This window comes from Chlorocebus sabaeus, chromosome 1 (genome assembly GCF_047675955.1).
Source record: "Chlorocebus sabaeus isolate Y175 chromosome 1, mChlSab1.0.hap1, whole genome shotgun sequence".
NCBI classification, from domain to species: domain Eukaryota; kingdom Metazoa; phylum Chordata; class Mammalia; order Primates; family Cercopithecidae; genus Chlorocebus; species Chlorocebus sabaeus.
Genome location: NC_132904.1, coordinates 5,761,793 through 5,833,250, shown reverse-complemented (window position 1 = coordinate 5,833,250; position 71,458 = coordinate 5,761,793). Strand labels below are relative to the sequence as shown.

At 46.0% G+C, this 71,458-nt stretch overlaps 2 protein-coding genes across 2 annotated transcripts in view; one reads left to right on the top strand and one right to left on the bottom strand.

Annotated features, from left to right (window-relative positions):
• The window catches only part of GAL (galanin and GMAP prepropeptide), a 7,112-nt gene extending 769 nt beyond the window's left edge, over positions 1 to 6,343 (top strand). Inside the window, exons 2-5 of the mRNA XM_037998904.2 lie at positions 36 to 90; positions 2,510 to 2,596; positions 3,645 to 3,722; positions 6,079 to 6,343. Of these exons, the coding sequence (XP_037854832.2) occupies positions 36 to 90; positions 2,510 to 2,596; positions 3,645 to 3,722; positions 6,079 to 6,149 (291 nt within the window). The 3' untranslated portion in view covers positions 6,150 to 6,343. The remainder of the gene's footprint in view (positions 1 to 35; positions 91 to 2,509; positions 2,597 to 3,644; positions 3,723 to 6,078) is intronic.
• A 14,962-nt stretch (positions 6,344 to 21,305) lies between these two features.
• TESMIN (testis expressed metallothionein like protein) lies at positions 21,306 to 69,780 on the bottom strand. Its single transcript, XM_008021186.3, has 10 exons — positions 69,677 to 69,780; positions 68,463 to 68,971; positions 64,968 to 65,126; positions 62,735 to 62,855; positions 57,256 to 57,332; positions 53,672 to 53,760; positions 29,901 to 30,003; positions 27,329 to 27,466; positions 24,958 to 25,133; positions 21,306 to 22,500 (listed from the first exon to the last, which is right to left on the bottom strand). The coding sequence occupies exons 2-10, from the start codon at positions 68,931 to 68,933 to the stop codon at positions 22,308 to 22,310; spliced, it is 1,527 nt and encodes a 508-aa protein (XP_008019377.1). The 5' UTR covers positions 68,934 to 68,971; positions 69,677 to 69,780; the 3' UTR covers positions 21,306 to 22,307.
• Between the last annotated feature and the right edge of the window lie 1,678 nt (positions 69,781 to 71,458).

The window sequence follows — 71,458 nt, the reverse complement described above, 5'->3', positions numbered from 1 at the left end:
AGCCCTGGCTTCTGACCCCCTTTTCTCCCCTCAAGGCCAAGGAAAAACGAGGCTGGACCCTGAACAGCGCGGGCTACCTGCTGGGCCCACGTAAGTGACTAACAGCATGGCCTCCCCACTCCTGACCCCACCTGCCCCCTCGCTTTGAACCCTGGCTCCTGCCCCTCCGCCTGCGGCTGGGCAGACCTTCCGGCCTCCCTCTTGACCTCATTGCCCGTCTCCATTGGTCTGCACACTTGATCTGTGCACGGTTCTTTCCAGAAGCTTCTCCTACCCCCGCTCTGCCGCCCTGTCCCGGTGTGAGATTCCTACCCTGGGCTTTGCTCAAGCTCTCTCCTCGGTTTTCCCGCGTTGCAGTCCTTAGAGGCCCTGTTCCGGGCCTCTCCCCGGGCCCCCGGTCTCCCCAAACACTCAACTCGGCTTGCAGAGCACCCTAGGTCAGCGGACCCCAAGTCTTGCCTTCCTCTTCCCTTTCTCCAAGCTCCACACGGGAATTGCCAGATCGCCTGAAGGCAGCTCAGACAGGCTGTCCTCAAAACGAGGTTCAGGTGACCCTGACTGCCCAAGCCTGTGTCCCCTCCCTCTCCCTCTTCCTGTCCTGTTGTTATCATCCGTGTCAGTGTCAGCGGTGTCCCGTGCTGCCTGAGGTGAGCCCTAGCCCTAGATAGGACTCTGCAGGCTGACACCTCCCCCTGTCCGCCCCCGCCTGTGCCCCAGGCCTCTACCTTCTCCACATCCTTGGTCTGCGCAGCAATGCCTTCAGACTTTCCTCCAAAGGAGGGGACAAGAGGAGGCCTTGGCTCCCTTCTGTAACTCACCTTCCCCTCCACCTCTCCCATCCACCTTAAAAGCCTCCCTGTATTGTCTTCTGCCAGAGGAAGGATGCAAACAGCCTGCAGGGCCTATCTGAGCCCCGCCAGAGCAGCAAATGAGGAGGCCCTTTCCGAGGGCCTTGGAAAGCACAGCGGGGCCTCAGGCTCTTCTCCCCATGCCAAGGAAAGCTGCCTTAGTTCTCAGTCCCAGAGTCGAATACAGCTTCCTCTTCCCGCAGACACTTGTTCATCAGGGTCACTCGGAGGACCCCCAGAGTCAGGTTTTAAGAAACAGACACAGGGATGAGAGAGCTGCCTGCGGCCGCGTGCAGGGTGGACCAGGCTGTTCACCGCAGGGCCTCCTGGTCTCTCTGCACAGCCCTCTCCTCCTCTCCCTGCCGGTGGAGCGGCCTGACCTGCCTGAGGCTGATCTCCTCAACCCTTTGCAACCCTGAGCTCTGCCTCTCAGAGGGCACCTCAACTTTGTGTGCTATGGGCCCAAAGAAAGGAGGAACTGGTCAACAAGAACATTTATCTGTGTTGCTTTGGAATATTGAAAATCTATGTATCAAGAAGAGTTTGAACCCTAATTAGAAAACAAACTCGTTTTCGCCATCAATTTTATGGCCCGGTTCAGCTGTAGCTAGACCCGTTGTTTGTCAAAATACTTAACAGTGTGCCTCTGATTTCTAGGGTCAGCTAGAAAATGCAGCAAAATCAATGTTTTTTCACCAGCTGCTGCTGAACGCAGTGTGGCCGTGGCTGAAGGTTCATCAGTGAGATGGGGCAACCTATGGTTCCTCTATAAATTTAACACCAAGAACAGCATCTCTGGAAATAGGAGTTAATTTTCCTTTGTCTGGCCTTGTAGATGGCACGGTCCACCCAGGCCAACCAGCCAGAAACGCGGAGGCGTCCTCACCCTCCTCCCCATCTCTCATTTCCATTTCCTTTCCTGCACAGCCCCAAATGCAGCCCTTCTCACCCCACGCCCCTTGGTTTACAGCTGTCATCGTTTCTTCCCTGGACTTCTGGGATCTCTTTGCTTACAATCACAGTTCCCCCATTTTCGCACCACAAAACACACACACACACACACACACACGAACGCACACACGCCCCCGCACCTCCTTTTCTTCCCCCTCATCCTCTCTCTCTCCCTCTGTGACTGTCTCGCTCCCTCTGTCTCTCTCCTTCTGTCTCCCTGGCTCCAGTCCATCTTGCACGCAGCTGCCAGAGTGAACATAAACATCGGATTCAGTCACAACTTAAACTCTTCAGTGGCCCCCATGCTTTCAGGGACATGAGGATCCAGCCCCTGTTGTCTGCCGGGGAGGCACCCAGCTTGATGCCAGCTCAGTGCCAGCTCAGATGTCAGCTCCTCTGGCCCCGGGCACAACCCCTGCAACAGGGCAGATTCCCGGCCTCTCCCGCCCTTCAGGAGACACACCTCCCTTTCTCCCACCCCTCCTGTGCAAACCCTCACGTTCCCTTTGGCCTTGGCGCAAGCGGCCAAGCTCTTACCTCAGCTTGGTGGAGAATCGCCCCCTCTTCTCTGGGGTCTGTCCCTGGGCTCTATTTCACAGTCAAGCTGTGTGTGTGTGTTGGCTACAGACAGCCCTGTGTCCTTCTTTGGGTGTGGGGAGGGGGTGCATGACAGTCACACCCAGAGGCTTTCCTCTCTGATCTGCAAACAGATGCCGTTGGCAACCACAGGTCATTCAGCGACAAGAATGGCCTCACCAGCAAGCGGGAGCTGCAGCCCCAAGAAGACGTGAAACCAGGTGAGAGGATTCCAATCCCGGGCTCCCGGGCGCCTCACTTCCAGCAGCTCCCAGGTGCATGCAGTGGACAGCTGTGGGTGTCAGGGCACTTGCCACCCATCTGTCCACAGCTGCAGCCCAAGCCTGGCCGTGACTTAAGAGGATGTGGCCTTGCCACACCTGTCAGCAGCTGCAAACACAATCTGCAAACCTGAGACAGCAAGGAGTCCTTCTAGACTGGGAGGCTGCCTGAGCACCAGGGCCTCCAGAAGAGTGGGGCCGGGCGCGGTGGCTCACACTCGTAATCCCAGCACTTTGGGAGGCCGAGTCGGGTGATCACCTGAGGTCGGGAGTTCAAGATCGGCCTAGCCAACATGGCAAAACCCTGTCTCTACTAAAAATATAAAAATTAGCTGGGTGTGGTGGTGGGTGCCTGTAGTCCCAGCTACTTGGGAGGCTGAGGCATGAGAATCACTTGAACATGGGAGGCGGAGGTTGCCATGAGCTGAGATCCCAATACTGCATTCCAGCCTAGGCAACAGAGTAAGACTCCATCTCAATTAAAAAAAAAAGAAGGCTGGGTGCGGTGGCTCACGCTTGTAATCCCAGCACTTTGGGAGGCCGAGACGGGTGGATCATGAGGTCAGGAGATCAAGACTATCCTGGCTAACACGGTGAAACCCCATCTCTACTAAAACTACAAAAAATTAGCCGGGCGTGGTGGCAGGCGCCTGTAGGCCCAGCTACTTGGGAGGCTGAGGCAGGAGAATGGCATGAACCCGGGAGGCGGAGCTTGCAGTGAGCCGAGATCGCGCCACTGTACTCCAGTCTGGGCAATAGAGCGAGACTCCATCTCAAAAAAAAAAAAAAAGAAGAGCGAGGCCTTGAACTGAATCTCTCCCCTCTCCCTCACATTGAACAAGGGCCTTGGAAAGCACAGCCGGGCCTCAGGCTGCTAGGATCAGATCATTGACCTTGCAGCGCCCAGCTCCTCTTGGAGGGGGGATGACCGGAGACAGAGAAGCACCCTCTGCACAAGTCATGAATGTTGATCTTTTCTCTTTTCTAGGAAGCTTTGACAGGTCCATGTCTGAGAACAATATCATGCGCACAATCATTGAGTTTCTGTCTTTCTTGCATCTCAAAGGTATGTGAAATATCACCAACTTAACATTCATCTCTTAGCACCCTGGAAACATAAAAGGCCCATCAAGAAGAGAACCCATAGACTCCCCCTGGGAAGTAGCCGATTATTTATCTAAATACAAAGTCCTGTTTGGCTGTGCATCAGGATGACAGAGCACGTGACACTAGAGCTAGCTCCAGAGGGCTGGGATTGTGGCAGGGGCATCCACCGTCTGTGGACGGCCATCGGGCCAGCGCTGCTCCCAGGAAGAGGGTGGGCCTTAGGGTGCAGCTCACTCTACTGGAACCACATCTATTCACACGGTGACAACTGCTGGACCTTTTAGGGCACAGGTATACTGTAGGCCAGGTTCTTTGTGAGCCGCCCTAAACCTTCTTTTCTCTTTTCTTTTTTCTTTCTTTCTCTGTCTTTTCTCTTTTCTTTCTTTCTTCTTTATTTCTTTTCCTTTTCCCCTTCCTTCCATCCTTCCCTCTTTCTCTTTCTTTCTCTTTCTTTCTCTCTCTCTTTCTCCCTCCTTCCCTCCCTCCCCCCTCCCTCCCTCCCTCCCTCCCTCCCTCCCTCCCTCCCTTCCTTCCTTCCTTCCTTCCTTCCTTCCTTCCTTCCTTCCTTCCTTCCCCCGCTCCCTCCTTCCTTCCTTTTTCGTCTCACTCTGTCGCCCAGGCTCGAGTGCAGTGGTGCCATCTCAGCTCACTGCAGCCTCTGCCTCCTGGGCTCAAGTGATTCTCGTGCCTCAGCCTCCCACATAGCTGGGACAACAGGTGCACACCATTATGCCTAATTTTTTAATTTTTAGTAGAGGTGGAGGTTCATCATGTTGGCCAGGCTGGTCTTGAACTCCTGGCCTCAAGTGATCTGTCTACCTCAGTCTCCCAAAGTGCTGGGATTACAGGCATGAGCCACTGCGCCGGCCCTAAACCATATTTTCTAAGCAGGGAAATTAATAGGAGCCTATATCTTAGATTGCAGTGTTTTCCTATGCAGCCCTCCTGCCAGGCAGGCTGCCTTGAAATCTAACTGGAAAGGTTCTGATCCTGGCTTCCAGTGTCTTCTGCAAACACTGGGGATGAGGAGACCTCCCACACACTATGCTTGGCATTCATTCCACGATGGGCATCTGGCCTTGATCAGATAACCACACAGGTCCTACTGCAGCAGTGGAGGGAGCCGGAAAGTGGCCCCGGTGCTCTGAGGGTTAACAGGGAGGATGTGGTGGGGAGGAGGGATGGACCGCTTAGCCTGTCCAGTGGAGACCTTTACCCGGTGCTCTGAGGGTTAACAGGGAGGCAGAGGTGGGGAGGAGGGATGGACCGCTTAGCCCCTATAGTGGAGAACTTTACCCGGTGCTCTGAGGGTTAACAGGGAGGCAGAGGTGGGGAGGAGGGATGGACCGCTTAGCCTGTCCAGTGGAGACCTTCACCCGGTGCTCTGAGGGTTAACAGGGAGGCAGAGGTGGGGAGGAGGGATGGACCGCTTAGCCCCTACAGTGGAGACCTTTACCCGGTGCTCTGAGGGTTAACAGGGAGGCGGAGGTGGGGAGGAGGGATGGACCGCTTAGCCTGTCCAGTGGAGACCTTCACCCGGTGCTCTGAGGGTTAACTGGGAGGTGGAGGTGGGGAGGAGGGATGGACCGCTTAGCCTGTCCAGTGGAGACCTTCACCCGGTGCTCTGAGGGTTAACAGGGAGGAGGAGGTGGGGAGGAGGGATGGACCGCTTAGCCTGTCCAGTGGAGACCTTCAGTTGCACATCACAGTTTTGTCCAGTTTGGAAAATCAAGGCTGGTCCTTGGGTTCATTTGGGATCAGGATGGTTTTCATTTGCAGTATTATGGGGGCTCCTCTTTAGGTGGCAACGGGGAGAGGGAAGAGGAGTGAGGGGAGGGGAGCGGGGGAGGGAGACTGCCGGAGAAGGTCTCGGAAAAGACGGGGTTCATTAGAAATCTCAGAACCAAGTCACCAAGTTCCCGCTGTTGGAGCCCAGTGGAGCCTCTGGGAGAAAAACTGGGGTGACTTTTCCTACAAGGGGCAGATGGACTCTGCCAGATTTTTTTCTCATTTGTTTTTAATTTTGTAACATGGAAACTCTTTCCTTAGGAGATACCAACTCTCATTACTGAGATAGGAATTATGCCTCTTTAAAGCCTAAATTTAAAAGTCTGACAGTTTTAAATGCTTACTAACTGTGGGAGTTAAATCATTACAAAGTGAGAAATACAGTGTTGTCCCTAATTCTGGGTTTAATCCGGTAGGACTCTTTACAGAGGACGACCACACACCGCTTCGTGTAGTGTGTCGTGGTCGTAATTCTCTTGTGTGCGTATTAAGAAGTTGCTGCTCAAATGTGGCTCTTCCCTTTGCAGAGGCTGGGGCCTTCGACAGCCTCCCGGATCTCCCCGCCGCAGCCTCCTCAGAAGACATCGAGCGGTCCTGAGAGCCTCCTGGGCGTCTTTGTCTGTGTGTTGCAATCTAAAGTCAAACCTTAAAATGATGGATAATCTTAGGCCAATTTACACAGAGTCGGCTCTTCCTGTTCTCTTTGCCTTGATGTTGTGTTGTCACAATTTAAGAATTTTTTTTTTTTGGTAATTATTTTATTTTGAGTGACAAAATAAAGAATAGCAATTACTTGCAATTGTCTTTTTCTTCCACACCTCTGTCTCATCACCAGTGCCACCCATGGGTTCTAAAAGATAAAGCTTGATCATAATCGTGGATTAGACCTGAATTTTTAAACCCACATTCTACTATCAAGAGCATCTGAGACACCATCTCTTATTGCATGTCCAGGGGACATAAAGTTATCTCGATATTAAGCTGAGTCAAATGTAATTATGAAGGTAAGTCTGTTTCTGAGATGAACAAAAACACAAAACAGACAAAACCCCTGCCCTCGTGGAGCTGATATTTTAGGGAGATGGGAATAAAAAAGACTATGACAACCTTAAACAGATGGGTGAGGTGCGTGGTGCTCGTGGAGGTGGTCAGGGCTGAGAAGAGAGGTTGGCTGGGTGGGAGGGCCAGGAGTGAGGGCCAGGAGCCAGGTAGGAGAGGAGAGATGGGCGGGCAGGTAGGAAGGCAAGGGCAGGAGGTGTGTGCTGAGATAGTGCTGTGTGAAGGAAGGCGTGTGGGAATGCCTCCTAACATGACAGAGACTGAGTCTTTTGAGCAGAGATAAAAAGATCATCCAGAAGTTTCAAAAAGAAGGCAGGCAGCTGGGCGCGGTGGCTCATGCCTGTAATCCCAGCACTTTGGGAGGCCGAGGTGGGCAGATCACGTGAGGTCAGGAGTTTGTGACCAGCTTGGCCAACATGGTGAAACCCCATCTCTACTAAAAATACAAAAATCAGCCAGGCATGGTGTGCATGCTTGTAATCCCAGCTACTCGGGAGGCGGAGGTTGGAGAATCTTTTTCTCCTGGGAGGCGGAGGTTGCAGTGAGCCGAGATCACGCTCCAGCCTGGGCGACAGAGGGAGACTCCACAGTGTGGGAGGCGGGACACAGGCCTTTCTGGATTCACCGGAGCCGGCTGTGCATTGGGAGTGGGAGGTGGTTTCCCAGTTTCCCCCCATTGGCAGTTTGCTGCCTAATACCTGTTTCAAGGGGCACAGAGCCCCAGCATCCCTCTCCCTGTTTGGTGACCCCCCTACCCAGTCAGCTGTGCCCCGGCTCAGCTCCCTGGCTCAGCTTCCCAGCTCAGGCCCCCAGCTCCACCCTGGCTCCCTCCTGCTCCTGCAGGCTCAACGCTGACACTCGGTGGCCTTGGGTCTTCAGACCACTCCCAGCCCGGAGGTAGTGATGCCACACACCTGGTGGGCTAAACAACTGGGCCCACCCTTCACTCCCTGTTCACCATCTGCATTTATCCTCTTCCACATTTTTTAAAATCTCTTTAGTTCTCCAACTTGGGCAGGCATCAGAACTCCTCCAGGCCCTGTCATAAGGCAGTGGCCAGGTCCGTCCCCAGGGTGTTGGAGCCAGGAGGGCTGGGTGGGCTGGAGCTGGGCCCCCGGCAAGCTTCCTGCCGCTGCTGCTGCTCACTAGAGGCCTGTGCCCACGTCCTTCCAAGAACTAGGGAGCTCCTGGCATGGAGGAGGCGGATGAACGGATGTATCTGGGGACCACACCTCAGCCACTGGGCTCCAGCCCACAGTGTGCAGCCTGTCCTGTCTGGTCTTCCTGTAGCCTTTGTCCCTAAATGCAGTGGCCATGGACACCATCTCTGCCTCAGCCGGTCCCCCAGCCTCCTGCACTCAGTGCTGCAGACCCCACAACTGCGGCCTGGCCTTGCTCACCTAAGGCCTTTGCACACATCCCTACCAAGGCTTGGGGAACTCCTAAGCATCCCATGGGATTCCACTCCAGGGTTACCTTGTCCAGAGTGCCCTTCCCGCTCCTCTGCCCCCAGCATGTGCGGTGCCACCCTAATCAGCATGCCCGTCACTCTGTTTGCAGATGTGTCTCTCCTCACTACACCGTGAGAAAGAAGTGCCTGAAGGAATTGAGATTAATGATGCTGGGCTCTCCACACTGCATGCGGCTCACAGGAGCCTCCTGAGCAGTGTTCACGAAGGGCCAAGGAGCCCAGCCTCCGTGCAGGTGTGCAGCCTCCATGCAGGGATGCAGGCCCCAGGGTCAGCAGCACAAAGCTCTCGGACTCTCCCCCTGCGGCATCATCTACCTCCTTCTCTAAACCTTGCCTTCCTTTTAGGTATAAACGGAGCAGGGCAGGTGGCAGCCGGAAGGTGAGGGAAAGGAGGTGAGGGGCCAGGAGTGGCTGTAGTGCCATTTGCTGTGATGGACAAGGCTACAAAGGTAACGTCTTTACTTCCCAGAGAGAACGTGGTTGGAGCTGGCTGCAGCCATCCTGGATCAATCTGTTGCTAACAACAGCAGTCTTTTCAAGGGAAGGTGTTCTCCAGGCACCTTGGGAAGTAAAGAATTTATGGGCAGGCCTGAGAAACACCAAGATGCCTAATGGAGAGGTGGAGAGTGTTGAGGTTGTGCACCTTGGAGGAGGTGGCTGTCTCCATCATAAAAGCTGATCAACATGAAAGCCCGTCCACCTTCCACTTGCTCTATCTAACCAGGAGCAGAGCAGATGCCAGGGTGATGCTGCCTGAGGGCGCCTGGCGTGGTGGAGGCAAGTGAGTGGTGGGCCAGTGTGAGGAAGAGGCCTGCATTCAGGAGGTCCCTGGAGGAAGGAGGAAAACGCTGTTTAACGGAGGAAAGAGGGGCGGGGCACGGTGGCTCATGCCTGTAATCCCAGCACTTTGGGAGACTAGCCTGGGCAACATGGTGAGACCCTGTCTGTATAAAAAGAAGTAATTAAAAAAATTTTAATTATTAAAAAACAGGAGGGAAGAGAGAGTCTTACGGGGATAAGGAAATCCTAACGCCAAAGAATTTACAGCTGATTATTTTCTAACATATGGCCCAGGAAACTTTTATTTCAATGCAGAAAAAGGGATTCTTGTACAGTTTGGAGTCAGGATTGTAAACCTACAGTAAAATTCTAAGCTCCCTAACCGACTGAATGGATCCCTCTCTTGGCCAAGGGGACCCCAAAGAAGCCTAAAAAAATTAGGTCATGACGGGAAGGGAGGGGCCAGACATGCTCAATATGCCTCTTCCCCATGGAGTTTAGACACAGCTGACCAGGGACCAGCATTCACATTACAACAGAGATCTTGAGACTGACAAATCAGCCTCTTTTCAGCAATAAGATACCAAATTCCAGCCTGACTCTGGTATAGCATCACATGACAGATAACAAGCCCTGAAGGAAATGAAAGTAATTCAGCCCCACATATATTTCTTTGACATATTCCGAAATGGCCCGCAAAGCTGACTCTTGTGGGGGAAATTTGCATTCTGTAGAGAATCTCCTTCCTAGTCTGACACCTTTCTAAGGTCTGGTAAGAGACATTCACCTGAATGTCTATTCTCTCTGAAGTCTGCTACCTGGAGGTTTCATCTACATAATAAGAACCTTGCCTTCCACAACCACCCGCTCCCACCTCCATCTACCTTCCCTTAATTCAAGTTGACTTCAACTCTTCAGAAGGGCTTAACTCTTTCAACCAATTGCCAATTACGAAACATTTGAATCCACCTACGACCTACAAGCTCCCCACCCTACCCCACTCATTGAGATGCTCCACCTTTCTGGGTCAAACCAATGTATACCTTATATGTATTGATTTATATCTTTGCCTGTAACTTCTGTCTCCATGGAACGTATAAAACCAAGCTGTAACTCAGCCACCTTGGGCATATATTCTTAGGACCTCCTGAGGCTGTGTCACGAGCCATGGTCCTTAACTTGGCAAAATAAACCTCTAACTTGATTGAGCTCTGTCCTGATACTTTTTGGTTTATAGGATTTTATCCTGTGTTATCGTGATAAAAACTAAGATGGCTCTAGAAACCAGAAAGCTTAACAGTCTCTGATATGACTTTAAAAAAAATGATCAGTGATGTCTGCTTCCAGGAGATGGAGTAGAAGTAGAATTTTCCTTTGTCCTTTTGCTAAGTACAATAAAAAACCCTGAACATCATATATAAAGCAAACATAAGAAGACTCTGAAAGCCCAAGCAAGAGGCAGACCAGCTAGGAACTTCAGCCAGTGGTGAGTTCCTTGGGTTTTCTTTTTGCCTCACATATCCTAGACTAGGGCTGAAGGAGCCAGCAACTTAGAAATGCCAACGGGCACAGACCACAAAAGCCCCAACAAAAGCTGCCCTCTCTAGATAAAGGACCAGGAAAGGGAAGCCTGGTAAGACAGAGAATTGTAGATAACGACCACTCTACTCCAGACAAACACCCCAGCAAACACTGTGGCTTCATCAGGCCAGCCACGGTTGGGTGCGGAGCCTGGACTTCCTCTTAAGGCTGTGACAAGGTGGCCCAAACTCCAACCAGGGGAAAGTTGTAGGGTGCCAAGTAAAGAACCAGGACTTCCTCCCCCTCAACCACCCCATCCCTGGCAGTAACAAGACCCCCCACTACAGTGTCAGCAGAGACCACCTGGGAGCCTGGATTCCGTGCCCCTCCTCCCCCACAGTAACAGGCATTCTTCTCTCTGTGCATTGGGGTGGTGTCAGAGGAAGGCTAGTGGAGAATCAGCACTTTTGCCACCTCCCAGTGTGACAAGGCCACCCCCTTTTCCTGTGGTGTCAGCAGAGACCATGTGGAGGGGTGCAGTAAGAAGGCGCTCCTACCCCTCCTAGCAAGGGAAGTATTAGTGGGGAGCTGGAACTCCCACTCCTGCCCAGCAATAATGAGGAGCAGTCCACCCACGCCCAGGTGTCAATGGAGACTGAGTGGGAAGCCTGGACTTCTGTCCCCACCGGGCAGGAATGAGGTGGCACCCCCAGCCTTTCCCCCGCCAGGGCGATATCAGAACAAGCCAGTGAAAAGAGAAGGTTCAAATAAGATCCGGAGTTTCATACCATAGCACCCAAAAAGTCCAGGTTTCAATCAAAGATCACTTATCATACCAAGAATCCAGAAGATCTCAAACTGACTGATAAAAGACCATCAATAGATGTCAATAGTGACATAGTGAGTATTAGAGTTATCTGACAAAGATTTCAAAGCAGCCATCATAAAAAACAAATGCTTCAACGAACTATTTCAAACATCCTTTAAACAAATAAAAATACAAAGTTTCAGCAAAGAAACAAAAACCGTAAAGAAGAACCAAATGGAACTTTTAGAACTAAAAAATACAGTAACCAAAATAGAAATTCCAGTGTACAGACTAAATAGTAGAATGTAGGGGGCAGAGGAAAGAACCTGTGAACTTGGTTTTGTTTGTTTGTTTGTTTTTTGTTTTGAGACAGAGTCTCACTCTGCTGCCTAGGCTGGAGTGCAGCAGCACGATCTTGTCTCACTGCAACCTTCACCACCTGGGTTCAAGTGATTCTCCTGCCTCAGCCTACTAAGTAGCTGGGATTACAGATCGCACCATTGTACTCCAGCCTGGGCGACAGAGCAACACTGTCTCAAAAAAAAAAACAAAAAACAAAAAACTTATGTGTAAATATGTAAATATAATAAAACATGTTATTGTATATTAAAAACTATACAACACTGATGAAAGAAACCAAAGGAGTTTTAAATAAATGTAGAGATATACCATGTTCATGTTCATGGATTGACTCAACACAGTAAAGATGTCAGTTTTCTCCAAGTTCACATACAGATTCAACACAACTCCTACCAAATCCCAGCAAGATTTTTTGAAGAAATAGGTAAGCTTATTCTAAAATTTATATGGAGAGGCAAAGAAACTAGAACAGCTAAAGCAACCTTATGAAAAAGAAAAATAAAGTAAGAAGAGTCTACTTGAGTTAAAAGCTATAGTAATCAAGACTGTGTGGGCCGGGCGCAGTGGCTCATGCCTGTAATCCCAGCACTTTGGGAGGCCGAGGCGGGTGGATCATGAGGTCAGGAGATCCAGATCATCCTGGCTAACACGGTGAAACCCCATCTCTACTAAAAACACAAAAAATTAGCCAGGCGTGGCGGCGGGTGCCTGTAGTCCCAGCTACTCGGGAGGCTGAGGCAGGAGAATGGCGTGAACCTGGGAGGCAGAGCTTGCAGTGAGCTGAGATTGCGCCACTGCACTCCAGCCTGGGCAACAGAGCGAGACTCCATCTCAAAAAAAAAAAAAAAAAGACAAGACTATGTGTATAGATACATAGATCAACAGAGCTGAACACAGAATCCAGAAATAAACCCACCCAAATCCATTTATCGGTTTTTGACAACGGCACAAGAGAAATCGATGATGAAAGGAGAGCCTTTTCAACAAACGGTGCTGAAGCAATTGAGTATCCATAGACACAAAATAAAATCAAAGTTGAAGAAGAATTGTGACCTAAACCTCATGCATTTTTTTTTAATTTTAGAGATGGGATCTCACTATGTTGCCCAGGCTGGACTCAAACTCCTAGGCTCAAGGAATCCTTCTGCCTCAGCCTCCTGAGTAGCTGGAACTAATAGTCATGCAACACTGCACCTGGCTTCACACCTTATTCTTAAAATTAACTCAAAATGAATGATAGATTTAAATGCAAAATGTAAAACTATACACTTTTAGAAAATCCTTGGATCTATGGCAAGTAAAGAGTTCTCAGACTTGACACCAAAAGCATGATCCATAAAAGTTATATATAAAGATATATTAGACTTCTCCATTAAAAACACAAAAATTAGCCAGGTGTGGTGTTGGGCACCTGTAATTCCAGCTACTCGAGAGGCTGAGACAGGAGAATCGCTTGAACCCGGCAGGTGGAGGTTGCAGTGAGCCGAGATCGCATCGCATCACTGCACTCCAGCCTGGGTGACAGAGTGAGACTCTGTCTCAAAAAAAAAACTCTGAAAACTCGACTGTAAAGAAAAAAAAAAAAGAAAAGAAAAAAGTCAAATTAAAAATGGGCAAATGCATAAACAGATATTTCACCGAAGAGGAGATATACATGGAAAATAAGCACATGAAATTATGTTAACATCATTGGTCATCAGGGAAATGCACATTAAATCCACATTGAGGTGTTGCTAACCACTTACAGGAATGACTAAAAGAAAAAACAGTGACAGCATTAAATGCCAGCAAAAATGCAGAGAAAATGTGCTGCTCATGTGTTGTTTGTGGAAAAGGAAAATGGTACAGTACGTTTGGAAAACATTTTGTCAGTTTCTTTAAAAACTAAATATGCAACTTGGTTAATGCGTACCAAAACTAGAAAGAATGAATAAGACCTACTATTTGATAGCACAATAAGGTGACTATAGATGATAATAACCTAATTGTACATTTAAAAATGACTTAACAAGTGGTATTGGATTGTTCGTAACTCAAAGAATGTTTGCGGGATGGATACCCCATTCCCCAGGATGTGCTGATTTCACACGTCATGCCTGTATCCAAACATCTCATGGACCCCACAAATACATATACCCACTATGTGCCCACACAAATTTCAAGACAATTGCATTTTAAACATAAAAATAAATATGCAACTACCATACCACCCACCAGTTGCACTCCTGGGTATTTATTACAGAAAATGAAGACTTAGCTTTATACATAAGCCTGTACACAAATGTTCATAGTAACTTTATTCGTAAGAGGCTCAAACTGGAAACCACTCATATGTCCTTCAATGGGTAAATGGTTAAACTGTGGTACATCTACACCGTGGACTACTACTCTGCAATAAAAAAAGAATAAATGGTGCGGCTTTTTGTGTTGTTGTTGTTGTTGTTGATTTTTTAGAGACAGGGTCTTACTCTGTTGCCAGGCTCCTGACTTGGCCCCTGGAAGCCCTGGGATTACAGGCGTGAGTGGTCACACCCAGCCAGAAATGAGTTGTTGATACACATAGCAACTTGGATGAGTCTCCAGAGAATTATGCTGAATGGAAAAAAGGGAAAAGAAAAAAAAAAACAAAAAACAGGTTGGGAGTGGTGGTTCATGCCTGTAATCGCAGCACTTTGAGAAGCTGAGGTGGGAGGATTTCTGGAGTTTAGGAGTTCAAGACCAGCCTGGGCAACATAGCAAGACTTTGTCTCTACAAAAAATAAAACATAAAAATAATTAGCCAGGCATGATGGTGCACGCCTGTAGTCTTAGCTACTTGGGAGGCTAAGGCGGGGGAGGATCCCTTCAGCCCAGGAGTTCAAGGTTACAGTGAGCTATGATCACACAACTGTACTTCAGCCTGGGCGAGAGGGCAAGACCCTGTCTTTAAAAAAAAAGTTCCCAGAAGTTACATACCATATAATTCCATGTATCCAACATCCTTGAAATGACAATATTATAGAAATGGAGAACAGATTTGGTTACCAGGGGGTAGGGAGTGGGTGGGGATGGTGGGAAAATGTGTGTGGGCAATTTGAACTTGAGAAACCCTTGAGGTGACAGAAATGTTCTGTCTCTTGACAGTATCAATGTCGCTATCTTGGTTGTCATATTGTCCTACAGATTTGGAAGATGTTATCATCATTAGGAAAACTGGATAAAGGGTACATTGCATTTCTCTGTATTATTTCTTAAAACTGCATGTGAATCTGTAGTTATTGCAAAATGAAAACTTTAATTTTTTTTTTTTTTGAGACGGAGTCTTGCTCTGTCGCCCAGGCTGGAACGCAGTGGCCGGATCTCAGCTCACTGCAAGCTCTGCCTCCTGGGTTTATGCCATTCTCCTGCCTCAGCCTCCTGAGTAGCTGGGACTACAGGCACCCGCCACCTCGCCCAGTTAATTTTTTTTTTTTTTTTGTATTTTTTAGTAGAGATGGGGTTTCACCATGTTAGCCAGGATGGTCTCGATCTCTTGACCTCGTAATCCACCCGTCTCGGCCTCCCAAAGTGCTGGGATTACAGGCTTGAGCCACCGCGCCCGGCCGAAAACTTTAATTTTCAAAGAAGCAAGTTAAAATATTTTTGGAAGCCCTGATGGGTTCACTGTTGAATTCTAGCAAACATTTAGGAAAGAAATTATTTTAAATTCTCTATAATCTCTTCCAGAAGATAGAACCGGAGGGAATGTTTCCTAACTCATTCTATGAGGCCAGCATAACTCTAAAACCCAAACCAGACAAAGACATTAAAAGAAAACTATAGACCAACATCTCTCAAGAACATACAAGCAAAAATCCTCAACAAAACATTAGCAAATTAAATCCAACAATGTGTAGATAAAATTATATGCCATGACTAAGTGGAATTTATCACAGGTATGCAAAGCTGGTATAACATTCAAAAATCAATTGATGTAATTCATCAAATCAACAGGCTAAAGAAGAGAGATCCCATAATTATATCAATGCACGCAGAAAAAGCATTTTACAAAATCTAACACCCATTCCTAATAAGAACTGGAAATAGAGGCGAACTTTGTCAACATGGTAAAGAACACCTACTAAAAACCTACAGCTAATATCATAATTAATAGTGAGAAAAAGAAGCCAAAGAGGTCCTATCTCATCACTCTTTTAAACATTGTACTGGAATGCCTCGTTAATGCAATAAGATAAGAAAAGGATATACAAAGTTTACGGATTGGGAAGGAATAAATAAAACTTTGTTTGCAGACATCATGATCATCTATGCAGAACTTCTAAAAGTATCATCAACAACAACAAACCTCCTGGAATTAATAAGCAATTATAGCAAAGTTGCAGGATACAAGGTTAATAAACAAGTCAATAGCTTTCCTATATACCAGCAATGAACAAGTAAAATTTGAAATTAAAAATGCAATACCGTTTACGTTAGCACTCCCCAAAAATGTAATACTTAGGTATGCATTTACCAAAACCTATATGAGGAAAACTATGTAACTCTGATGAAAGAAATAAATACAGAGCTAAATAAATGGAGAAATATTCCATGCTTGCGGATAAGAAGACTCAATATTGTCAAACATTAGGTATTCCCAATTTGAGGTATAAATTCAACACAATTCCAATAACAATTGTGGCAAGTTATTTTGTGGATAGCAAAAAACTGATTCCTGGGCCAGGCATAGTGGCTCATGCCTATAATCCCAGCACTTTGTGAGGTCAAGGAAGGAGGATCGCTTGAGCCCAGGAGTTTGAGACCAACCTGGACGACATAGTGAGACCTCGTCTCTACAAATAATAAAAAAAAAAAATTAGCCAGGCATGATGATGTACACCTGCAATACCAGCTGCTCAGGAGGCTGACAAGAGGATCACTTGAGCCTGGGAGGTCAATGCTGCAGTGAGTCATGATCACACACCACTGCACTCCAGCCTGGGCAACATACTGAGATCTTGTCTTAAAAACAAACAAACAAACAAAAGAAAAAAAAAAAAAAAAAAAACAACCCCTGATTCTAAAGTTTATGTGGAGAGGCAAAAGACCCAGAATAGCCAAAAAAATATTGAAAGAAAAGAACAAAGTTGGAAAGCTACTATAAAGCTACAGTAATCAAGATGGTGTGGTATTAGTAAAAGAATAGAAAAAAAGATCAGTGGAACAGAACAGAGGACCCAGACTCATACAGACAGAGCCAACTGATCTCTGACAAAGGAACAGAAGCAATACCATGGAGAAAAGACAGCCTTTTTGACAGATGGTGCACTCTGGACACTCACACGCAAACAAATGACTCTAGATAAAGCCTCTTATCCCTTTCACCAAAATTAACTCAAAATAGATCATAGACCTAAATGTAAACTGTAAACTATAAAATTCCTGAAAGATTGGCCAGGTGCAGTGACTCACACGTGTAAACCTAGCACATTGCGAGGCCAAGGTGGGAGGATTGCTTGAGGTCATGAGTTCGAGACCAGCCTGGCCAACATGGTGAAACCCCATCTCTACTAAAAACACAAAACTTAGTGGTAGCAAAAACTGCGTGGTAGCAGGCGCCTGTACTTCCAGCCACTCAGGAGGCTGAGGTAGGAGGGTCACTTGAACCCGGGAGGTGGAGGTTGCAGTGAGCCGAGATTGCCCCACTGCACTCTATCCTGGGGGACAGAGAGAGACTCTATCTCAAAAATAAAATAAAATAAAATAAAATAAAATAAAATAAAATAAAATCCCTAGATGATAACATAGGAGAAAATATGGATGGTCTGCATATGGCAATGATTTTTTTAGACACTATGCCAAAGGCATGATCCATGAAAAAAAAATTGATGAGCTGGACTTTATTAAAAACTTCCGCTCTGCAAAATACACTGTCAGGAAAGTGAGACATGCCACAGACTGGGAGAAAATATTTGCAAAGGACGTATCTAATAAAGGACTGTTATCCAAAATACACAAAGAATTTGTAAAACCCAACAATAAGAAAGGAAACAATTCAATTAAACAATGAGCAGAAGACCTCAACTGACAACTCACCAAAGAAGATGTGCAGATGCAAAGTAGGTATATGGAGATATGCTCAACGTCATATGTCATTGCGGAACTGCAAATTAAAATAGCAGTGAGATACCAGTACACACCTATTAGAACGGCTAAAATCCCAAACACTGACAACGCTAAGTGCTGGTGAGGAGATAGAGCCACAGGAACTCTCGTTCACTGATGGTAGAAATACTCAATGATATGGCTACTTTGGAAGACAGCTTGGTGGTTTCATGCAAAACTAAATACATCCTTACTACATGATCCAGAAGTCGTGCGCATTGACGTTGACTCAAAGGGATTAAAAACTTGTGTCCGCACAGAAACCTGCACGCAGATATTTACGGCAGCTTTATTCCGAGTTGCCCAGACTTGGAAGCAACTCAGCTGTTCTTCAGGAGGTGAAGGGATGAACAGTGGTACATCCAGGCAACGGAATATTATTCAGGGCTAAGCTTGATGAGCTATAAAGCCATGAAAAGATACAGAGGACATAAATGCATACTCCCAAGTGCAAGAAGCCAGTCGGAAGAGGCTACCTACTGTATGATCCCACCTAAGTGACATTCTGGGAAAGGTAAAACTGTGGAGAGAGTAAAAATATCAGTGACCGCCAGGAGTTGTGGGGAGGGAAGGATGAACAGGCCGAGCACAGGGGTGGCTTAGGGCAGTGAGACTGTTCTGTGGGCTGTAACCCTGGATATGTGCCATTGTTCATTTGTCAGAGCCCATAGCATGTGGAACACCAGGCGGGAATCCTAACCTCAGCGTGGGCTTTGGGTGTATGGTGTATCACTGTGGGTTCATCAGTTGTAACAAAGGGACGGCTCTGGTGAGGAATGTTGGTAGTGGGGAGGCTGCCGTTTGGGGGGGCATGGATTATATGGGAAATCTCTGCACTTTCTGCTCAGTTTTGCTGTGAACCCAAAACTACTCTAAAAAAATACTCTAGAAAAAAAATAGAGACCCAGCGTGGTGGCTCACACCTGTAATCTCAGTGCTTCAGGAGGCCAGGGAGGGAAGATCATTTGAGGTTAGGAGTTTAAGGCCTGGGCAATATAGCAAGACCCTGTCTCTACAAAAAATAAAAATACAAAAACTTAGCTGAGTATGGTGGTGTGAGCCTGTAGTTCCAGCTGCCTGGGAGGATTGCTTGAGGCCAGGAGTTTGAGGCTGCAGTGAGCTATGATCGCACCACAGCATTTTTAATCATTTTTAAATATATGAAGAGAACATCCATGCAATCACAGTCTTCAATTCTAGTTTCATCAGTGGCTGGGGCCGGGCAGTGCTCCCTGCTGCTCTGCAGCCTCTGCTGGGGGCCGGGGTCGGTCGCAGGATGGAGGCAGGGCTGGGGGAAGATGCCGCTCGGTGCTTCCTCCCTCCTCTGAGGCTATCAAAGGACTCCTGGAGAGAGAGCGTAGCAGGGAGACCGCAGAGCCGGCCCCATGCACAAAGCTCCGCACGGCTTCACGGGGCCCCAGCTGTGCCCAGGTGCCTTCCTAAAGAGCGCGCCGCCTGCAGAACGGGAGGCCTCCTCCCTGCTTGTCTTCTGCCCCCTCCTGCTCTCTGGATCCTCTGGCTGCTCTCATCGTCTTATCCCGGATGAGGGTTCAACCTTTGAAGTCCCTAAGACAGTGTATTAATTGACTCCATACGATAACTTCTTATGGTTTTAAGCCGCGCCCCCGCTGAAAAGGGAACCGTGCTGGCAGAACTTCAGGTCCTGGTGAGAGGTTTGTAAGGGGATAAAAGCATCCAAGCCGGATGGAAAATACACCAAGCCTTCTGCGGACCTTCCGCCGCCAACAGCACCTTCTCTCCTAAGGATGCTCCCGGGCTGCCAGACTTTCTGTGCAATGCGCAGCCTGTGTTCACTGAGAGGAAAGAGCGATTTCAGTGCGTGTCATTCCAAACAACGATTGCTTCTCCGTGTCTATGAAAAAACAAGTTTTTTTTTTTTTTTCTTTCGGATAAACAAAACAAAAAACCAAAACCAATAGATAATTTAACCTTAATCACAAAGGTGGTCCCAGTTATTTAATAGGTATGGAGTAGAAAGATACGATTAAGGCTGGGTACGGTGGCTCACGCCTGTAATCCCCGCACTTTGGGAGGCCGAGGGGGGCGGATCACCTGAGGTCAGGAGATCCAGACCGGCCTGACCAACATGGTGAAACCTCATCTCTACTAAAAATACAAAATTAGCTGGGCGTGGTGGTGCATGCCTGTAATCCCAGCTACTCAGGAGGCTGAGGCAGGAGAATCACTTGAACCCAGGAGGCGGAGGTTGCAGTGAGCTGAGATTATGCCATCACACTTCAGCCTGGGCAACAGAGTGAGACTCCATCTTAAAAAAAAAAAAAAAGATATGGTTAAATTTGCACAGCTACACTCTCAAATAAGAACATGATACGTTAATTTGTATATTGCTTTAAAATAGCACTGGCTCTCCACCAGACACACAAAAGATGTGATTTTCCAGCTTTACAGTCATTTTCTGTACAGTCTCTGGTCAGCATAGTGGCTTTATTCACGTCTGTATCTCGGCTTTCACTTCTCAGACGGGATCCTCTGCAAGTGGCACCTACTCAGCAAGTTCTTCTCTGCTGGAAGATCCTGCAGGGCTCATGCCTGCTCAGGTTGGCTCTTCCCTCACCTCCAGGCGTTAGCTCAAGTGCACCTGGCCACAGTCAGTGCATCCTTGGCCAGCGCAGGCTCCTTCTCCATAGGAGCCCGGGATTCAGGGTGAGCTCCCGTGTAATGTGGGGGGCCTGTATCCCCAGCCCCCCACTGAGTTCCCTGCTCACACTTCCTACAGGCTCTGCGGGTGGGCCATACCTGGTTCAGGATCTCCCTAGGCAGCCCTCTGCCTCAGGAGAATGCTGGAGGACACTGTTCCCTTTTCCTCCCTCCACTCGGTGCCTCAGGGCTGTGCTGAGGTGCCTGAACCCTTAAGGTGTGGCTGGTGCCAACTGAGACCTGCTGTGAATACAAGACACCCTGCATTTCAAATATGGGGTACACACAAAGGAATGTGAAATCTCAATCATTTTCATTATGATTACACATTGAAACGATGGGATAAATAAAAGATTATTAAAACGAATTTTATCTGTTCCTTTTCAAATTTTAACATGTAGCTACTGGAAACTTTAACATTACTCATGTGGCTGGCAGATCTTGCTGCTGGCTGTGCTGCCGAGAGGGACAGCAGGATGGAGGCAGCCCCCACAGAGGCAGCTCCCAAAGTCCCCATTTCCAGGTCACCTTCCAGCTCCCAGGGGTGAAGGGGGCCAGGTGGCTTCTCCAGCAGGGCGCCTCCCTGTTCGCCACGATGCTGACGGGACCGAAAGCACACACGGCAAGTGGGGAGTATGGCTGGCTGAGGGTTCCCCGTGTCACAATGCATGTCTTTACCTCTGGTTTTCTGCCACAGACTCTGGATCCCAAGGGTCCAAAGGGAATTGCAAAGGGGAAGAATTCAGTCTTCCTTTTCTCCTCTGTGGCTTCCGGTGGCTGTGTTTGCAACTAGACTGTTCCAGACACAGCTCCACAAAAGACTGCTTCCTCCCTGGTTGCTTGCTCACTTATGTGCCCAGTGCCTGGGCCCGGCAGCCACACTTCTGTCTCCGCTGCATTTGTACTTGAGTTTCCTAAACACCCTCTAAGTGGCCAACACTATTAATGAATGCAGAAACATGAAAGAATATTCTCTCAATACATTTCAGGGTGGGTACTCATCAGATGAACACATTTTCAGTTACTAAGTTAATGACAACAATTGAAGACATTGGAAATTTTTATTCATCTTTGCTTTACAACAGAACCGAAAGCGTCAACTTAATTCATTTTACCTGCTGGTTTCTGCAAGCTAGTTATGTGAACCATATTTTACAAATAATAATAATATTACAACAATAATTATGGAGAAGTTAATTGGATAATAGAGCTTTTCCACAATTCAAGTAGAAACACCGAAGAAACTAGATAATTTTAAGTCCGCTAACTCAAGACATGCTGGTGCAAGCCTGGCCTGTGAGGCCCCATTGCTTGCGTCTCTTGGGGGCCTTAGGAAAGACTGACAGTTTGCGTGCCTCTGGGGAAATGTCTACACTACAGAAAATCTTTGGGTGTTCAGTAGTTCTCCAGAGATTTTAAGTGGTATCATAACAGCCTATCTGGAGAACTTATTTCTAAATAATTTGAAAAACAAACAAGAAACCATTAGGGTTTTTATGCAGAGCAGCCTCCAGAGCAACATTCTCCAAGAGGAAGAATCGACCGGAGTGAGCTCTCCTCAGGGCCTGCTCTGCCCTCCCCTGCCCTGCTCTGCTCTCTGCAGGGCCTACTCTGCCCTCCCTTGCCCTGCTCTGTTCACAGGGCCTGCTCTTCCCTCCCCTGCCCTGCTCTGCCCGCCACTGCCCTGCAGACACTCTCCCAGGACTATGGGAACCCAAGCTCTCTCCTCTGGGCCAGACAAACGGTGCTCAGGCCACGCACCTCCTCAGAAAAGGGGGCACGGGTTGGCATGTCTTCAGAGAGCTCTGAGTAAACTCCCCGGGCCCAGGGATGCAGGGGAGTCTGGTGGTTGCTGCAGAGCCGACTTCACGTTCCCCTAAACAACCTTTCTAAACTAGAGATTTCTAGACTAAGACAAAATCAACACGCATTCACACTTTATACTCTACTGTACTCTACTCCATTTTCAACCCCTTGGATTTAAACTCAGTGTGGAGAATCTGTGACAAGCACCTTCCAAATTCCTCCAGGATCATCTGCTCTGCCAGGCACTTGGAGCAGTGTTCTTTCTCGGCCTCTTCTCCCTGAGCCAGCAGGCAGGCGCACGTGGCCTCCACCACCTCCCAGGAGATGCATGAGGAAGGCCGCCTGTCAGAAACAGAGCAGTTAAAGGCCGCTCAACAGCGCATGGTTTCTACCTATAGTACTATTTATATTCAACAGAACATTGCTTGTCCACACTATTTTAAAGAACATCGTCCACTAAAACCTAATGTTGTCTTCCTCATACTGGAAACTATTAGGCCAGGTACAATGGCCTGTAATCCCAGCACCTTGGGAGGCCAAGGCAGGAGGATGGTCTGAAGCCAGGAGTTTGAAACCAGCCTGGGCAACAAAGTGAGACACTGTCTCTTTTTTTTTTCTTGTTTTCTTTTTCTTTTCTTTTTTTTTTTTTTTGATACTGAGTCTTGTTCTGTCACCAGGCTAGAGTGCAATGGCACGATCTCAGCTCACTGCAACCTCCGACTCCCTGGTTCAAGTGATTCTCCTGCCTCAATCTCCCAAGTAGCTGGGATTATAGGCATGTGCCATGATGCCTGGCTAATTTTTGTATTTTTAGTAGAGATGGGGTTTTGCCATGTTGGCCAGGATGGTCTCAATCTCCTGACCTCATGATCTGCCCTCCTCAGCCTCCCAAAGTGCTGGGATTATAGGCATGAGCCACCATGCTCGGCCGACATCCTGTCTCTTAAAAAAAAAAAAAAAAAAAAGAAAGAAAAGAAAGAAAGGATTAACTGCTTTTAGAATAACAACACAGAGGACAAGTAAATCTGTCAGTTTTTGACATCCCTCTCATGGCAGGTTTGAAATTTCCTCAAAATTAGATCCACTGACAAACCCAGAGGATCCCGGGCTGCAGAGTCAAGTACGTGGACCAGGTGGGAAATTGCGGAAGCAGGACTCTCAGCTGAGGCAGGGCATGGGGACAAGCCAGGCAGCTTTGCTCTGAGTCCTGTCCATGCTGGGTGTCCGCCTTTCCCCCCCACAGGACCATGTGCAGCCAGAGAAGGCCAAGTGTTCTGAGGACTCGTCCGTCAAGCCTTGGGGTCCTGCTGTCAGGATGGCCTTCCCCCTCAATGCCGCTTGGAGCTGTGAAAGAGGTTCTGAAGGACAAGTTGCACCGTATCACACAGGACCAGCTATTCTCGTGGCTGAGCTCAGCGGGCAACTGTGGCTCAGTTAGACAGCGACCCAGGTGGTGCTAAGTTGACAAATTTTCAGGAAAACTTTATAAAAGATTAAAAAGTTTGGATTATAAAAATAGAGCAAAATGTTGGATTAAAGTCTGTCTATAAAGACAATACACAATGACTTTGGTTGAAGAAGAAGACAGGGTTGCCCTTGGGAAAAGAAGGGCCGTTAACACTGCAAGACCAGGCTCTAGTGCACAGGCCCCTGCCGGACTCCAGGGAACACACATCCTGCTACAGGCGATGACATTTGCACACATCACTTCAGACAATGCAGCCAACTTTTGGTCAATTTTTACTGAGAAAGACCTCTGCAGGTCGGCTGGGTGCGGTGGCTTACGCCTGTAATCTCAGCACTTTGGGAGGCAGAGGTGGGTGAATCACCGTTCAGGAGTTCGAGACCAATATGGTGAGCTCCCATCTCTACAAAAAATAGAAAAATCAGCCAGATGTGGTGGCATGTGCCTGTAGTCCCAGCTACTCAGGAGGCTGAGATGGGAGGATCACTTGAACCTGGGGAGGCTGAGGCTGTATGAGCTGTGATCGCACCACTGCACTCCAGCCTGGCCACTGAGTGAAAACGCTGGTCTCAAAAAAAAAACACAAAAAGCAAACAAACAAACAAAAAACACACCCCTGCAGGTCACAGTCATGAGTATTTCTGATACCCTCTAACCAAATAAGCATGAATTTGGCTTTGCAAAATATTAATTAATGACATCTGGTACTTTATCTTGATTGACCATTACACTGAACTCAAAGAAGTTTTTTTTAAACAAATGAATGGAATCTAAGAGATAGTAAAATTATGACTCAACCTTTGAGAACTACTAGGATTACAATGTGGCTTTAAAACTGATAAATGCAAAATTATCCAACTAATCCAGATCCACAGTCGCTTAGTAAGGAAAACAACTTGGACCAAGCACAGCTCTTTGCTGCCACTTCCCACAATAAAGGACAGGGAGGTACGCGCTGTCTTTGCTGCCCCGGGTCGGTGTGGCTCTGTATTAACGCAAAGGCAGTGTCAGAACTCTGCTGGCCCTGCTGGTGATCCTGGCAGCAGGGCTCTTTCATCCGGTACAAAACAGGAGTAACTCACAGAGTGAGGATGAAAAGGCCGAGCCGAGAAGACAAAGAGGACAAAACAGGTTTCCGCAGCAGGGCCTCTAAGGAAACACAGTCGCCACCCAGGATTAGCCCATGGAAGGAGGAACGGCTTCCCTCTGCCCCCTGAACACACGCCCGCCCCTGCAGGCTCACACATTCTTTCCAGTGTATAAATTGTCCTTAATTCTCCTCTCAAATTAACCTCTGTTCCCTCTATTAGCAGAGGTTAGTTCAAAGTACCTACCTATCCTGACTGAATTTTGGAAGTCCTGAAAATTTCGCTGGTGGCAGATGGCGACTGCCTTCCAAACCTCCAGGCTGCACGTAGTTTGGCGTGCTCATTAGTGTCTTTCGTTCTGGGCTTTCTTCATAATTTTTGCAACCAATGCATTTGCAAATAGAAGAACACATAATTTTGGCCTGGTAATACAAAATGCTTCAATAAAATTAGGTTGTCCTACAAGTCATCAAAAACTGACAAATTCTATTTGGACCTTAAATAATTCTTTGCGTATATTTGCCCACGAGAGAGAGAGAGAGAGAGAGAGAGAGTGAATGTGTGGGTGAGAGCGTGTTGAACGTGTATGAGTGTGTGGAGTGTGTGTATGTTGACTGTGAATGTGTGAGTGTCTGTGTTGAGTGTGAATGTGTGGGTGAGAGTGTGTGTTGAGTGTGTGTATGAGTGTGTGAGGTGTGTGTCGAGTATGCGTGTGTGTGCATATGAGTGTATGTGGGGTTTGGGTATGTATGTGTATATGTGTGAGTGAATATGAATGTGTGTGACTGAGTGTGTGCGTTTGAGAATGTGTGTGTGTGATCTGCAGTTTTCATCACACGCTGCTGTTGAATGAGATGCAGTAGTCTTGCTGCTGACAGAGCAGAGGCCGAGTGTGTGGGTTTGAGTCCCAAGCACAGAGAGGGCCTTGCTCTCCCTTCTCCAGCAGGGAGCCAATAGGCTGCTTCGTTTGACTTGTTTTGAAGAAAGCCTGCCTTAGCTGACTATAAAACTCTAGCTTATGGTTCTCTTTCAGCATGGGAGGCTATTATGCTGTTTCTATGGGTGCAGAGAATGTACAAGAGAGTAGAATTCGAAACCTGCCCAAGAGCAGGTCTGTGGCTGGGAGCCTCAAGGGAGACCTCTCCTGCTGCCTTGCGGTTGGATTTTGTTTCAAGCTTTTCCTGGCAATGTGATGCTCAGGGGACCGGCGTGTCCCATCTGTACCCAGCAAGCCCCTTCTTGCCCCCTCATGCCAAATCCTGACCAAGAGCTGGCACTGCCAATCACTATGGTTTTTGGCTTTCTCTCTCCTTCAGGCCCCTGGGGATCTTCCTTTGTTCTTTCCAGCTGAGAGATGCATCTTCAGGGGGATGTGTTCTGTTTCATCTGCACCTCTGGGTGTTTTGAAGCAGGAGGCTTTTCAGAGTTTCTAGTCTACACAAATGCCAGAGACTAAAGGACAGTGCTATTTTCCTGTGAGGCTGCACATTCTGTGGGCTGTGCCCAGCATAGGCTTGGCCTTGGGGAAATGGGCTGAGCCGTAGTTTCGTGGCAGCCAGTGAGGGTGTTTTGCAGGACACAGGAGCTACTGCGAGTGCGGTTGGAATTGGTTCCTCGGGGGTGATGTCACTCCGTTTCAACTGTGCATCTCTGTCATGTTTTGACTGTGTTTTCCACCTCTTTGCTGGGGACTGTGGGGTCCACCTTCCCAGGTCTTTCAGTGCATGTCTCCAGAATCAGGAGGACTATTCTCATGCCTGACCCTCTGTGACAGACAGCCTTTGAAAAGTATAATTCACAGGAACCCCCAAAAGACCTCAAGCAAACCAAAACAGAGGTTTGTAAGGAAGGTTTGCTCAGCTGCTCCCCTGATAGGGCCTAAGGGTTCCCTCACTTTCTCTTTCTTCCTTTCCCTCAACACAAAGGAAAAGGAAAAGAGAAAGAGCAAAGAGAGGTGAAACAGCGACAGCACTGAAGGGGAAAGTGGGTCCCTCTGCTGTCATTACATCTTTGGGAAAAGAAAAAGCTTCCATCCAGGCTGTGATCTGCAGCTTGCTTTGTTAGCCTCCCTCCATTGGCTTCGGCTGACTGTCCATTCTGGTCTCTGATGGGCCTGTGAGCCAGGGAGGAGCTACCCTTGGTCAAAGCACCAGGTGAATGGATGTCTGGGGACAAGCGACACAGGGACCAGGAACAGACTGAGTCTTTGAGACCAAACTGTCCCCCACGGCCCCACCTAGAGCACTTGGGCTTTGCTCAGGGAAGAAGAGGCACGGCTACCCTCTGGGAGCCTCCACCCTGCTGGAGGACCAGCGTGGATCAGTGGCCGCAGAAGGACAAAGCCACGCAGAGGGCACCCTTATTGGGTACTCAGGGCTGGGCTCAGGGGAAGCAACATGCTCCAAAACAGCCCTTGGTGAATTGGCCTGGTTCACAAAGCTCAGCTGGTATTTGGGAAATTAATTCAGATTAATGTAAGTGCCCTTCTAGAAACCCTGGAAGAAAAAAATAATTATATTTATCTTTTTAAATTACAGCGAAGTTTTTTTAACCACAAAAGTTACTCAAAATATTTACCTGTGTTTTTTGTTAGTGAGTTAGGGAGCTGGGCACTAACCTCATAGCACTCGCAGTAATTCTTCAGGCAGCCCGACCTCCTGCAGTTGCACCCTTTGTTATGCCGGGGCTTGACATCGCCCAATTGGCCTTTCCCAATTTTTGGCTGGAAAGCTTCTGGATTTCTACCAAGACATGCCTAGGGTAGAATGGGAAGCTCCATCAGGATGGATATTATCATTCAAAACTCAGCTCAATGAAGGGCATCTCATTTGAATCTGGTAGTTGTTGTAAAAGCTGCCACAGTAAGCAGTGACTCTCTTTACATGGTTCAGAAGGTGCAGCCCCTTCTTGTTTGATTTCAATTTGTTTCCATACACAAAAAGGTATATTGTAGCTAAGGTTTCTTCATGTTTTGTTTCCTGAGTTTCCAAGTCTTACATATTTACTGTAAAAAAAAAATAGATGGTAAAGATGCAAAGAAAATAATTATTTCCGTGTGGACACGTTTCCATCCAGCATGTCTGGGGCCCTCTTTCCTAAAATGGTTGAGACCGTGGACCATACTAGCAGCTCACACTGCCTCAACACACCGTGTGCCGGGCGTCTTTCCATGGGATTTATATAGATATGCCCTCTCATGTCATCCTCAGCAACCTCGGGAAGTAAAATCATCTACTGTATGATTGTTCTATACATGGAGAAACCCAGGCACCGAGAGGTAAAAAACTGCAAGTAAGTGGCAAGATCTTGATTCAAAGTCCCCGTGCTGACTTCAGAGCAGGTCTCAACCGTTGGGCCATGCCTTTCTCAAGCAATACACACAATTTGTTATCCAGGTCTATTTGTCGTCCCTTTTTAATCTATCTATACACACAAATACATACATATCTTTACATACAAAACGATTCAATGCTCTTTGTAAAAATTCAAACAATAGAGAGGTCACAGTGGAAGTCCGTGGCCTCCCTTCCCCCTCCTGGGGTTGACATTTGGAATCGGTGCTATCCAGTAGCACAGCCCCCAGCACAAGGCCATCGCTGCACAATGTGCTGCTGGACAGCCCCAGCCTGCGGTGCGTGGCTTTAGGCAGTTTCACGGATCACTGAAGTGTGACAGGCAGTGGAGGCACATATCTGCAGCTGTGGCATGATGATCTTGTGCATGTGCGCATACCTGTGTACCTGCGCACACCTGTGTACCTGCTACCAAGGTCAAGTTAGAGGACAGGCGGCCCCACAGGCTGCCTTGTGACTCCTCCCCAGTGGTGCACCCCCGCGGGGAATGCTATTCAGACGTAGAGGGCTTTAGGTTTGCCTATGCTGGTGCCGCAGGAATCCCACAGCTTGTACTCCTGCGTCGGCTGCCTCCCTCAGATAACAACTGGGAGGTCCGTCCACACTGCTGCGCTTAGCTGTAGCTCCTGCTTTTCAGCAATGTGTGGATTCATCCATTCTACCACAGATGGATGTTTGGGCTATTTCCAGTGTCTGGTTACTCTGAATGAAGCTGCATGAACATTCCTGTATAAGTCTCCTGGTGGACACTGGTGCTCGTTTCTATTGGCTATATTTTTAGGAAGGAAATGGCTGGATCATAGCATACACACAGGTTTAGTTTTTGTAGCTATTGTCAAACAATTTCCCAAAGTGGTTGTGCCCCTTTATATTCCTATCAGCAATGTATGAGAATTCTAACCCTTTTTGGTTTTATAGTTTTAATTGTAGATAGTACTCTTTATCCCTAAACAAAATGTACTCAAGTTTACATGCATGACAATTTTCTTCTGTCCTATGGATCTGGCTATATCAAAATTGGTAAGATATTTCAAGTCCTTTATCCATAATTCAAGAGGAGAATTAAATTATTTTAGAAAACAATGCAGAGAGCAGCCACACCCTTATAATTGTGTCCTATTTGCACAGGACAGTCTCAGGTCTACAGTCGATGGCTCTCAATTTCCCTTCGTGAATGAGTGGGCACTGGAAGTGTCTCCCTGCAGTGGGTTGACAACCCTGAGCCTAACTGTCCCTCCCTTCTCCCTGATTATCTTTTGTGCCTACAGAGAGGGATAAAAGCTGCAAGCTCCTGTGTTTAGCCTTCAGCAGAGTGGTCATCAGGGCCATCGAAGTAACCTTTTGCATCCCTGGGAAAACCTAGATTCTTTTCTTCTGGAAACTGAGGGGTGAAATTTAAATTGTTACATTTTACAATTGAAAATGTAGGCTGCCTGAGCACTTTCACCCAGCCTTCTCACGCAGTGGACTGTCTACACGTTTGCGACTACACTGCTCCAGCTCATGCTTATCTGCTATGTGAAATGACCCCAAATGTCTAAACTCCAAGACAAAGTGGACATTCGCATGTTCCTGAATCAGAACCTTCCTAGGCTGCTGCATCTCTGAAGACTTCCCACATAATAAAGGGCAAAAGGCCTTTCTCTGCCTACCACTTTTATAACAGCCGCTTGTCATGGTTCAATACTCCCACCAGCAGGAATCAAGTCGTGTTCAATGTAAATTCTTCAAAACTGTGGGTTTTTTCCAATGAGGAATCTCTGGAGATCATTTTATGAACATCTCAAACAGTTTGAAATGCTTTTAAAATGCATGCATTTAATGGACATTTATTACCTTAATGGCTTTAAACCGTTCAATTTCATGATGCAAGTTATTGCAACAATTATTACAATTGCAGTTGTTGCAAAAGTCCCCATTGGCGAAGCAGTCACAGTACCTGTGAAGGAAAGGACAGAGTGAGTGGCGGCACAGACAGCACAGTCAGTAGTGAAAAGAAGAGCACACACGTATAAGGAAAGAGCAGGCAATGTGCTGCAGTCAGAACACTGAACGCTTTTACAGACGGCTCAGACTCCTTTTTATATGAGAACTAGATCAACTAGGATTGATGCTCACCAGTGACTAACACAGAAGGGTGTAAAACTAGTTAAAACCATTCGTTTCATAATATAGGATTTTGCAAAGCAAAACAATTTCCTGGCAAATCCATTGCCATCCATCAATCCTCCCTGGTCCCTAACTGTCCTCTGCCATTTTCCCAGGAGCACGGTAGGTTGGTGGGCAGAAACATCAAGTAACAAAGAGCTGTCTTCCCACCAACCACCCCAATCCATCCAACATGACTGAAGGTGTGTTCACTTCTTCACGAGACCTTGACTTTGAGTGAAAACTAATGGGACCCAGAGGTGGAACCTGGCCTAGGCCTTATCTCACTTTCATTCTGTGAGGGGGAAGTGAATGGTAGAGGAAATGAACGGATGAGGCGGCTGTAGTCACACCTCTTGGTTGTAATGCGAGGGTTGTTCGGGAATCCTGAGTCTAGTGAAGCCCTTGGAGCGCACACCACCGTGCCCTGTGACTCCTGGGGCCACACAGGTGGGTGGCAGTGCTGTGGCCTGGCTCTGAGGGCTCCCTGGAAAAGCCGGCGGTGCTGGCAGCCGGTCCCCCTCCCACAGTCTTCTAAGACGCCTGCTCCTGCGCTGTAAGGCAGAGGTGTTCACAGGCATGCGCTTTACCCTTCCTGGGTTGGGCAGGGACGACGCTTTCCTTAATTCATGTGAAAATGTAGCATCAAGGCAAGGACTCCTACTGTGCTGCCTATGACCCGTGCCCCAGAGAGCCTGTGGGGCGTTTGTCAGCTACCCCATGGCTTCCCCCTCTGACCAGAGAAGACCCCTGTCGCTGTCTTCTGTGAGCATGGTTCATCGAAAAGAGCTTCCAACTCGTTTTCCACACAGGCTCTGCCTCCCTCTCGCCATGTGCCAGTCAGCTTTGCAAGCCGTAGAGTGGGAGTCATGGTGCTCAGCCTCCCAGTCCCAAAGCGCGGCTAAGGGAAACCCTGGGCGTGTCAAGCTTCCCACAGTGCTGCAGGAACACGGTGAGGGCTGTGCGGGGGACCAGAGGTCTGCAGCAACCTCTCTGGGGCAGAATTCCCAAACACAATACTTTTCATAATTATTATTTTCATATTTTAAAATAATATTTTAATGTCAAGTCAACAGGAGAGTAAAGAGGATCATCAGAGGCCAAAAAGACAAGAAATTGTGGACCCAGAGAGGGAGTTCTGCAGCAGCTGAGTGCTGCCCTGGGGCATCTGCCAGCCCTTCCCGAAGGACCCGGAGCTTGGGTTCCAATGTGCTGCTCGTGCAGGAGACAGGAGACAAAGTCTGGGCTGTCAAAGGTGAGCATGAGACCAGAGACCCCTCATCAAGTGTGGATCCCTGAAAGGCGAGCTCCCCAAGGAATGAATTATTAGAGACAACTCCACTCCACAAGAGGCGAGAGGAGAGACACATCCCCTGCGGGGGGAAAGGGGAACTATAAAGGTCTCTCCCGAGCCTGCAAGTCATGCAGATGGAGAGAAGGGAAAGGGGACAGTGACAGAAGGTTTGGACGCCAGACAGCAGAGGGGTAAGAGAACTGGTGTGGCGGACTCAAGAATGCTGAACCCGAAGTCAGCAGGAAAGAGCTGGGAAGGAGCTGTGGAAGGCTCTGGAATGGGCAGCACCAGGTTCTTCCATGGGAGAGAAAAGCCAGGTGACATAAGTAGAGAACCAGGGGGATTCTCTGCAGGAAGGCACTAGTCCCCAGACTCCTCCTCCTTCCTAAGTGGCAGAGACTACAAGTGACTCTCTTGGAGCAAAACCATTGGGTGTGGGATATGATAATGAACAAATCCAAGAAAAGTGAATGTTGAGACCCCTAGGTTTCTTCTACTCAGCTTCTAGCATTCTAGCAGGAGACTAGAAAAGCTTCTTCTGAGGACCCTGACCAACCCAGGAGAAAATATCTAGAATCTGACATTGAGTTTTCCCAATAAAATAGCTGAGTGACCACCCTGTGGTGGAGCTACAGTGAGCAAGCCCTCAGCAGTGCACCTGCAGCCCCAGTCAGCCCACCCCTCACCTACAGCCCCCAGGGAGCCCACCCCTCACCTACATCCCCCAGGGAACCCACCCCTCACCTACAGCCCCCAGGGAGGCCACCCCTCACCTACAGCCCCCAGGCAGCCCACCCCTCAGCTACAGCCCCCAGGCAGCCCACACCTCATTCTTAAGTGTAAGCCAAGTGATGCCCAGGGATCCGCAGACACATTAGGAAATCTTCCAGGGTATGAAAGACAGAGGCCCAGAGAAATGGACCGTGCATGGAAAAGAAAACTAGGAGAAAGGTGGTATCAACAGCCTTAGAGAGACTAAGAAAAATTATTGATCTATGAAACAGGAAAACGATTCTTATAAAAAATCTCAGGATACGAAAAAAGATGTTTTAGGAAGCAAAAAAGTAATCACAGTGATGAAAGACCTAGAAAGTATGAAAACTAGAACTAATCAGAGGAGAAAGCAACAGTGGGCCAGACTAGAAAATCCAACATTTATGCAGTAAGAGTTCCAGAAATACTGAATATTAAGAATGAAGGGGATACAATAATTCCAGAACATTTCCCAGAACTCAAGGCCATGAGTTTCTGAAGGGAAAGGACCCACCTTGGGCTCCGCACAGTAGCTAGAAAAGAGACTGGAACCAAGACAGCATGAGCACATTCTGCAGCACCGGGAATAAGAGATGATCCTCTATGTTTCTAGAAAGAATAAAACAGTTTTCATACAGAGGATCAAGAAAAACACGATGTCAAAATTCCACCAGCAACATTGGAAGCTAGAAGAAATGCAGCAAGGCCTTCAAACGTCCAAAGAAAAACTATTTCCAACCTCAAGTTCTACTCCCAATCTGAATTATCATCTAACCATGAGGATAGACTAAGATATTTTTCGACACATAAGGTCTGAAAAAATTACATCCCACATACTCTTCCTCATGGAAGCTACTAGAGAAGGCACTGTGCCAAAATGAGGCTGTGAATCCCACGAGGAAGATGCGGGCTCCAGGAGTCAGGATCCCAAACATGAGAAAGAAGCTGGCGAACCCCTCAGCATGATGGCAGAGTGGAGTCCAAGACAGGAGCTGCACGCCGGCCTGGAAACAAGCCGCAGTCAGGCAGCTCGGGAAGAGCCTTCACGACAGGACTGACAGTGCCCCCATGTCTGGGCATGTTGAGAAGACCGTTACACAACCAGAGGAGAGGTGAGGGTTACGTTAGTGTTGTGTGCATAGAAGACTAAGTACTGGGTATGAACAGGAAGGGAAAGGTAAAGAAGTTCAGGAAATGATAATTCATACAGGCTCAGCAGGGACCAGAGTTTTCATCGTCATAAAATGTAAAGACTCAATGCTAATCTAACCAAGTCTATCTCACGTCTGGGTGTGGGAAATGTGTGTGCTGGGAGGGGTTGGTATGTGAGTGGGAGAGGAAATAAAGCTAAATCCACATTTCCCATGGTACAAAAACAATAGATCACACCAAACTGAAAAGCCGAGGAGTAATTCAGACCTGTTATTTATACCTATGGAAGCAAATATTAAAGATTCAGTTAAAAGAGCTGAAAGTTCCTGGAGGGCAGAAGACAAGGAACAATAGTCAGGGCACTACTATTTTTTGTCACAAGCCTGGTACAATTATCTGGCTCTCTAAACTATGTGTGTGTGTGATTTGGATAAAAATAATAAACTGAGATTAAGAAAGAATAAAAGATAAAGAGATTAGTCTAGATGCAGCACAGAAAGACAGACCGCAAATATACAAGAGAAGTTAAGAGAAACAGTCAAGGGTTAGAGGGGCTAATGTGTCTGTCTGATGAGCATGACGGAAGGAGAGAGGAGAGAAAACGGGGGAGAGGCATCTTTGGAGTGAGGATATCCATGAGTTTTCCAGAACTGACGACAGCTGTGGATGCTTAGATTTAGGAAACCTAATGAACTTTAAGAAAGACAAACAAAAAGAAAAACCAAAGGCAAAAAGAAAATCTCAAATGCACCAGAGAACAAAGATACATTACCTAGACTCACAGCTGACTTCTTGTTAGATATAATGGGAAACCGCAGACTATTTTCAAAGCATCGGCAGAAAAAAACCTGACAACCTAGAATTATATACCCAGTAAAAGTGTGTTTACTCACCAAGGTCCAGGCTAGGCACATTTCTTTTTTTCACTGTATACTCTTTTGCTGAGTGATTTTATCAACTCTTGCTTTTGAAGATTTTAATCTTTTGAAGATTTTAAAATCTGTTTTCACCAAACCTGTTCTCTGTCTCACACTCCAGACCCTAAAATCCTTATTGTCTCCTTTCCCAAATGAAAGGGTGGGCTGTCCACATGTGTTTTTATCATTCCTCATCTCCCATTCATCCTTTAACCTATTGCATTCAGATTTCTTCCTCCTGCCCACAGACTCTCAAAGGCAATCAACCAGCTCCTTATTGGAAAACCCAGGGCTCTCTTCACCCTTCTTGAGAGCTTTGGACCCTACTGTGTTCCAGAACCACATCCCAGCTTCCAGTCAGAAATCTCTACCTTCGATTCAGCATGTCCAGCCCTCCACCCACGGTCTTCACCTGCACCCCTTGCACTGTTCCAGCTGCTCTCTCCTCCTGTGCCTGCTCTCCATCCATGGTGTTACCATCTGCCCAGTAACACAGCCCCTGTGTCAGTTCTGACAATTACCTTGCTCTCTTTCCCCATATCCAAGGGTTGCCAAATCTACTGATTCTGGCTCAGAAATATCTTTTATTAATTTTATTTTTGATAAATATAAATCATATTTATTGTGGAATTTTAAAAAATACAAATAAGTAAAAAGAAACAAATTACATCCAATCTGAATCTCATTCCCTAGAGATGATCATTTGGTGAATATATTTCAGACTTTTTCTGTAAAACTATACATACTGAAATAAGTATATGTTGTTTGGTTACAGATTATATGTAAACAAAAATAAGATATTATACAAACTGTTTCAGTGTGCTTTTATTACTTATCAATATAAGTAATATAGATAACATCTTGCTTTTATTACTCATCAGTATGTTATGAATGTTTCCCGTGTAAATAGATTTATATACCATTTTAATTGCTGTACATACCCCATACTATAGCAGCACCTTGATTTATATAAAAATTCACTTTACACTGAACATGTAGATGTTTTATATATCGTGGAAATAGAAACAATACTGTAGTAGTGGTGTTGTTCTTCTTTATTTTCCTGGAACCATCCACCCTCCCTCTCTTGCCGCAGGGCCTTTGCACCTGTGGTTTCCTCTGCCTACAACACTCTTAGCATCCACTTTCAATCCACCTCCACCCAGTGAATTCCCCCTAATCCAAATACACCTCCTCAGGGAAGTCTTCCCTGACTGCCATGCTTGCTCAACACATCCCACCCCCTCAGCCCATTACTGCTCCTTTGCCACATATTCCACAGTTCCACTGTGACCTTTAATTACGTGATGATTCATACGAGAATAATCACTTTAGACTGTGAGTGCTGGGAGGGAAGGGACCATAACTCTCTTGCTCACTGCGGTCTTTCCTGTTCCTGAGATCATGGGCATTCAAAAATATTTATGGAATGAATGAATAAATGAGTGAAAAAAATGATACAATGCATATGTTGGAAATGTCTCGAATCTGTGTTTTTTTCCTTCATTGTTACCACCCCTGCCTGGGTTCAGGTCTGTGCTCCTGCAACAGCCTCCTAATTAACCTCGCTTTCAACTTCTTCCACTTTGCCATTAGCACTAATTTTCCAAAACATAAATCAGACAAAAGTAAGCAGAGAAAAAGCAGTAATCAGAAAACGCAAAATAAGATGGTATCGTACATTCCTAGCGAGGGTGTAAAATGGTATGGCCACTATGGAAAGATACTGTGGTTCCTCAGAAAGTTACTGTATGATCCACAATTCCACTTCTGGGTATGTATGCAAAAGAAGTGAAAGCAAGGACTCGACCAGATACTTGCTACAGCATTAGGGTAAACAAAACGTGGTTCATCCGTACAATGGGATATTATGCAGTCGCAAGAAGAGAGGACACTGTGACACATGCCACAACATGGACGGCACTTTAGAAACGCTGTGCTAAGTGAACTAAGCCAGATACAAAGGGACAGAAATTGTATGAGTCCATTTATGTGAAGGACTTAGAAGAGTCAAAAGAAAGAAAGTAAAATAAGGGTTACCAGAGACTGGGGAAAGGGGATGATGGAGAGTCTGATGGGTACAGAATCTCTGTTTGGGATGATGAAAAAGTTCTGGAAAAATTCAGTGATGGTGGTTGCGTGACACTGTGAATATATCTCATGCCACTGAATTGTATACTTTAAGGGTTTAAAACAGCAAATTTTATGTTATGCATATTTTGCCACAATCTTAAAAGACAAGGCACAGAGCAGAATGTATGGAATGCTGCCATCTGAATGGGGAAAAGGAACCTAAATAAAAGTTAAAACTTCAAAAAACAATAAGTTGCTACAAATAAGTCCCTATGTGTCAATAATCAGACAAAGAATGCAAATAGATTAAAGAAACCTACTGAACATGGGTTATTAGATTTGCTTTTCAAAAAATTCAGCTATATTTAGCTTACAGAAGACACACCTAAAACAAAGCTGCCACACAGAAAGTGCAAAACTAAAGGAACATTCTAAAGCCTAACTCACTAGTACTGCACTGGAAAAGAAAACACGGTGCAGCAACATTACCGTCAGACAGGAAAGAACTGAAGGCAAAATGCACCAAGATACAGAGGCATAGTCATTAACAACTGATGGAATAATTCACCAAGAAGATGTAACAATCACGAATTTGTATGACCTTCATGCTATAGATTTGAAATATATAAACCAAAATAGAATTAAGGAAAAAGGAGACAAATTCATAATCTTAAGTGAGGGATCTCAACACATCTTTATCAAAAACATAAAAATCACACAAAATTGAATAAGCAATTAGCAGATTTAAACAACAAAATAAACCAGTGAATGGATAGATAACTGCCCCCAACAAATAGAGGATATACATGTTTTTCAAATTAATATAGAATATTTTCAAAATTGATTGCGTTAGGTCATAAAGGAAGTGTTCATTAATTTCAAAGAATTGATACGCAGACTACATTGTCTACAGAGTAATTAAATGAAAAAATTAGCAATTAAAATATCATTTAAAAATATATACACATACATACACATACACGTATATAGAATACAAATGTGGACACTATGAAATGTACATCTAAATAACTCATGAGGTAAAGAGAACATTACAATAAAAATGACAAGCTATTTCAAATGGATGATAGTGAAAGTACTGCCTATCAACTCTTGTAAGATGCAGTAAAGTAGTCTATAGGGGTAATTTATAGCTTTAAATGAATTTCCTAAAAAAAAAAAAAAAGATTTTAAAGGTTGAAAATAATAAGGTAAGCAGTTAACACAAAAAGCTAGTAAAACAAGAGAAGGAAATAATAAAGACAGCAGTAAAGAGCAGAAATTAATGTACTTCATGAACCACAGCCAAGAAAATCAATAAAACCAAAAGGTGGTGCTCTGAGAAGGCTGACAAAATAGACAACCTCTCCTGGAATTGATCGAGAAAGTCTAGAAAAGGTCAAAGACCATAATTATAGATACAGAGTTCATCTTTAAATAATAGAATATATGAATAGGAATATATGAATAAATTTGAAAGTTTTGAGAATTCAATACTTTTTAAGAAAAACATAAAATATCAAAATTGGGTCAAGAAGAAACAAAAAAGAAAATATTAACTACAAAAGAAAGTGAATGAGTAACCTATCACCTTCACCACTCCAACTCTGATAGACACCAAACCTAGAAAGTTTCTCAGACAAGTTTTTTCAAATGTTCAATGAATAAATAAATCCTACCTTACCCAAACTTTTTTAGAGGCTAGAGAAAAAGAAGCCAGTGGGGTTGGGATGGGGAAGCCTAACTAATGCATTTTATTAGGCAATACAATATTGATACCAAAATGAAAGAATGTATGAGAAAGAAACATTACAGGTGTATCTCACTTGTGAACAAAGATTCAAAAATCCTAAAGAGCTAAATCTTGCTGTGCATACAAAAGATAATATTAGTATCTTTTGATACTAATATTGATATTATTGATATAGATAACATAATGATCAAATTGGGCTTAATCCCTGGAATGCAAAGGCAGATTAACATTGGAAAGTTTGTTGTCATAGATATATTCTGAGATTAAAAGAGGAAAACAATCTGATCATTTCAACAAATACATAAAAAGGCACTCAATAAAATTCACCAGTCCTTTATTATAATTCTGATAATTATAATAATAGCAAATTCCTTAGGAAACTAGGAATAGAAGGAAGCATCCTTAACCTGAGAAGGGCACGTAACAGAGAAGCCAGTCAGTCCTGCAACAGCCACTTCCCCTTATCCGACAGTGGCAGCAACTGTAGTGGAGCATGTGGTTGGCTCACCTCAAGAGTGCATTTCCCAGCTTCCTATATAGTTGGCCTGACCACATGACTAGGCTCTGGCCAAAGGGCTATCAGTGGAAGTGATTTTGGCAATTGCTGGTCTTGCCATGAAAGGTTAAGGAGTGTGCACTCGCCTTCCTGTTTTCTCTTCCCCAGTGTCTGGAAGATGAATGTAAGGGTAGGGGCTGGTGCAGCCTTCTTAGACCACAAAATACAAGCCCTCCATTGAAGATGTCAGGGCAACTAAGATAGAAATCTGAGACACCACATTAGTCCTGAAATGGTTGTAGTTTTGAGTCTTGGTTATAGCATTTGAGTATGTATTCTACCTAATAATGGCATCTCTCAAAAACCTACGGCAACTATCTTATTTAGGGCAAGGCAAGGCAATTTTAGAAGTATTTAGAATTTAGGAGCAATTCAACAGTGCCCCAAACCAGAACTTCCATTCATCACTATGAGGTTCTAGACAGTATAATAAGGCAAGGAAAAAGGAAAAGAGTACAAAGATGGGGAAGGTATCACAGTCCAATATCTGTGACAAGATCATTGTTTAAATAGAAAGTTGAAGGAAATCCACAGACAAATCATTACAAATAAGCAGCAAGATTCACGCCTGGAGTGAGACTGAGAACCCCAGATCAGACCCATATGTAATCAAACCCTGAGAGCTGATGGGGTTGCACTGCAGATATTGTGGACTGTGTCCGTGTTTTGCCATATATGGTGCTAGACAATTAATTGTCCATATGGAAAAAAATAAAATTTAATCCCTACCTAATGCCATTCATGAAAATCAATTCCAAGTGTTTTAAAGCTCAATGACAAAAGCAGAAATGTAAAACTTTTAGTAGAAATTCTTTTTTTTTTTTTTTTTTTTGAGACGGTGTCTGGCTCTGTCACCCAGGCTGGAGTGCAGTGGCCGGATCCCTGCTCACCGCAAGCTCCTCCTCCCGGGTTTACGCCATTCTCCTGCCTCAGCCTCCGGAGTAGCTGGGACTACAGGCGCCTGCCACCTCGCCCGGCTAGTTTTTTGTACTTTTTAGTAGAGACGGGGTTTCACCGTGTTAGCCAGGATGGTCTCGATCTCCTGACCTCGTGATCCGCCCGTCTCGGCCTCCCAAAGTGCTGGGATTACAGGCTTGAGCCACCGCGCCCAGCCTTTAGTAGAAATTCTAACATCACATTTATCCCACCTTGATCTAGATTGCAGTGAGCATCATTCCATTAAAGGCGCTGTCCTGGAGGTGCAGACTGCCTCAGTGCGGGCACACTGGCAACACTGCAACACTTTTTGGGTCATCCTGCCCTGTGGCTTGCTGAGAGGGTAACGACAATGTTCAAGGAAATACTCATGATACCCTCTGTCAAATTCACTTCCCACAGGCATATTGAATCCTGAAATTTTAGAGTCTTGTGGTTGAAAAGACCTAAAATACAGTTTTTTTTTTTTTTTTTTTTTTTTTTTTAATTGAAATGGGTTCTCACTATGTTGCCCAGGCTGGTCTCGAACTTCTCGGTTCAAATAATCCTCCTGCTTCAGCTTCCCAAAGTGCTGGGACTACAGGTGTAAGCTACCACGCCCAGCTCAATGACATATATTCTAAACTCATTCTTAATTCACTGTCCATCCTGACATATTGCTTACTATAAAACACTTAATAACATTGAATTAAATATTTAAAACCTTTTAGATGGCTATTTGAACTGGTAAAAAATTAAGGAAGCCCAAGAGAGGGCAAAATTCAGAGGGCCAAAACTAAAGCCCGAAGTGACGTCTGAAGCCTCTGCTGATCCCAGCAACCAAAGGCGCTAGTTAACTGCTGTGTGGAGGAGAAAGGGGGAACTACGACAACCCTAACAATGGCAAACACTTACAAGGACATGTGCAATCTGCTGGGCTGTGCTCTAGGTGCTTTACGTATATTAACCCCAGTCAAAGGCACACTCCAGGTAGAAGGTCTGCTGTAGGATCTACACATGGACCAGAACTGCAGAGGGCTCCACCCTAGGAACAAATGCCCTGAAAACAAACGGCAAGGAAATGTGTGTGTGATCCTGGCTGGTGGGAGGGGAGGAGGCTCACTTCAAGTTGAAATCTGAATTCATACTGTGCAGCCTAATAAAAAAATATTAGCCAAAAATTGTAAGTCATCGAAGTTGGAAGTGCCACCAAGCTCCAAGTGGAAGCAAATAAACCTTCTCTGAAGAGCACATTCTCAAAACAAGCCTTGAAGAACTCCCACAGGGAAAGGCCCAGTGATTATAATTCACAGTTTAAAAAAATCACAAAATATGTGAGGTCCCAACCATAAGGGGAAAAATTCAAGAGATGAAACAAACACAGAATGAGACAGAGACTTGACTTTAGTTAGGAGCTACAGAGAAGATATTTAATATTTTTAAATATAAAATAAGAAATCAAAAGTATGAGTAAGCAACAAGAGACTACCAAAAAAATGTCCATCCAGATTTGACCTTCTGCTCCATCAGAATTCTGATGGCAATAATTAATCTAGTTCATCAGAGACAAAAGGCCACGTGAAGAAACAGTATCACAGACTGTACAATCTATGCCTGAAATCTTAGGGTTTGGGCTGGGTGCAGTGGTTTACACCTGTAATACCAGCACTTTGGGATGCCGAGGGGGGAGGATTCCTTGAGCTCAGGAATTTGAGACCAGCCTGGGCAACATAATGAGACCCTACTTCTAAAATAAAAATTTTTTAAAAAGCTGGCCTGTGATCTCAGGAGGTTGAGGCAGGAGGATTGCAGGAGCCCAGGAGGTCAAGGCTGCATTGAGCTATGATCATACCACCTCTCCATATCAATTCATCCAGCCTGGGTGACAGAGTGAGATCCTGTCTCAAAAATAATGAAACTGAGTCTGGATTTTCTTAAAGTCAATCAATATATGAAGGGCTAATTAAAGCTGTCCTAAAAGGCTGAGTGCATTGGCTCACGTCTGTAATTCCAGCACTTTAGGAAGGTGGGCGGATGACTTGAGGCCAGGGGTTCAAGACCAGCCTGGCCAACATGGTGAAAACCCATCTCTACTAAAAATACAAAAATTAGCTGGGCATGATGGTGCATGCCTGTAATTCCAGCTACTCGGGGGGCTGAGGCATGAGAATTGCTTGAACCTGGAAGGCAAAGGCTGCCGTGAGCCAAGATCACACCACTGCAGTCCAGCCTGGGCAACAGAGCCAGACTTTGTGTCAAAAACAAAAACAAAACAAAAAACAAAAAAAAGTCCTAAAAAATATCTACACTCATGGTATAAAACCAATTCTTGCTTTTCTGAGAGGAAGAAAACTCTCTCCATTCTAGTGGACCGTGCTCCTTCTCACTCTATGAAATAATTGTCCAAAAACGTATAATCTAACACTTATAGGCAAACCTCATTTTACTGTACTTTGTTCTATTGGGCTTCACAGGTAATGCCTTTTTTATAAAACAAATTGAAGGTTTGTGTCAACTCTGCATCAAGCAAGTCTATTGGTGCCATTTTCCAAGAGCATGCGCTCACTTCATGTCTCTTTATCATATTCCTGTAATTCTTGTAATGTTTCAAACCTTTTCATTATTGTTATGTCTGTTATAGTGATCTGCAATCCGTGTTCTTTGATGTCACTAGTGTAATTGTTTTGGAGTACCTCGAGCCACATCCATATAAGAGCACGAACTTAACCGATGAATGCTGAGTGTGTTCTGACTGCTCCACCAACTGGCGGTTCCCTGTATCTCTCCCTCTTCTCAGGCCTGCCTATTCCCTGACACACAACAGTATTGAAATTACGCCAATTAACAACTCTACAATGACCTCTAAGTGTTCAAGAGAAAAGAAGAGTCCCACGTCTCTCACTTTAAATCAAAAGATTAAGCTTAGTGAGGAAGGCATGTTGAAAGCCAAGATAGGCTGTGAATCAAAGGAAAAGCTTTTGGAGGAAATTAAAAATGTTACTCCAGTGAACACACAAATTATAAGAAAGCAAAACATTGCTGACATGAAGAAAGCCTGAGAGGTCTGGAGAGAAGATGAAACTGGCCAAAGCCTAATCCAGAGCAAGGCACTAAAGCTTGTCAATTCTATTAAGGCTGAGAGAGGTGAGGAAGCTGCACATCAAAAGTTGGAAGCTAGCAGAGGCTGGTTCATGAGGTTTAAGGAAAGACGCCACCTCCATAACAGAAAAGTACGAGGAGAAGCAGCAAGTGCTGATGGAGAAGCTGCAGCAAGTTCTCCAGAAGATCCAGCTGAGATCATTGATAAAGGTGGCTACACTGAACAACAGGTTTTCAGTGTAGATGAAGCAGCCTTCTATTAGAAGAAGATGCCACCTAGAACTTTTGCAGCTAGAGAAGAGAAGTCAATGTCTGGCTTCAATGCTTCAAAGGACAGGCTGGCCCTCTTATTGGGATATGATGTAGTTGGTGACCTTAAGTTGAAGCTAATGCTCATTTCCCATTCTGAAAATCCTAGGACTCTTAAGAATGTTGCTAAAACTACTCTGCCTTGTGCTTTACAAATGGAACAACAAAGCCTGAATGACAGCACATCTGTTTACAGCATGATTTACTGAATATTTTCAGCCCACCGTGGAGACCTACTACTCAGAAAAAGATTCCTTTCAAAATATTACTGCTCATTGACCGGGTACCTAGCCCCCCAAGAACTCTGATGGAGTTGTGCAAGGAAATTAATTTTGCTCTCATGCCTTGAAACACAATATCCATCCTGTAGCCCATGGATCAAGGCGTCATTTTGACTTTCAAGTCTTATTATTTAAGAAATACATTTCATAAATCTATAGCTGCTATTGATAGTGATTCCTCTGATGGATCTGGGCAAAGTGAATTGAAAACCTTCTGGAAATTATTCCATTCTATGTGCCATTAAAAATACTCATGATTCATGGGAGGAAGTAAAAATATCAACATTGAAAGGAGGTTAGAAGTTGATTCCAACCCTCGTGGATGACTTTGTGGGGTTCAAGACTTCAGTGGAAGAAGTCACTGCAGATGTAGAAATAGCAAGAGAATTAGAATTAGAAATGGAACCTGACGATGTGAATGAATTGTTTCATTACCATGATAAAACTTCAATGAATGAGGAATTGCCTGTTACAGATGAGCAAAGAAAGTGGTTTCTTGAGATGGAATCTGCTCCTGGTGAAGATGCTGTGAACATGCTGAAATGACAATACAGGATCTAGAATATTCCATAAACTGAGTAGATAAAGCAGTGCAGGGCTTGAGAAGATTAACTCCAATTTTGAAAGTTTTACTGTGGGTAAAATGCTATCAAACAGCATCACGTACTACAGAGAAATCTTTCCTGAAAGGAAGAGTCAGTTGATATGCCAAACTGCATTGTCTTATTTTCAGGAACTGCCACTGCAACCCCAGCCTTCAGTCCCCCACCACCCACATCAGTCAATAGCCATGACATTAAGGCAAGACCCTCCATCAGCTAGAAGCTGACAACTCGCTGAAGACTCAGATGATTGTTAGCATTTTCTAGAAATAGTGTTTTTAAATTAGGGTATGTACTGTTTAGATAGAATGCTATTGCACACTGATTCAACTACAGCATGTTTATAGTTATATGAACATAATTTCTACATGCATTAGGGAACCAAAAACCTTGTGTGACTTGCTTTATTGTGATTTGCTCTGTTGTGGTTGTGGAGCTGAAGCTGCAGTATCTCCAACGCATGCCTGTATGTTGCTGCCTACACCAAAAAAGGCCTATTATAAACATTTTTATATTTTATATTTTACATTAAATTATTAAGTTTTATATTTTACAGTTGCTTTAAAAAACTACATAGCAAATCAATGTGTAACATATACAAAAATGGTTAAGAAACACATTTGTAACAGTACTGGAAAGGTAGATGTTAATTACTTTAAAAATCTGGCCAGGCATGGTGGCTCATGACTATAATCCCAGCACTTTGGGATGCCATAGCGGGTGGATCACCTGAAGTCAGGAGTTTGAGACCAGCCTGGCCAACATGGTGAAACCTCACCTCTACTAAAAATACAAAACTTAGTTGGGCGTGGTGGCAGTTGTCTGCAATCTCAGCTACTCAGGAGGCTGAGGCAGTAGAATTGCTGGAACCCGGGAGGCGGAGGTTGTAGTGAGCCGAGGTTGCACCATTGCACTCCAGCCTGGGCCAACAACAGCAAGACTTCATCTCAAGAAAAAAAAAAAATTTTAAAATCCATCAATAAGTTTCCAATAAAATAATCAGAAAACATTTAACTACCTCTTCAGTTTACATCAGTACCATTTTAATCATGCAGATTAATTTATCGTTTAAAAATAATTCCCAATTTTTTATGGCTAATGAAACAACAACAAAAAGTTGGGATTCATTGTTTCAAGTTTCAGGGGTAAGGCACTAAGAGAGGAACTAAAAAGGGTAGCTCCAGTTCTATTTGGAGGAGGAAGATGAATGAGTAAAACCCTTGTCTACCACAGCAAGAGGGCAGGAGACAATCTTTCCAGGTGTGGAGGTTCCCCCAGGAAACCTGAAAGCAGAAGTTGCTAACAGTGGAAGCTTCTTGGAGGGAGACAGACTATGGGGAGAAGTGGAGCAGGATATTATCACTTTCCACTGGAGCCTTGACTGTAGTAATCGATTTTTACCCATGCCATCACTAAAAACAAATACAAAAAATTAGCTGGGCATAAGGGCACATGCCTGTAGTTCAAGCTACTTTGAAGGCTGAGCTGGGAGGATCACCTGAGCCCAGGGGGTTGAGGCTGCAGCAAGCCACGATTGCACCTCTGCACACCAGCCTGGGTGACACAGTGAGACCCTGTCTGAAAAAAATGTTATAAAATAAAATAAAAAATACTGTCATGTGTTTTTCTCTCTATTGATGGCCAATTATAATAACAATCCCTCGTAGCCTGTATGCAGCAGAGACTCCCATGAGAGTGGGACTAACTCGCACTAAGAAAATTACATTCCGTTGCCTCATGCTCATGACTTAGGGGAGTAAAAAGGTAAAGGAAATGGAAAGTTATTGACAGCGATGATGCCACAAGTGCGAGTGAAGCAAGCAACGGAGGATCCCCTGCTTCTGTTCCTTCACCTGAGCCAAGTGTCGCCACACGAGGACAGGTGGCATGTATGGAGAGACACCAGCACGAGGTCAGGGGTCTGCCACCAAGAGACCTCACTGCTTGGGTGAATTTACCTATTCCTTAGCTTTTCCAAAAGCAGAACACAAACTTTATTAGTATTTCCAGAGATGACTGGTTTCTCAGTGATGGATTGATTCCAGCCAAATCACAATGCATTATCAGAATGTCATGCATCAATTTATGATGGAAATAACATCCTTTTCCAGTGCCCAAAATGTTCACATTCTTTCTCCAAGGCCTCTCATTTCTCAGTACGGAGCTACTAGGAAGCTAAGTCAATGGCCAGACAGTTGCATGTTGAGCACAGAATTCGAGGTGTGTAGTCATCGAGTAGATTGGGAGGGCTCTAAGTCTCTTGCCCACCGCACACAGCACTTCCCTGGAGAAGCCAGCTCTGTGCCCTCACAGATGGTGCCTCTGTCACCTGCCAGCACTGGACACACTCTGGGCCTCCTTTCCTCTGTTCCAGTGCTGACCGACCGCCCTCATGATGGTCCATTCTTTCTTACATGCGTCGGTGGCCAATTAAGCTAGGAAGCTGCTTCTAGACAAGAAGCTGTTTCTTTGGCCTTCCATTCTGACGTAATTCAAGTTAAGTCTTTCTTAGAGTCATCTGGTTTCCAAGTCCTTAGGAGTTACCTCACTTTGCCCCCAGTTACAGTCTACACCTTGCTCTAGGCTTCATGGTCATTTGACATGCCTGGTCCCCCACACCCAGCCAGCAGCTGAGCAGCTCCCATCCCCAGGAGCCCACCACCCTGCACGGCTCTGTCCTCTGGACACCACCACCTGGTCCTCCTCCGCATCCAACATCTCCATCCGGGCAGGCTGCTCTGGCTTGACAGCGTCACAGGGTCCAGGCCTTCTCCCTCTGTCCTTCCTCCTCCTTACCCAGAGCTGCATCTTTAGTTTCCTCATCAGTCGTGTTACGGCATTTCCAACGTTCAGAGAAGTATATGGCCTCATAGACTAAACCAATGATAGCTCAAATATTTTCAGACAGTCAACCCTATACTGTCTGCAATTAGTTTTTAAAAATCAATTTGTTTTTCCACTTTGGTTGTGTGAACTAAGTTTCATGGACTTCTGGATTTCTACCCACTGGTGCACCCCCACATCACTGTCCTGTCACTGGGGCTCTCAGTGACTTCAGCAGGAGCTCTGCAATGGAAAAATCACGTGGAGACTGTGGTTAGGGTCATCAGACATTGGGACTAGGAAATGTTTTCCCTTTTCAACATGTAACTTAAGGCTAGGCAGACATAAGAGCAGAAAGCGAGCAGCCCACAGCAAGAGCTAAGGGAGGGCAGACAGCACAGACACCAAACGCCAACTTTCAAAGGGCGGCCGAGGAAACTGATGCACCCAGTGCTGTCAAGCATGGCAATGAGGTCTGCCTCCTACTTCAGCCACATCGTCTACTTCCAGTCCCCGACTCCACGTGACAATCGGCCCTGTCACCCTTTGACCACACCTCCTGGCTGGGGGAGAACTTTTCTGAGAAAATTTCAATGTAGAGTAAACCAATTCATAAAACTTTTTAAAAATAGGATGTGGAAATATTACAGTTAACGCTCAACAATGACATGGTTAGCACTTGTCTGAGGGGCTAGAGGATGCGAGCCAAAACCCAAGAAAAGGCCGGGCGCGGTGGCTCAAGCCTGTAATCCCAGCACTTTGGGAGGCCGAGACGGGTGGATCACGAGGTCAGGAGATCGAGACCATCCTGGCTAACACGGTGAAACCCCGTCTCTACTAAGAAATACAAAAAACTAGCCGGGCGAGGTGGCGGGCACCTGTAGTCCCAGCTACTCCGGAGGCTGAGGCCGGAGAACGGCGTGAACCCAGGAGGCGGAGCTTGCAGTGAGCTGAGATCCGGCCACTGCACTCCAGCCTGGGCTACAGAGCGAGACTCCGTCTCAAAAAAAAAAAAAAAAAAAAAAAACCCAAGAAAAATTACGCCCCTTGAAGTGTGAGCCACTAGTATCTTGACTAAATTAGTTCGCCCAGATAATACCAAAAATCCATACCAGGTTTATGCAAAAGTGGCTGCTTCTCGCTGGTCTCGCTGTTCTGGACAACGAGCATCAGGACAAGGTTGTTGAGAAGTAACTGTAACACGTGCAGTGCTAGCCATTCTGGTTTCTCTAGACTATGCTCCACTTACTGACTTCTAAGCAACCTTATTTCATATTTAATAATGAAGGATTTGTGATTACTTACAATTTCAGACACTGGGATTTGGTACAGTTACATGGCTTTTTAGACTTTGTGTCCCATGAACTAAGAGTTACTCTATAAAGATTAAAAAAGAAAATGTATTCAGATCGTTACTCCTTATATAGAGAATTAGCTAAGCATCTGGTGTTTTTCAACACATTGTGAGAATCTCAACACCAGATAGTTATAGGTATTATTGATAGATGCCTAATCATGAAGTGGGAGTTTCCAATGTGATGCAACTAGCGCCACCAAACACAGCCACACATGCCCAGGGAGTCAGTGTGTGTGCGGAGCGGTGTCCTAAGGCTGCTCTCCCTTCCCAAGATGTCTTCCAGGAAGTCAGTGTGTGTGCGGAGCAGGGTCCTAAGGCTGCTCTCCCTTCCCAAGATGTCTTCCAGGGAGTCAGTGTGTGTGCGGAGCGGGGTCCTAAGGCTGCTCTCCCTTCCCAAGATGTCTTCCAGGGAGTCAGTGTGTGTGTGGAGCGGTGTCCTAAGGCTGCTCTCCCTTCCCAAGATGTCTTCCAGGGAGTCAGTGTGTGTGTGGAGCGGTGTCCTAAGGCTGCTCTCCCTTCCCAAGATGTCTTCCAGGAAGTCAGTGTGTGTGTGGAGCGGGGTCCTAAGGCTGCTCTCCCTTCCCAAGATGTCTTCCAGGGAGTCAGTGTGTGTGTGGAGTGGGGTCCTAAGGCTGCTCTCCCTTCCCAAGATGTCTTCCAGGGAGTCAGTGGTGTGTGCAGAGCAGGGTCCTAAGGCTGCTCTCCCTTCCCAAGATGTCTTCCAGGGAGTCAGTGTGTGTGCGGAGCGGGGTCCTAAGGCTGCTCTCCCTTCCCAAGATGTCTTCCAGGGAGTCAGTGTGTGTGCGGAGCGGGGTCCTAAGGCTGCTCTCCCTTCCCAAGATGTCTTCCTGGAGTTCTTCTCCCCCTGACCTGTTTAAACCTCTATTTTTTTTTGTGCTCCTCTCCCCACCGAACAGCTCTTTCCCCAAAAAAATCTGAATGCTAATAGGAAGTACAAATTAAAGAACAATAGATAAAGCGTCGTTCGTCTTCAGATATACCAGTGCTAAAGCAGTCCATGCTGTAATATTACTAACAATATCAAAGCATGTTAGTAATCACTTAAGTGTGCCATGTGATCACTGGGGACTTTCCTCATTTTAGGAAGGGATTGTTACAACTCCTTCCTAATTACATTTTGTGATTAGCTCAGAAGTCATCTTCGGGGCATTAGAGAAGAAACAAACTCCTCCTCTAATGTGTCTCTGGGTGTTGCTGAACGTGAGGGCAGCTGCACCTTAAACCATCGGGAGAAGTTCCCAAGCATTGCTCAGAAGAGACACTCACCAAAGAGCTCAGAACATTTGCAATGGAAGTGGTTCAATAGGCTGTGGTGACAAGGAGGGGAACGTGTACAAAACACCATGTGTCAAAAACCAAACTAGATGAATTCTAAACGAATACAGCATTTAATTTAGAATTCTGTGACAGGGCTGTCCCTGTGCCCAGTGTGGGCGTGCATCTGTATCAGTGTGCTCTTTGAAGTCATGTACACAGGTCTCATCTCTGCGATGCACTGGCCACTTCTAAGCAAGGCTGCATCTTAGTCTTGGGTTTCCTACCAGAGCTAGAACAGCACCTGGCACACAGTCTGTGCTTGCTGTCAGCCTCATGCCATCTCATGGAGCATAGGGGTTGGTAACTAATACAAACGCCCTAAAGAGAGGCAAAGTCTTTGCCCTGTCCTCTGTGCTCCGAGCACCCACACGCTCAGCTCTCTTGACTGGCTGTCAGAGCTGAGGTCAGCCCCAAGTCCCCCCTCACTTGGCCTGCCCTCATACCTCACTGCTCTGGTGTGCAAGATTGACTGGTCTTCCGCCCCTGCTCTCACCACCTGTGCCTCTGTTTAGTGACCCATCCTGCTCCCCATGGGAAACAGCTCATGGCACCTGAAACTGGGGCAAGCTGCTAACTTTGACTTCTTCTGGAGAAAGCTACCATTTTAGAGATAAAGACGATGTTGCTGAATACTGTATTAATTGAGAATTCATCTAGTTTGGTTTTTCTTTTAGAGATAGAAGAGTTACAGCTTTCCGCCCTCATGGGTGCCTAGAGGTGGCAGGTCTAGCCATCCTGCCACCTGGCCTGTCCACCTGTGGGTCAGACCTGGGCCTGTTCAGAGGGGGCTCTGACAGCTACTTCACTGCTCTTGTCCTTGGCCCTCTCAGACCTGCCCTGAGCTGGGGCACAGGGTGGACCGGCCCTCCCTGTTGAGAGGAACAAAAACTGTTCCCTTGAGGAAGTGGCGTGGGGGCTTGTGGAGGCAGTCCAGTGGGGACCCACTGTAACTGTGGAGGGAGGGTGACAGGCCCACGAGTATCTACAGAGGCAGGAGGAGGCCAGCAGGCATTTACCAGAAATCACTGCGTGGCCAGGACCATGGTCAGTGCTTCAGGGGACACCAAGGATAACTATCTATTTAACACATGGTGCCTGTCCTGGAGGAATCCACCAAGTCAGCAGGGACACGAGACATAGGCAATGGAAACATTACAGCACATAAGAGAATAATCCACCAGCACACTGTGCAATACTGACTGTAAACGCCACAGAAACTCAGAATAATCAACCAGCACACTGTGCTATACCGACTGTAAACACTGCAGAAACTCAGAGGCAGCATAGTTCAGCATAGACGGAAGAAGTGAAAACCAAATGCTCTTGAAGGAGGTGGAACTTGACATCAGCTTTTAAAGCGGCAAGGTTTCTTCACTATTGCTCAACAGGACGGCCCAGTTTAAATAACAGCGTCAGCAAAGACACGCATCAGGAACGAGCACGGAGTGCGGGGCAGTGAGGGTCTCTGACTGCAGTGGACACTAAGTGGAAAATCACTTCCATGGCTTCAGATAGACTGCTCTGTCAGTGCCCATCTAAAAATTAAAGAGTTAGAAAAGATCTGGACAACTCTGCCTCAGAAAAGCCTTCTAAAAAAACTACACCACAACATGATAACCTCATCTTTAGCAAAAAAATTGCCAGAGAAGCAGACCCTTGAATATTCTCTATTATGATGTTCATTATGTTACTAAAACCAGTAGCATCAACAATGTGTCAGAATTCACATTTATTACCAGATTGATAATGGGATTATTAAAGCTACAGAATGTCAGGACACGGATTTGTATTAAAGAGTTTTTATTAATATGATAAGCTAGTTAATAAGTTAGCCAGTTCACCCCCCAACCCTAACAAATGACCATCGGGTCAGCTCGCACGCTCAGCCTGCTGGCCTCCAGCCTGAGCTGAACTGCTTCTGTGGCCTCTACTAGGTTAGATATATCTGAACCACACTGGACTGACAGAGTCTTGGTTGGGAACTCACACAGAATGAAACAACCAGCAAAACGTTCTCTGACTGCTTCCTTACCACTAACAATAAATTGGTAGAGATTCCAGCATATCATCAGCATTGTAGATGTCGAGATAAAAATCATCAGACCCAATTAAGTGGAGAGGCATCAGATCAAGTAATTATGTGCATAAAAAATACAAATACACATCTCATGTTGTTCCTGGCACACCATTTACAATAGAGAAATCTTTTGTAACCTTCAAAATAAAGAAAAACATGTGACTGATTGAAAAAAATCTAGTATAGATAGAGGAGGAGGGAAAGGAGAGAGGAAGAAGAGCAGGGGGAGGAGAACAAAGATGAGGATGAGGGGACGAGAAGAGGAAGGAGGAGGAGGAGAATGGGGAGCAGGGGGAGATGAAAAGGGGGAAAAGGAGAAATAGTTGCCCTGAAAACTCTCTCATGACTGCTCCTCTGTGCAAATGCCCATCGGCTGCACCACATGGAAGCCTCAGAGGGCACTGTAACTGGGAGAGTACACAGTTAAAGTATGAGAAGTATCAAATGTCCTTGAATGTTCTAGACACAATACAGCTCAGAGTGAGTCAATACTATCGACCAGATGCCCCCAGATTACAAGAAAAATGAGTATCTTCAGAACTGTGTCCTTTTAGATCATCCTGTGTAATGTATCAGCAGAATCTGGAAGTTGCTGAAGTCATTTTTGTTTGGTCCAGAAATGTTAACAGCCGTGATGAGATGACCAATTACAGTGATAGCAACTGCACCCTCACCGATCCATCACACCCAGAGAGTGAAGCAAGCAGCAGGGCCCACGGTCTTATTCCGTCAAACTCAGCAAAAGTTGTCAACAGCCTGGGCACAGAATTACAACAGCTAAAGGAGCCACTGCAGAAGCTGAAGCAGCAGTGCCAGGGAGCAACCAACGCCCTTCAGTGACCATGAGAGCTGATAGTGTTGATCGGTTCCAGTGTGTTTCCAGATTCACAGTCTTTCATTCCAGCCCCAAACCACTCTCCTCACACTTACCAAGGCCATCACGAAGCCATGCCGATGGCAGAACTCTGCAGGAGCCTGGAAAGCACTAGAGGCCGCGGGCTATACCCTGTAAGGTGTTTGACTGTTGTCTCTCAGGCCCAGGGTTATGTGTTTGTCTTAGACTGTGGGCCAAAAGAACTGCTGCAGGCAGGCCAGGCACGCCTGTAATCCCAGCACTTTGGGAGGTTGAGGCAGGCGGATCATCTGAGGTCAGGAGTTCAAGACCAGCCTGGCCAACATGGTGAAATCCAGTCTCTACTAAAAAATACAAAAATTAGCCGGGTGTGGTGGTGGGCGCCTGTGGTCCCAGCTATGCGGGAGGCTGAGGCAGGAGAATGGCATGAACCCAGGAGGGGGATGTTACTGTGAGCAGAGATTATGCCACTGTACTCTAGCCTGGGTGACAGAGCAAGAGTCTGTCTCAAAAAAAAAAAAAAAAAAAAAAACAAACAAACAAACAAAAAAAAACCCACAACCACAACAACAACAAAAAACAAGAGAAAACAAACAAACAAACAAACAAACAAACACCCCCTGGAGGCAGGAATATGCTGATCTCCATAATCAACTACAGGGCTCAATGAACGGAGAGGGTTGCCCAAACCACTGTTAATACATAAATGTTAACCTGACAATTTCAACCAGCTGATTAGTTTAATTAGCAACAATTATAAACACAAGACAAGGCAAGAAATAGCAAGACGAGGTCCCAGATAAGCACAGCCTATGTCCACCTGGAGATGTGAAGACAGATCATGCATTAGCACCTGCCATAGAGCTCAAGCCAACTCAGCACAGAAGGCAGCGGGCAGAGGCGGCTGGAGGGCACTCTGCAGCTCCCCGTTCATGCTACGTGGCTGCCATGCCATTATTTACACGGACGACAGCAAAAAAGAGAGGCCAACACAGTTTGAATCAACGTGGAATGAAGACAGAGCTATAAATGGCAACAAGCCTCAGAAACACTGACATAGGACAGCGGACAGGAGGACAGGGACAGATACAGACTATGGGCCAGACTTTCCAGCAGCGTTTGCAACCCCAACGAAACCAGACACAGACAGCAACACTGTCAGTGGCACTGCTGACAGTAAAAACATTTCTCAGAAGTCATGAAGGTGTGCAGTGAAGCTCATTTTATAGTTTAGAAGAAAATCATAAACATATCCAAAAGTCTCTTAAATTCTTACATTAGAGTGACAACATATTGCTTCTAATCCTTACCCAGCCAAAGTTATTTTTGGTGGTCCTGGAAGAGTTGATCCCGAGGGGAAAGCAGACCCATTGACTACCGATGGTAAGGCTCCCTCAAGCTGTTCAAAGTCAAAGGCAAGGATATTTGGAATTAGCAAGGATCTTTAAAGTTCCAGTCAGCCAGCCCCCAGATAAAAATGATTCTTTTTTTCTCTAAAGGTTTACATCACCATCCCTTTATAACCATGTCTGGGTCTTATTACCACAAGGAATCCACTTTCACTGGGCAGACTCTAGTGCCGAGGCCCGCCTGGAAGTGTGCAAAAATGCAGGGCTGGCCTCCATGGGCTGGAGGCTGTCCATAGCTGTCACTCAGCTGGCCAGGGGTATTGTCATGGAACTCCTTTTCATTTTTATAGGCTATCAATTGTGAAATACATTTAATGACAAATTTCCGTAAACTAGAAAGTTTCTTACAGAGATCTTGACATTTGAAGTCTTGTTGGCAACCATGATTTTTTATGTATTGAAAAAAAAATTTTGTAACCAGTTTTAACTAATTCAAAAGCAATGTCATAATCTCTGCATTGTCCACGTTCTTTGCTTACCCAGGTCCCATCTTTCTTTATGTTACTCATTAGCATGGCCTGTGGAGGCTGTTCACAGGGAAAGTAACAGACAGCAAAGCCATCACTGGCCTACTTCTCTTCTACTCAGTAGCTTGAAGAAATTAACAGTACTAGATACAATTAGGTTTTCAGATTTTGTGCATATATCACAGTTAAACCTCATATCCTTGTCCCCTCCTCTCTCCAAAAATGGAAACGTATCTTTAAATAAATTTATTTTTAAAACTTTAAAAAGTATAGTCTTAGAAAACAAAATGCATGTTGTATTTATCCTCTGCACTTCCTCCATTCTGTGCCCAATTTCAACTGGTGTCATCACCATTCATTAGGGCTGGAAGACACTGAGAAAGCCCCCTGGGTCCCACTGCCTCATTTACAATCAGTCTTGAGTCCCCAGGCTTCTTCCCAGGAAGCCCTTCCTGCTCTCCTCCTGCTCGTACACAGAAGGGAGTGCTCACAAGGCCCTGAGACGGGTGTCTCTTTTGCCCTCACCTGGACACCTAATTATGAGGCCCCTGTCTTCAAATGTCAGTCTGAAGAGTTTTGCATTCTTTTGGAGAAAGGATGTCATAGTTCTCAGGATTGAGGCAATTATTCACATAAACCAGGTAAAATTACATTTTTCCTCCTTTGCTCATTTAGCCCCAAAGTAAAGCAGAGAATCTCTTATGTACTCCATAGGTTGTAAATCCAGGGCAACTTTATGCTGGAATCCACAGGTTTCTTCAGCAATGTTTGGTCCTCTTGGAGTGACGGAAGTCAACTTGGAGGAAGGGCTTCTCAGACTCTGCTGTGTGCACAAAGTCATCCAGGGTCCTTATGAAAATGCAGATCTGATCCAGGGGGTCTGAATCTCAGGTCTGGGGTGGAACCTGAGGTTCTGCACTTCTTAACAAGCTCCCAGGTGATCCCAACAGTTCAGGTCCATGCGCCACACTTTGGGTGGTGACGCTCCAAAGAATATACAGAACTGGGGTCTGGCAAGGAAGCAAAGGATTCTCGGGGAGCAGCAAATGCATTGCTAAAAGAATTGTCCTTGAGGTCCATGCTGGATAAGGGGCCAAAATGGGGACGATAACAAACAGTCAAGGAAAGCTGGGGGAAGGTGAGGAGACAGCAAGTTGTGGCCAAACGGATGTTTCTTATGCAAGGTCTTAGAGGTGAAAGAGCAAGTGCAGTGTGTGCCTTCTGGACTGGTGGCTGAAACAGCAGAGAAAGGAAGGCCAGCAGCGTGGAGGGGGCCAGCAGGTAGGAGGGTTCTATGAGGTTCCAACACAGACTCCACCTTGGTGCTCGCCAGATCCCGGCTTACACTCACCTCCTGCACTGATAATACTCCCTTTTCTCTTGGCCAATATATCACTTGAGAAGTATTTACTCACTAACTCCACAAATATCTAACTCAATTTACACTCACTCCCTTTGAGATCTCATCTATGCATATGGCTTTCAGTACCGTCTATATACTAGGACTCCCAATCTCAGCCCTCCTGCCTAGCCCTTCCTCACTCTAAACTCCTACACAACATCTTCTGAGGCATCCCAAATTTAATATATCCAAATGGAACTCCTGGACACCTTTGAAAAACTTGTACCATCTCATCTCTGTTGGTGGAAACTCCATCTCTCCAATCAACCAGGCTGAAAATCTTGGGGGCATCCTTGACTCCTCTCTCTCTCACCTCCTACATCCAATCCATCAGCAAATCCTGTTGGCTCAACCTTCAAAGTATCCCCAGAAGCTATTTCTTGCCACCTCCACTGCCACCACCTGATCTGAGCCATCGTCTCTCCCCGAGATTATTGCCATAACAGGCTCACCTTTCTCCTTGATCCCTCCTCCCTGCCAGCCCCTCTTTAGAGTGGAAGCCATAATTCTTCCAATGTCTTGACTTCTTCACTGCCCTACTTCCCTAGCTCACACTATCCCAGGCCCAGTGGCCTCCTTGCTGCTACCACAGCAGGCATGACCCTATCCAAGGCCCGCCTGGGATGTTCCACAGCTTGCTTCACACGGCTCATTGCCTCATCTCTTTAAAGGCTTTGCTCAAATATCACCTTCACAACGGAGCCATGATCACCCTTTTTAAACCTGCAGCTAGCCTTTTCCCCCATCAAATCCCCATCCCCCTAACCCCCTTCCTCTGCTCTCCTAACATATGATGTAATTGGCTTCTTTATTAGATTTGCTAATTGTTTATCTCCTGCACTAAAATGTAAGCTGCAGGAGGGTGGAGTTGTGTGTTTTGTTTTCTGGGGTTCAATTAGCTCACAGATCAGTGACCGTCCTTATTGAAGGGTGAGTGGGTGCCCTACATGGGCCAGGCTTTGTGCTGATTCTCAGTTTACAGAGATGAACGAGACACACATGGCCTCTGCCTCCATGGAGCCTGCATTCTCATGGGTGGATGCAGATAAACCAACTAACCACAAAATGCAAGCCAGTGAGAGTGCCGTGCAGAGCAAGAGACAGCACTGTGACCATGGCTGGAGGTCTATGCTGGGGAGTTAGGAAATGCTCTTCTGGGGAAGTGACACTCCATAGCAAGACTCGAGAAAAAGAGCGTATTTGTCCTCTTATATGTAACATATGCATATCATGGTGTAATGGTAAAAGCAAACTTTAAAAAAGTATTTCCATAACACTGAGGAGGGTGAGGAGTGTTCTGGACCAAGGAGGTGGAATATCCTGCTAGTGGGGCCACAGAGGACAAGTTAGCAAGTGTGGTGGAATGCCGGTCTGGACGCTACAGGAAAGGGCAAGAGGGCTTCATCAAGTTGGTGAAGAATAATCGTGTCCGAGACTGACTCCAGGCTACAGTGTCTGACACAGTGGGGCAGGGACTGAACACTTGGTAAGTATTTCACTGTTGACTTTTAAATGGAAAATAAATTATATTTCCTGAGTAATTCCAACCATAACAATCAAAATTTTAAGAGACAATAATGCACAATTGTATTTTTTAAATTAAAATAATGACTCACTTGTTGTGTAATGAGATTTAATTTTGTTGATGCTGGCAAAAATCTCCCTACTAAAGCAGTCATTGGTTTAGGGACATCTGTAAGGAAGACAATTAAAAATTAATTGTAGCATCTATCATTTCTCTTCCACTTACACATAAAAGAAAGTGCAAAAGTCTATTATGGATGTATCCTGTGCAAAGTTATTTCCACTTATCTTGATCCTAGTTAACGTTTTTTATCTCTAAAACCTTTCAAGTCAATATTTTACTTAATGCACCCATTTTTCTTTTCTTTTTTGGGGGAGATGGTCATAAAGCTATTTGATCTGAGCTTCCAGGGATAGTCTACTAGACTAAAACAATATCGTTAGTGCTCTGGTCCCCAAATTGTGTGCCAAGGTGACCTGCGGTGCCACAGCAAACTCACTAGGCAGCACTGGATTAAAACATTTTTTTGAGATAAGGTCTTGCTTTGTTGCCCAGGCTGGCTTCAAACTCCTGGGCTCCAGCAATCCTCCTGCCTCAGCCTCCCAACTAGCTAGGCCTATAGACATACCCAGCTTCACTGGATATTTTATCTTTTCTTTTCTTTTTCCTTTTTTTTTTTTTTTGCTTTTTTGAGATAGGGTCTCACTCTGTTGCCCAGGGTGGAGTGCAGTGGCACTACCATGGTTCACTGCAGCCTTGACACCCCAGGCTCAAGTGATTCTCCTGCCTCAGCCTCCCAAGTAGCTGAGACCACAGGCCTGTGCCACCATGCCTGGCTAATGTTTTCATTTTTTGTAGAGACAGGGTCTCGCCCCATTGACCAGACTGGTCTTGAACTACTGGGCTCAAGCAATCCTCCGGCCTGGTCTCACAAAGTGTTGAGATTACAGGCGTGAGCAAGCACTCCAGGCTGGTATTTTATGTTTTAAAGAAAGCCCAGGGACATCTATTGGATACCACAGGAACTACTTTTTTTTTTTTTTTTTTTTTTTTTTTTTTTTTTTTTTTTGAGACAGGGTCTCACTTTGTCACCCAGGCTAGAGTGCGATCTTGGCTCACTGCAGCCTCAGCCTCAACTTTCTGGGCTCAAGCAATTCTCCCACCTCAGTCCTCCAGTCAGCTGGGACAACAGGTGCACACCACCAAGCCCAGCTCATTTTTTTTGTATTTCTTGTAGAGACAGGGTTTCGCCATGGTACCCAGGCTTGTCTTGAACTCCTGAGCTCAAGCGATTCACCTGCCTCAGCCTCCCAAAGTGCTGGGATTACAGGTGTGAGCCACCGCAGCTGGCACTACTTTCGATTTATGTGTATTTTTTTCAAGTAGTTACTAAGTGGTTGGATATAAATACTTACTAAGCTATTTAGACTAAACTACTTAGTAATGGAACTGATAGGTATTTATTTGGTTTACAAGTGCCATGAAAAACATTCTTGAGACACTAAGGGTGTGTAAGCCTCTGTGCTCATGAGCTCAAGCAGAAGGAGAAATGTGTCTTACTCTCCTGAAGCACCTGAACACTTTTCCTTCTCCAGGCCTAGGCATCCTTTGAGTGAGGAAACTCAGACGCAGGCAACAGGATGCACATACTTTATGGTGATGTTTAATATGTGCACAGTGTAACAAAGGAGACCTGAGTGGGGGGGGGGGTATGATTATATATATGATAATTGAACTGGAAAACACTATATAAACCCTCTCCTCCTGCAGACCTTAAGGCACTAGAATTTTGTCATGTGCCAGGAGGAAGGGGAGCAGGAAAGACCTTCTCACTGATTGTAGAGATCAGAGATGCAGCATGGACCTATAGGAGATGAGGCCAAAGCCCCAATCTCAGCTTCTTTGCTGTGAAAAACTCGATGTCTTGGGGATATTTCTTCTGTCCCTGGATAGGGAGACAATCAGGATGCAACGGGGAAATAGGGAGTCATGCTTCGTCTTTTTGCCCTGGACTTCAAATGCCAATGAAACTACATCTGCATTTGCTATTGGTTTCAAGTTATAGGCAAGGTCAGTGAATCATCTGGCAATGAATATTCTCCTTAACTCAAGATCAAGGGTAATGTGATCATATGCAGTCCCCACAGAGAGGCCTAGTTTTTAAGAACTAGCATCTCACTTTTGTTAAACACAATCCTAAAATATGTCATTTATTCTTTCTCTAATCATGCATAAGGCATTTCAGAACAATCAAGTACTTACAGGTCATTTCTTATTATTGTGCCAGGTTAAAGAAAGTTTCTTAGATAAGAATGAATTTCTTAGAATGAATGTCAGACAAACCCTTTATTTCAGAACTCATGGTGATTAAAGCAGAATGATAGTTCTCACTGATTACACTGAAATGTTTACATTAAAATGTAGGTGTTTTATACCACACCTGAAGTCAACCCATCAGGTCAGACTGGGAAAGGCTGATGTTTCAATCTAGGCATATCGAGGCACCTACTTGTGGAATTCATAACAACGCAGTGTCGGTCTGAGTCGTCACCTGTTAGGATCACAAAGCTCTCAGCAGCTAGGTGACATGAAGGATAGCTATCCAAGAATTTGAGAGTCACTACACGGTATAAAAATTAGTCTGTAGATATATATTTTTTTCTATTCTTAGCTTACTAATATGGACTACGAGTTTTGCCAGATTTCCTATTTAATATCCTGGCTGCCAAGGTACAAAGAGGAGCTGGTACCATTCCTTCTGAAACTATTCCAATCAATAGAAAAAGAAGGAATCCTCCCTAACTCATTTTATGAGGCCAGCATCATCCTGATACCAAAGCCTGGCAGAGATACAACAAAAAAAGAGAATTTTAGACCAATATCCCTGATGAACATCCATGCAAAAATCCTCAATAAAATATCGGCAAACCGAATCTAGCAGCACATCTAAAAGCTTATCCACCATGATCAAGTTGGCTTCATCCCTGGGATGTAAGGCTGGCTCAACATATACAAATCAATAAACACAATCCATCATATAAACAGAACCAAAGACAAAAACCACATGATTATCTCAATAGATGCAGAAAAGGTCTCCGACAAAATTCAACAGCCCTTCCTGCTAAAAACTCTCAATAAATTAGGTATTGATGGGATGTATCTCAAAATAATAAGAGCTATTTATGACACACCCACAGCCAATATCATACTGAATGGGCAAAAACTGGAAGCATTCCCTTTGAAAACTGGCACAAGACAGGGATGCCCTCTCTCACCACTCCTGTTCAACACAGTGTTGGAAGTTCTGGTCAGGGCAATCAGGCAGGAGAAATAAATAAAGGGTATTTAACTAGGAAAAGAAGAAGTCAAATTGTCTCTGTTTGCCGATGACATGATTGTATATTTAGAAAACCCCATCGTCTCAGCCCAAAATCTCCTTAAGCTGATAAGTAACTTCAGCAAAGTCTCAGGATACAAAATCAATGTGCAAAAATCACAAGCATTTCTATACACCAATAACAGACAGAGAGTCAAATCATGAGTGAACTCCCATTCACAATTGCTTCAAAGAAAATAAAATACCTGGGAATCCAACTTACAAGGGATGTGAAGGACCTCTTTAAGGAGAATTATAAACCACTGCTCAATGAAATAAAAGAGGACCCAAATAAATGTAAGAACATTCCAGGCTCATGGATAGGAAGAATCAATATCGTGAAAATGGCCATACTGCCCAAGGTAATTTATAGATTCAATGCCATCCCCATCAAGCTACCAATGACTTTCTTCACATAATTGGTAAAAACTACTTTAAAGTTCATACAGAACCAAAAAAGAGCCCACATTGCCAAGACAATCCTAAGCCAAAAGAACAGAGCTGGAGGCATCACACTACCTGATTTCAAACTATACTATAAGGCTACAGTAACCAAAACAGCATGGTACTGGTACCAAAACAGAGATATAGACCAATGGAACAGAACAGAGGCCTCAGAAAAAATACCACACATCTACAACCATCTGATCTTTGACAAAGCTGACAAAAACAAGAAATGGGGAAAGGATTCCCTATTTAATAAATGGTGCTGGGAAAACTGGCTAGTCATATGTAGAAAGCTGAAACTGGATCCCTTCCTTACACCTTATACAAAAATTAATTCAAGATGGATTAAAGACTTAAATGTCAGACCTAAAACCATAAAAACCCTAGAAGAAAACCTAGGCAATACCATTCAGGACATAGGAATTCACTGCTCACTGTCTAAAACACCAAAAGCAATGGCAATAAAAGCCAAAATTGAGAAGTGGGATATAATTAAAGAGCTTCTGCACAGCAAAAGAAACTACCATCAGAGTAAACAGGCAACCTACAGAATGGGAGAAAATTTTTGCAATCTACCCATCAGACAAAGGGCTAATATCCAGAATCTACAAAGAACTTAAACAAATTTACAAGAAAAAATCAAACCACCCCATCAAAAAGTGGGTGAAGGATATGAACAGACACTTCTCAAAAGAAGACATTTACGTAGCCAACACACACATGAAAAAGTGCTCACCATGGCCGGGCGCAGTGGCTCATGCCTGTAATCCCGGCACTTTGAGAGGCCGAGGTGGGTGGATCACGAGGTCAGGAGATGGAGACTATCCTGGCTAACACAGTGAAACCTCATCTCTACTAAAAATACAAAAAATTAGCTGGGTGTGGTGGTGGGCGCCTGTAGTCCCAGTCATTCGGGAGGCTGAGGCAGGAGAATGGCGTGAACCTGGGAGGCAGAGCTTGCAGTGAGCCGAGATGGCGCCATTGCATTCCAGACTGGGAGAGAGAGCAAGACTCTGTTGGTGGGACTGTAAACTAGTTCATCCATTGTGGAAGACAGTGTGGCAATTCCCCAAGGATCTAGAACTAGAAATACCATTTGACCCAGCCATCCTATTACTGCGTATATACCTAAAGGATTATAAATCATGCTGCTATAAAGACACATGCATACATATGTTTATTGTGTCACTATTCACAATAGCAAAGACTTGGAATCAACCCAAATGTCCATCGATGACAGACTGGATTAAGAAAATGTGGCACATATACACCATGGAATACTATGCAGCCATAAAAAAGGATGAGTTCATGTCCTTTGCAGGGACATGGATGAAGCTGGAAACTATCATTCTGAGCAAACTATCGCAAAGACAGAAAACCAAACACCGCATGTTCTTACTCATAGGCGGGAATTGAACAATGAGAACACTTGGACACAGGGTAGGGAACACCACACACTGGGGCCTGTCGTGGGGTGGGGGAGGGGGGAGGAATAGCATTAGGAGATATACCTAATGTAAATGACGAGTTAATGGGTGCAGCACACCAACATGACACACGTATACAGATGTAACAAACCTGCATGTTGTGCACATGTACCCTAGAACTTAAAGTATAATAACAAAAAAAAACTATTGATACCCACAAAAAAAATATATCCTGGTTGCCATTTTACTTTATATACAAAGCCAAACATATTCATTTACCAACTCACATATATGACACAGTTTTTTAATTAACTTTGTACCTGACTGTAGATAATTGTTTTGATCTTGATACTGAGGAACCAAATGGAGTGCTTTTAGTTCTCTTGTTCCAGAATTGTCTATACATAGCATTTGTGTGCCCCCTTTCAATTGGCATATCACCTAAAATGAAAAAGAATGATCAAGTTTCATTTTTGAAACATAATTCCAGTAATAATGAACTTAAATAAACTTGAATCTGAAAAAATAGCCTTAATCCAGAAGTTATGTTTTAATGGAAGATAGAAAACTATAGATCTGTTTTCAATTTCTTACTCTACACTAACATGCTCTTTGGAGACACCAAAGGGCAAAAAAACAAAAAAACAAAACAACAACAACAGAAAAAACAACCCCAGAAATGTTTCCTGAGATGCGTTCAGTGTGCTAACAGAAAAAAGTTTCTGTGCATATCTTTCTCCACAGGTGTCTGACCGTCAAGATTTAGTTAGGGAATCAGGTAGCCATGCCCCAGAGCTTCCTTTGCCTTGTCCTCACTTCACCACTGACATGAGCAGAAGAGGGTGCTGCTCTGCCGAGCCCCGGCCCATTCAGACCCAGTGGGCACTGAGGCCCTGGTGGCATGTCCCTGAGTCCCTGGGCATGCACTTAAAATCCTCTCTAATTTTACTCCAGCTGTTCTTTCCTCCCACACACACGTCATTATTTAACACATGGGGTTTTAAAAACACATCTATTTTATTTCCTACAAGTACAGCTTAGAAAGGTTAATCCAAGAACTGTAAAGTTCTAAGAAGTCACATCGATCTGCCTGGGCCTCAGGAGCACTGTCAGACCCCTCTTTGGATACTGACCATAAATAAATGGTCACAAGCCAGGTGGGTCTACCCGGCAAGCAAAAGCACTGAGGAAACTCATTGTGTGCCCTGCTCCAGGCCATGACATGTGGGGATAGAAAGGCGAGAGATGCTGCGGCTTCTGCCTGCACACAGCTTCCAATTCTGCTGGTAGAACCACAACTATACAGAGCAGCTGTGCTTTTTATACACTTAAGTTGCTTATAATATAGATAGGAGAACCCAAAGAACCATAAAGGACCAATGTTATCAAAGTAATACACATAGGACCTATTGTGGTCACTGGGTCAAAACTCCACATCATCCTGACATTTGATGAGAGGCCAGTATTCATGTTCAATTGGAGTTGTATTTGTATTTGGAGGATAAAGTTACAGCTACACACACGCACACGCACACGCACACACACACACTCACACTGACACACAGGAAAGGCTCAGAGTGAACTCTGCAGACCTGCCTCTACTGCACACTCCTGGGCCCTACCCATATGGGAGCCTCTGCCCTGCCATCTGGGGAATGTGCTAACATCACTCTGCTGTCTGGGGGAGTTGGAGAGTTCTCATCCTGCTGACCTGCTTTTAGGGTCCTGGAAAAACTGCTATCAGAACCCATAGCCCCAAATAGAACCACCAACGGAGAGGCGAATGCTAGCATGCACCACAGCTAAGCCAAACTCCTGACGGGCTCATTTTCAAGTATTTGCTTGTTAACGTCTATGCCTTAGGGCAAGGGCCTCATTTCTAGGAATAAAGACTTGCTGGGGGAAAGGCAATGATCGGTTCTTTGGACTCTGGGCGCTTTGCTAAAGGAATGCTGTGGGCGACTCCCCCCATACCTAGTCCTTGCCACGTGAGATCTGGAGTCCTAGATGCACCACTTAACTATGAAGACCAATGTAGATGATGTAACATCTGTTTCTTACCCATAAAGTGGGGATAAAAATAATGTCTATCCTACAGAGTTGTTAGGATTAACTAAAGGTGCAAAAATATGACATAAACCACAGCTGTGACTGATTACATACCCTATTCAAGTGTTACCTGTTATCATGAGAGACTGGGGCATGAAGGAAGCAGGGCGCCCCACACCAATATGTCAAACCATGAGGCTCAGCTGCAGTCCCCGACCCCAGCACTGCACTAACTGATGCGAGTTGTGCTCGCTGTTCTTAATGAATACAGCAATGTCCTCATCTTTGTTTGATTTGCTAAGATGGAGTAGAAATGAGAATCTTAGAGGTGAGATGTGAAAGGCTGTAGCTGATGTCCCTGTTTTGCTAATGAGACAATAAAAAATGCTGACACAACACATACATGAAATGAAAAATAACGAGTGAAATGATGTCGACTTAGTAATGATGGGGTCTAGCATTTAGTATAACGTTAGTCCTACACATCTTCTTTCGCATAATTACCATTGGGTTGGAATCTTTCTTAAGAGAACAGCAGGAGGCGTCCTCTAGTTCCTGGGATGATGGGAACTTGCAACAGGATTCCTGAGCAAGAAGATTCTGGAAAGTGGCTTCTTCTGGATTGTTACTTGTAATAGTACCACCTGCTTCCTTGATTTCAACCTAAAAAAAGCAATCATTATTTTAAAGACCACATGGTGGACACTGGCTCTTGCAGTTGCATAATCTAGAAAATTGAAATCTCAGTTATAAATAAAAGTTACATTTTAAAGAAAAGAGCACCCTTACTTAGTGCCTCTTCCTCACTGGTGCTTCTGAAACTATGGATTTCTCCCTGGTAGGTGGATGGGCAATAAGAAGGGGCAATAGATCATCTGACCCACCTCCCTGGGGACTGAGGACTCCAAGGACCAAAACCACCTGCCCATGAGGTGTGGAGATGTGATTTTCATGTGGTACTTGTGGTTGCTTTAAAAATACACCTAAGTAACTGAGAAGAGTCCCCCGCTGGTTGTCTGCCTCTCATGCTGCTTAACAGCCCCCGACTCTGAGCTGAAGGCCTGCTCTTCCTTCAAGTCACCTAAAATGCTGCCCTTTCATCACACTGTTTTTTTTTTTTTTTTTTTTTTTTTTTTGAGACGAAGTTTCACTCTGTCACCAAGGCTGGAATGCAGTGGTGCGATCTCAGCTCACTGCAACCTCCACCTCCCGGGTTTAAGCAATTTTCCTGCCTCAGCCTCCTGAGTAGCTGGGATTACAGGCTCACACCACCATGCCTGGCTAATTCTTGTATTTTCAATAGAGATGGGGTTTCACTGCGGTGGCCAGGCTGGTCTTGAACTCCTGACCTCAGGTGATCCACCTGCCTCGGCCTCCCAAAGCGCTGGGATTACAGGTGTGAGCCACTGCGCCCGGCCCCATCACACATTCTTCCAGCATGTTCAGTAGTTTGAATTAGATGTTCTAGGTCAATTGTTCTTTTCCTCAAAAAGCCCCAAATCCTTGGTAGCATTTTAGTATTATTTATGATGTGTTTATACTAAGATTTGTAATTAGGTAGTAGCCCTTTCCTGCCTTAATAGGACAATAACGAATATGAAATGGTGGAGAGTAGGGCTGGCTGCCAGCTTTGATTTCAAGCTATCTTCTGTAACAATTGTCAACCCGATGACAAAATTACCAAAAATGTGGAGAAATACAGGGATCATACTGAAAATCAATAGAATTTTTGAAAGTAAAAATCCTCATGGTTAAAAAAAATTACAATCAGGATTGTTTCAAAATTGGGATGCTGCTTTTTACAATCTGTAGGAATGTGAGGACTGGGAAACCCACACTTTGCATCCTCCCTCCCCTCCCCTCCTCCTCCACCTGCACTTGCCCCAGTTGCCTGGACCAGAGGACAATGGGGCCAAAGGCCAGAAGGCAGGCCATAGAGTTCTTCCAAAAAGATGGTGGCTCTACGGTAACATACTAAAGACCTCAAATAAAAATCACAGAGCGGGTATCTTCCAAAATGCAGATCTTGACTCAAATTGGAGCTTGTGTAGCCCAGTAAAATCAGAGGCCCAAACAAATCATATTTTCCATGTATGGGCAACTTAGCACAACAGACTAGCATCTAGGTATAAATCTTAAAAGAGATAAAGTTTAGCTATATTTTAAGTAGCTTTATTTAGATATTGCCAATTTCATAGAAATATAGATAATTTAAATTTTTCTTCTACTTGCTGCTTTGGGGGATGTGCTATGCACATCATCCCAGTTTAGATTTAACTTATCTCCCTGTAATCATCAAATACTACTATAATGAATATATCATTTCCTCAACCCTATGCAACTAATATCTGAACTACTTATACTAAAATTCCATTTCTGACCTTTCGAAACAAAGGTCAACATGTGGGAATGAATTTCTAGAAAAAGGAAATTAGCAATTGGTCCTGATAATTTACTGAAAATAATTCTATTCTGTTTAATGATAAACATGTCAGTGCTGTACCTGGTCCATTTTATTAATGAATCAAAAAGCAGTGAATAAAAATTTAAAAAGCAAAGTCTCTCCTTTAGTTTGTCAAACCAGCAATCTCTTAAAATTGGATTACATTAAAGAAATTTTACTATCTTTAACATCAGAGAATCCTCTTTTGTGTGTTTTGTTTTTTAAGACAGAGTCTCACTCTGTCGCTCAGGCTGAAGTGCAGTGGTGCAATCTCGGCTCACTGCAGCCTCTGCCTCCCAGGTTCAGGCAATTCTCCTGCCTCAGCCTCCCGAGTAGCTGGGATTACAGATGTGCGCCACCACACCCGGTTAATTTTTGTACTATCTTCCTTGTTCTGATTAATGCTTTCTGACTCCACTCTGTGAGGAAATGAGGCAAGCTAGGACCTACCGGCAGGAGGCACTGGACACGAGTCTGGTTGGGCAGCAAAATGCAGTTCCTAACATTTCAAGCCCTCTGAGAAAGGTTGTGAGGAAGACCTCTGTCCTGGGAGAAGGCTGGGGGGACTGGTGAGCTCTATGGCTCCTCTGAGGACAGAGGTCAGTGGAGGCCCCAGCCTCTGCCCATTCTTTCCTGCACACTAAGGAATGGCAATTACCATAACAGAAAACTAGAAGAGCAGAAATCCAAGCTCCTGCTGCTCTGGCTTATGATACAGGGTCAGGCTCCAGCCATCTCAACACTGACTCAAGTGTTGTGTCCCACAAACGCTTCATCTACAACTTACTAAAATGACCTAACGGATGAGTGGTCTAGTTTTCTGAGTTGGGTCCTTTTTGAGGGGTCAAGAACACATTTTCCTGGGACCCTTTGTTTCCTTTGAAAATTCATTAGTTTTAGCAAGAACAAAGCGGAAAATTATCAGTGGTCATCTTCAGCTAGACAGGGCAGTCGACTGAGAGTTGGCAAGTATTTCTTTAGGCTCTGATTTACATCACATACGCTTGAAGAGCTATTACTTCTTAGCAAAGGGAAGATCTCACATCTTGACTTCAAGGCTTGGAAAATCCAAGTATTAACTCTGAGTCCTTGCTATGGATTCCAAGACTGGTAAAGTTAAAGAAAAAAAAAAAAAAAGCAAGATGCAAATACGCCAACCCTCCACCACATTGCGTTTGTTTTCACAGACAACAGTTATCAGCAGAAAGCGAGCCTCTCTCCTTAAGCCAAGGATAGCAACGGGGCCCAAGGGAACACACGTCCTAGCTTTCCCCCTTTTTTGTTGCCCGCCGTCTGCATGGTTAGGTCAACTTTGGACGACTGGTGCAGGGCAGAATCCCCTCCAGGGGGAAGGGCTTGGCTGGGTCGATGCATGTTGGATTAGGAAGAGGAAAAAGAGTATACAATCTGCCGAAAATCAGTGATTCCGGGGGGCTGTGTGCGGTGTCGCCAGGGAAAATGCTTGGAGAGGGAAATGCTGGGGTAGACCAGCAGCCTCAGATGGGTTGGGGAAGGGATGGAAGGGGAGTTGTGCCCATTCCCCAGGTGGTTCTTACTGGGATCACCCGGACGCCCGGGTGGGCGGCTCCTTCCCGGACCCAGGCGCTCAGGGGCAGCACCGCCGGGCTGCGGTGCGGGGGCAGCAGGGAGGACAGGAAGTGCACGTTGCAGGCGGGCGGCTGTAGGGTCGGCAGGAGCGCAACGTCCTCCAGCGCGCTGAGCTCAGGGATCCCGGGGTACTCCCCGAGGAGGTCCCCGCCGTCGCTGTCGCCCGCTACGATCTTCGCCTTGACCTGGGCCTTGCAGTCGGCGCCCAGCGGGGGATTGAACGCGTGTAGGAGAGGCTCCTTAGGGTCCGCCGGGCCCAGGTATGCATCTTTGAAGACGTGGAACTCGTCCTCCTCGTGCTTCACAGGGGCCTTCAGGCCAATGTTCTCCGAAACGAAGGGACTCTCGGGGCTAAAGAGCTCCGTCACCATCGCATCCTCCGGGCTGGGCAGCCCACCCGGCAGAGGGCCCTCCTCCATGGCGCAGGGCGGGGGGCGGGACGGCGGGGGCCGCGCACCTGCAACACGCGGCCAGGTGAGAGGCAGCAAGGGGAGGGGGCGAGGCGGGGGGGCGGCCGAGGGGAGGGGGCGGCCAAGGGAGGGGCGGCCAAGGGAGGGGCGGCCAGGGGAGGGGGCGGCCTGGTGAAGGGGGGCCAGGGGAAGGGCGACCAGGGGAGGCGGCCAGGTGAGGGGGTCAGGGGAGGGGCGATTGGGGGGAGCAGATGAGGGGCGGCCAGGGGAGGGGCGACCAGGGGAGGAGCAGCCGGGGAGGCGGTCAGGTGAGGGGCGACCAGGTGAAGGGCGGCCGGGGAGGGGGTCAGGTAAGGGGCGGCCAGGTGAGGGGCGGCCAGGTGAGGGGCGACCATGTGAGGGGCGGCCAGGGGGGAGGCGGTCGGGTGAGGGGCGACCTGGTGAGGGGCGGCCAGGTGAGGGGCGGCCAGGGGAGGGGCGACCAGGTGAGGGGCGACCAGGTGAGGGGCGGCCAGGGGAGGGGCGACCAGGTGAGGGGCGACCAGGGGAGGGAGTCAGGTAAGGGGCGACCAGGTAAGGGGCGGCCAGAGGAGGGAGGGCCAGGGAAGGGAGAGCCAGGGGAGGGGCACCCTCGCCCACCGCCCTCCGCCCACCCGCAGGGGCCCGACCGGGCCCGGCAGCCCCCATCCCCGCCTGTAGAGCCGAGGCCCAGCCCGGGGGCCGCCCCGTCAGGCCTCCTCGGAGGGACGCACCTGGGACCGCCCGGGCTGCCGCGGCGCGGAGAGAGCGGGATAGGGCGCGGGCCGGGCCTCAGGCGCAGGCGGCCGTTGGCGGTTGGAGAAGGGGGCAGGGTGAGGGGGCAGGAACCCTGGGGGAGGGGAAGAGGCGCCCGGGGAGTGGGCGGGGCCTGGGCGTGGGGCGGAGTCGAGGTGGGGGCGGTAAAGGCGGGGCCAGGGAGGCTGGTGGGCGTGGTCTGGGTGGGCGGAGAAAGAGTCGCAAGGGGCGGGGCCTGGACTGCGGCGGTTGCTGTAGCGGGTCAGGGGAGGCACTCCCAGAGCTCAGCCAATCCAGGCTCAGGTGGGGAAACTGAGGACCCCATCGACTCGGGCAGCGCTAAGTGGGACTGCCTAGCTTGACTTCTGACCTTGGGCTTCAAATATATTTTTCTGGCCTGGCGTGGTTGCTCACGCCTGTAGTCCCAGCACTTTGGGAGGCCGAGGCAGGAGGATTACTTGAGGTCAGGAGTTCAAGACCAGCCTGGGCAACATGGTGAAACCCTGTCTCTACTAAAAATACAAAAATTAGGTGGACGTGGTGTCACGCGCCTATAATCCCAGCTACTTGGAAGACTGAGGCAGAAGAATCACTTGAGTCCGGGAGATGGAGATTGCAGTGAGCCAAGATCCCACCACTGCACTCCAGCCTGTGCCACAGAGCTAGACTCCAACTCAAACAAAACAAAACAAAATAAATACAATAAAATTAAAAAAAATAAAATTTTTACTACACTCGAGCTCTCAGGACAGATCCCGGCCGGGAACGCTGCGGGTGGACAGAGGGCAGGGGCTTGCACTGCACGTTCGCAGCCTGGCTTCCACTCCTGATCCTTGGTGAGGTAGCTTACAGGTGCAACTGATGGAGCTGGTCACGAAATAGAAGTCACAAATACGGCCGGGCGTGGTGGTTCACGTCTGTAATCCCAGCACTTTGGGAGGCTGAGGCGAGTGGATCACCTGAAGGCAGGAGTTCGAGACCAGCCTGGCCAACATATATAGTCTCTACTAAAAAATACAAAAACTAGCTGGGTGTGGTGGCGCACGCCTGTAGTCCCAGCTACGCAGAAGGCTGAGGCTTGAACCTGGGAGATGGGGGTTGCAGTGAGCTGAGATTGTGCCACTGCACTCCAGTCTGAGCAACAGAGCAAGGCTCCCTCTCAAAAAAAAAAAAGTCACAAATACAATGAAAGTCTCAAATTTTGGGTGGGGAATGAACTATTTCATCTTTAAGGAGTCAATAGATATCACTGTTTAATCAAGAAAAGAGGTGAAAGTTTAGTTCAAGTGATGGCGGAAACTGCAAAGGGCATAGGACTGGCAGGAGTGGGTGCTGGGGAGACAGCCTCAGGTACTGTCTACTCAGGCACTGTTTCGGTAAAAATAAAGAATGTAAAACAGCTTTCTAATCTCACTTTTAAAAATTACTTTTCTAAGTTTTTAAAGGGTAGTACCCAAGGCACAGCAATACCACGTACTGTTTAGCTGTACATTTAACATTCAAAAATCAAGAAAATTTTGCCCGGGCCTGGGCGTGGTGGCTCATGCCTGTAAACTCAGCACTGTGGGAGGCTGAGGCGGGCGGATGACCTGAGGTCAGGAGTTTGAGACCAGCCTGGCCAACTTGGTGAAACCCCATCTCTACTAAAAGTACAAAAATTAGCTGGGCATGATGGCGCATACTTGTAATCCCAGCTACTCGGGAGGCTGAGGCAGGAGAATCGCTTGAACCGGGAGGTAGAGGCTGAAGTGAGCTGAGAT

Bases quoted from the DNA above. Each gene is read 5' to 3' on its own strand.
- TESMIN (XM_008021186.3), bottom strand. From the start codon at position 68,933: ATGGAGGAGGGCCCTCTGCCGGGTGGGCTGCCCAGCCCGGAGGATGCG. The intron at 62,856-64,967 runs GTAATTATGCGA...TTTTCATTTTAG, and splicing joins AGAAAGATTCCAACCCAATG to GTGATATGCCAATTGAAAGG. The intron at 22,501-24,957 runs GTAGGTACTTTG...TGTTTCTGACAG, and splicing joins CCAAAATTCAGTCAGGATAG to GCGGCCTTCCTCATGCATCT.